Below are 56,912 nucleotides of genomic sequence, written 5' to 3'. Positions count from 1 at the left end.
TCTCAAACTTGGATCTTCAGCTGTTGTTGAACTACAACCCCCATCATCTCTAGCTAGCAGGACCAGTGGTCAGAGGTGATGGGAGTTGCAATCCAACAACAGCTGGAGACTTGAGGTGCCCTCCAGTGTTTTATCAAGTTTGAGAAACACTAGAGGGCACATAAGAATGTGAGAAGAGCCCTGCTGGATCAGGCCAATGGTCCATCTTGTCCAGCATCCTATTCTCACAGTGGCTGACCGGATGCCCCAGTGGGGAGCCGGCAGTCTTCTCCCCCTCCCTACGTTACTTGGTTTCTGGAGCACCTGGCTTGCTGTCTGCCGGAGGGTTCTGGGGCAGGCAGCGGAAGTGGGCGTCTGTGTTCATGTGGGGCGCGAAGAGCACGATGTAACACACTGGGTAATAGTAGGAGCCGAAGATGGCAAAGATGCTGGCCAGGCCAGCAAAGACCTGGAACAGGGCAACAAACTTCCCTTGGGAGGTGGCGTAGGTGGGCACGAAGAGTGTCCAGATGATGAGGATGAGGATCATTGCAAAGCTGATGGACTTGGCGGCCTTGTCGTTCCTCTGGTCCGAGTTGTGCCCCATGAAGGTGCAGAGGCAGCAGACGGCAGCCAGGCCAAAGTCATGGGCTTGGAGCAAGCTGTAGCCTGGGAAGGAGCTGTCCCGGCATTGCACCAGGATGGTCTTCTCCAGCTCGGTGCTCTCCTCCAAGGAAGGAGGGTTCCAGCAATACCACACGAGGCAAAGGAGGCCCTGGATGGCTATGTTGAGGAGGATGCAGAGGCCCATCAGATGCTTCCTCAGCTTAGGCCTCTTCAAGGCCCAGCCGAGCCCTGAGCTTTGGAGTGTCTTGCCAAGCAGTGTGGCCAAGCTGATGGTGAAGCTGAGGAAGAAGAGGGGCTGCCGGAGCTTGCAGACCATCGAGGTGGGCTTGATGACGAATAAGTAGAAGCTGCTGCAGAAGCAGGTTGAGGAGAGGACAATGGAGAGTGTAGGGAAGCCACCAACAAAGCGCATGGCCGGGGTGCCGCGGTGCTTGGCCAAAATGCCAGTGACAACGGCCATTTGGGCCATGGCCAAGGCCGTCAAGGCCACCATGATGATGGCGAGGGTGTCGGTCACCTCCAGGTATTCAAACACTCTGTCGTAGCATGTGGTGCTCTGCGGAGGAGACCATTTCTCTCTAGGGCATGGGGTGCATTCATGGGGATCTGGATGAAAAGAATAGTGGATTAGGCAGGAAGGGGAGGAGGCTGAGTAAAACTATGTTGGATGCAGCCCAGTTTGTTTGGCTGAAAATTTGCCCTTTCCCTGGTTAGTCTGATTTTTAAAGATCCTTTTTTAATGCCAGCACTTCTTTTTTTTTTTTTTTTAAGAAAACAGTCTTCAGATGACAGTCATTGTGTGTAGGAGAAGAAGGAATACCTCTTCTAGGATGGTGCCAAAAGAGGCATCCCATCGTGTGTGTGTGTGTGTGTGTGTGTGTGTGTGTGTGTGTGTGTAAGAGAGAGAGAGAGAGGTTAAAAGATGCTTCTTATAAGACAAAGCCTCCCCTGCACCACCAAAAGGGATGTGGGTGGCACTGTGGTCTAATCCACTGAGCCTCTTGGGCTTGCCGATCAGAAGCTTTGCAGTTCGAATCCCCAGGACAGGGTGAGCTCCTGTTGCTCTGTCCCAGCTTCTGCCAACCTAGCAGTTCGAAAGCATGCCAGTGCAAGTAGATAAATAGGTACCACTGTGGCGGGAAGGTAAACAGCATTTCCGTGCGCTCTGGCTTCTGTCACAGTGTTCTGCTGCGCCAGAAGCAGTTTAGTCGTGCTGGCCACAGGACGCAGAAAGCTGTCAGCTACCTCGGCCTGAAAGCGAGATGAGCGCCGCAACCTCATAGTCGCCTTTGACTGGACCTAACCGTCCAGGGGTCCTTTACCTTTTCACCTTACCTTACATGCACCATCTGATACAAAGTTTTCTGCCTCATCCTTTCTATTGTTCGTTATCATGCAAACTTAGTTAATTGGCTAAAAATGCATCTGATCAATCTTACTTAAAATGTAAGAACGCAACATGGGGGTGGGGAACATGAACAGGAGCTAAAAATATTTACAAGGCAGAAAGAAGAAAGAAAGATGTGTCGGTCCAAAACTTCGCTGCCAATGTACAGTTGTTGAATGAGGAGGCCCCCTTGGCACATCTGGAAAAACTCCAGCTCACCGTTTTTGTTCTGGAAGTAATTTGCAGGACAGTCTTCGCACATAAAGCAGCAATTATGTTCTCCTCTCAGCCATCTCTTTTGCCCTGGTTTGCACTCCTGTGTACATCTTGATATGGGGGGCTTTAGGGAATGAAAGAAAGAAACAATAGGTATTTACCGACTCCAGTGGACTGTGCTGTCCCCACCACCTCTTTGGAAACCCTGTCAAGACAAGCTAGCCCCCCCCCCCACTGCTTTCCTCTACATCTGGGGTTGCCAAACCTTTTAGGCCCCATAACACACTTGGACTTTTTTTTTTTTTAAAGAAATGCCATGGATGCCACCCGCTCTGATCTCTTCTTTCTTTGCTCCCCTGGATCATTCCTGCACCCAGCTACTACACAATTGACAGAGAGAAAGCAAGCACACTCCGTTTATCCCAAGGTATATCTAGTAGAGTGAATCTAAGCATTGAAGCATAGATAAAGGTGATAGAGGAGGTGGGAAGGATTGCCACTTTTCCAACTTCCTCCACCTCTATGTACTTTTCAAGGGAGAAAATGGTAGCCACCCTCAGCACCTCTACAGGGAGCAGTGAGTGCCAGAGGAAGGTGCCAGAGGAAGACCAAAAGGGTGTCATTGTGCCCAGGAGCGCTGTGTTGGCAACCCCTCCCCTAGCTGTCCGTCTTTCCCCGCAAGCCAGTAGATGAGGAAGCAAATAGGTAGTGACAAGATAGAGGAGCGCCACTGCAAGTTGCAGCAAGAAGCAGAAGTTGGATCCAGTAGACTGCAACCCTTTTGAGAGCTCTGGGGCCTTGACAGCTTCCTGAATATGCCAGCTCACGACACTGATACCATCATGGGAAAGGAAAGCTTCTATTAGTGGATGGTCCAAACTGAGGACTGAATACTGGGCAATAAAAGTCAGCATTCTGAGATGATCTATTTTCTTTCTTAAAAAAAAAAAAAAAAAAAGTTCGTAGGTTTGTAGTCCTTGTGCCTGAAAAATTTTGCTGGAAGAAAGGCAGCTCACTTGTGAGGAGCCATAGGAAGAGAAGGGTGTGGACCTTTAAGGATGAAGAGGAGGGGCACTAGAGGAGGATCAGAAGATCTCTTCAGTAGGCCTAGAGAACCCAGTTCTGTTTAAACAGAGTTTGGACTTAATAGGGACAGAACATGGAAACTGCCACCACCATTTGCAGAAAGGAGGATTTGTTTTGTTTTTCACTTAGAAGCCAAGAGGTATGTAAGTAGTGAACAAACAACTTAGTGCGAACCTTCCCTTCCTTTGTGTTCCAGCGGATCTTTGATTCGCTGATGTCGAGCTGAGGCTGCAGGGGATGATAGCTACCGAAACGTACAAACTCGTGGTTTCCAGTTGTGGTCGCTTCCCAGAAAATCAGGTCGTAACCTGTTGGAGGATCTCCCGACTTGCTGAAATGAACCAGATGAGAATTGATGGTAAAGTTGACCCGAGCTACTTCTTCCAGGAGCTGCAAAACAAGGAGAAGAATCCGAAGAACTGTAGTTATTTAATACCCCAAGTGAGGGAGGTGGCAGCAGAGGGTTGGAGGCACATCGAAGCGTCTCCCCTATTTATTTCCTCTTGTATATTTTTAAATTAAAAGCACAAGTTCCTTTGTACTTCCTTCTCGCCGCTGATGCAACACATGATTTAAGGGTGCTTTCCATGGGCATCTGGTTAGTGTGAGAACAGGATGCAGGATGAGATGGGCTTTTGGCCTGATCCAGCAAGACTGTTCTTGCACTCTTATATTCTAAATACGAAAGATTTGCAAAGCCATACTAGGCAACTGTGTGGGCAATCTCCCTTTGGTGAGGCTGCTAGGTCTTACCACCCTTGGCTGGGCAACGATGCTCTTATGACTTAGGGGCCCTCGATTGACCAGATAACTGGTGGTATAAAAACCAACAAATTTAAGTTCTTTTTAAAAAACATATAATGCTGCTGTTGCTGCTGTAAGGGATGGGAGATCAGGGGCGAGGCTGGAGCAGGTTTATAAAGCTGGCTGTACCCCCATCCCACCAATGGGCAGGTGTGCTTACATGAGAGCAGGGAGTCTAATGGGATTTCTGAGATGACTGGAGTAAATGCAGCCCTTCCAAATTTTGGAGGATTGAAACCCTTACAGTGGCTGCTTTCGGTGAGGCTTCGGGGAATCTGATCCCTCCCACAGTGTCAGCCAAGAAGCAGATAAACAATAAGACTCCTTACCAATTCTTTTATTCAATAGTCACAGAGAGAGAGATTATGGTGTTGCTTCAAATAAAGTCCCACCCCCTCCATCTCTCCTATTACACACCATCTCTGTGCCGGCTGATCTGTGCTTTCTGCCTCTGAGCTCTCTGCTCTACTACTCTCAATGCCCGCCGGGTCCTGGGAGAGGCGGGTTGGTCAGGAATGCTTTCTAAAGACACTGAGTCTGTCAGCTGTCTTTCCCCTGGTGCTTCTGCCTCCTCCTTGCCCTCTCCCAATATTTCTCATCTTCTCCCCTCTGCAGCCTCTGAACTACGACCTTCTGCAAACCACGGTTGCAAATCTATACTGCCCTCCTCTTCTCGGGAAGGTTCAGGTGGAGGACTTATGGCCCCACGCCCTCTTTAAGTGTTTGTGCCTAAGTGGAATGTGCCCTTGAACTCATGCTTGTCTGGATGGTGGGTGGACAAGGGTTTGTGGACATATGTAAAAACTAGCCTACTGTACAAAGGTAATATTTAATTTAGTTGCCCCACCCACTTTTTGCTTATGGCTCCACCCTCCATTGCCATGTGACCCTGATGTGGTTGCCCAGAAAAAAATACAACTCTCAAGCTATTTTTTTTTTTAAATGTTCCTGAGGCTTGGTCTCAATAACTCAGGTAGAAGGAGAGAGAGAGAGAGAGAGAGAGAGAAGAGTCCTTTCACAATGACCAAAGCAAATAAAACTTGCAGCCCTTGCAGGTAACCCTTTACTGCTTTCTCCTCACTCACCTGCCATGGGTAGACCTCTCTGCTCATGTTGCACCACTTGCGTGTGGCATTGCACTGAAGCAGCCGGTGGAGAGCATGGGCGACGACGTAGACCGCTTTGTAGGTGTTGAATGTGCTGTAGAACCTAGAGTGATTGGTGTCTGTGGAGAAGTTGGCATGAGTCAGAGACCTGCATTCAGAGCACTGCTCATCCCCCTCACTGGTGTCAGAGCTGTTCTGGTCCCCACCTGGATCTGCCACGATATTCTGCACATATTCTCTGAACCCAGGCATCTCCCCGCTTCTTATCGCTACCCCGATGATGGTTCCTATGCTCGTCAGGTTTGGGATAAGAGCAATGTTGGGCGAGGTTGCCCAGCACTCGCTGGCGATCCACACTTTGCCAGTGATGCCCCTGCTTAGCACCACCCTCAGCAGCGCCTCCGCACTGCTCGGTTGTGCGAAGATCACCGTGGCATTGATGTTGGACTTCTGGAGCTGGTCGGCTATTTTGGACAGCTCCGCTTTCCTCTTGCTTTCCTCCGGGTCGCTCGGGAGGATGGCTTCGTAGGCCACACACATATCCTTAGAGAGAGCCAGCTGGACGAAGATCTGCAGGGCCCGGCGGCCGTATTCATCGTCAGTCACCAAAGTGGCCACCCAGTTCCAGTTGAACTTGCTCAGGAGCTGAACCATGGCATCGGCTTGGATTCGGTCGCTGGGGACGGTCCGGAAGAACGATGGATAAAGTTGCCTGTCACTTAGCTTATCGCTGGAACTGGCGTAGCTGATCTGGGGAGACATGGAAGATATGGAGGATATGGGAGACTCACGGCAGATTCACGTGGTGTACGGTTAAACTATGGAACTCACTCCCCCAGGAGGCAATGATGGCCACCAACTTGGCCACCAACTTTAAAAGAGGAGCAGATAAATTCATGGAGGAGGATAAAGGCTATCAATGGTTACTAGCCCTGGTGGCTATGCTCTGCCTCCATGGTTGGAGGCAGTAATGCTTCTGAATACCTGCTGCTGGAAACCACAGGAGGGGAGAGGGCTCTTGTGCTCGGGTCTTGCTGATTGGCTTCCCACGGGTATCTAGTTGGCTACTGTGAGAACAGAATTCTGGGCTAGATGGGCCACTATCCCAATCTAGCAGGCTGTTGTTATCGTCTTAAATGGAGACTATGAAAATTGGGATATTCAAGCACCTGTTGAATTGACACAAATGTAATCAAGCAAGCAACAGTGATTTGTGTGTCGGGGCTTCTATGAGTAGAAGCCAGCTAAGTTACATTCAGAGTTGGCTCACTGAAATTTGTAAACCTAGCTTAGTCCTGTCCCTTAATTTAAAGAGGTCTGTTCTGAGTAGGACTAGCACTGGACACAAGGCATAGGGGCATAATGAACAAAATGACAGGCATACTTAATGCCTATAACATACATAGAATCACAGAAATGCATCATTGGAATGGTCATTTAGTCCAGTCTCGGCAATACAGGATAATTAAATGATTAAAACAGCTGTATAAAGGCAATTCATATTAAGCAGCAGCAAATTATATATGAATTATTTCAGTCCCTGGTAACCACATCCAGAAGTCTGTGAGAAAAGGTGCACTTTCATTTGTTTCCTAAAATAAAACAATGGTCCGGTTAGATGCACCTTATTGGGGAGAGCATTCCACTGACATTCCACTGAAAAGGCCCATTGATGGACCCTGGCAGAGGTGTATCCAGCACTTTCATTATACAGCATTTGGCAAATGCTCTTTATCCTGGCTTTTGACAATGGAGATACATATTTTTGAGACCCACCTTATTGTGCTTTTAATATTAGTGTTGTGTTTTAATTGCTGTAACCTGCCCTGGGACCTTAGTGTGAAGGGCAGGTAATTTATCATAATTATTGATTCTGCTTGTTGACCACCCAGATGGATCTCAACCTTCTGCCTCAATGTAGTGCCCTGGATCCTGCTCAAAACACACCAGTGGAGGCTCTTCCTTGAAGGGAGGAAGAGATCTTCATAAGAGCCAGTGCAATGCGCTTCCCATCTTACCTCTGGGATCAAAAGAAACTTCAGGAACCGAGCCACCAGCACGCTCAGCTCCGAATTTCCAGGGCCAACAACGGCGACAACTCGAGGCTTATAGTTGGTATAATCGCATTGCACCTCCACGCCATAGTGGTTGGGGTACTTGGAGAGGAAGGACATTGTGGGCTTGTTGGCCACAGCTGGGTTGTTGCAAGTGTTGTGGATTTCATAGCCGAGCTTGACACCGGGGAGCAGAGAAGTCGAGTTGTTGATTTCGTCGATGGCAAAGCGCATGCTCAGGTGCCGCCTGTAGCCAGTAAGGTCAAAGCTTAGGGAGGCGGTTAAAAAAAGAGTTAGTCATTTCAAGGATGGTGAATGACAAAGCTTCATCAAGAATTGGGGATGAGGTCAAAGGTGCTTAATTTGTTGGGAGTCTGGGTGCAACTCAGTTTAGCATATAGGAATTTAGACACTTTCGATTGCATCCTGTTTACAACTTCCTCCTCTTACACTTCTCTCTCAAGACCTCAACGTCATTTTGGATCTATCCTCTGAGAACAAAGGAGCATGCATGACTGCCTTTGTCTTCTCTAAATTAGTTAGCTTAGAACTAGAAACCTCTCTATCCAAGTTATGCACTTCCTATAATAAGCAGCTTTGTTATTTTCTTACTCTACAAATATCTCTTACGTGTGTGATTGCTACAGATGAAATCTGATCTCTAATCAGACTCAGAAGCCACACTCTGAACACTCTGCATACTCCTAATTTTACTGAGGTGCAACAAACTTTACCATAAGGACTGTACCATTTCATTGAAGCACATTGGAATGGCAAAAACAAATAGAAGGTTGAGTCAGAGATGAGATGGGCTGGAATAAGTTGATCACACAAGCCTGACTGGAGTTGGAGCCCAACAGTATCTGGAAGTCCAGTTTCTTCATCCCTGCTCTAATGGGTTCTCCAATTAGCAGCCTCAGTTAGCTATCCTTTTTAGTCTGGACATGACAAGCTTTTTGCATGCCTGACTCAGAGGTGCTATCATGCCTCTATGCAGTGTCAGGACATTGCCTTTCTTAAGCTGGAATAAAATAAGACCTTACTGTCAGAAAATGATGTCAGCATGGCCCCCCAGAATAAACTGGGACCAGGGAACTTCTGAGATCACCTCCACAAGACAATGCCTCAGCCAGAAAATCAGAAGAATTGGGAGTCTCACTATGTCCCCAATTAGGCTCACCCCACACAATCATTGCTAGTTTGGTATGGAGTCCAAACTTAAGCTCTTTCTGCTTAGCACAGCTCTCACTTTGTCACATGAGGCAGCCTGGTCAGAGTCCTACTTGGGAGGAGGGACCAGGGCTATAAAAGTCATAATTGGGGGCAAGGATAGAAGCAGACAGGTGGAATGCTTAAACCCCAGTTTGTTGCCTGGAAGTTGCTGGTGCAACAACCTCCGTAGGCTCATTCCTAGCCTAGGTGCCCTCTGGACAGCTCCTCTTCCATTCAGCACCAACTGATGCTGGACAGCTCCCTTGCCTTGTTCGGAAGCCCAGAATGAGATCCTCATGAGATAAGATAAGATTCCTTTATTGTCATTGTACAGTACAATGAAATTGGATGCCATCCCATAAAAACAACACAGAACACACTTCAGCTACACATATACATACATACATACATACATACATACATACATACATACATACCCATCACAACTCTCTAGTTACAGCATTTAAGATGGTTATAGCTCTTGGATAGAAACTATTTTTTAATCTATTTGTTCTTGATTTAATTGTTCTATATCTCTTGCCCGAAGGCAGTGGCGCAAAAAGACTATATCCAGGATGAGATGAATCTTTTAAAATATTTTTTACTTTTTAAAGGCAACAGGAACTGTATAGTTCTTACAAAGACTTCCAAAGTCTGCCTGAAGCTGTGGGGGTGGTGGTGGGGTGGTGGTCTGATTTCCCCAACCCAGGTATTATTGGGGGAGGTGTCAGAAAATTGCAGAAATTGGTATTGAAATACAGTATTTCCTTTTACAATGATGAATGAAATGTTTAAGAAAGTGCTTTCCCATAACTTCAGATGCCTGGAAAATTTACATCTCTAGTCTTGGTGGACTGTGCATTTTGCTGAGTTTTTTTTTGGTCCTACTTACCTGGAACACTTGGGGGTCTTCAGCTCCACATCCTGGCCTAGGTACTGTACTTTGGAGTGAAAGGCAAACATCCCACCAAGGACAAAGTCCCCCGGAGCACTAAACTGGGTCAACAGGGACTTGGCCTTCACTTCGTTCAGTTGTATGGAAAGGATGGGAACCAGGAGCCCAAGCAGTGTGCTGAGAGCCATTTTAGCCTGTGCATGGGGAAATGGAAGGTAGATCTCTTTTTTATGCCTAGCGTTTACATGCTGTTTGTCATATGAGATTCACAACAACCCCGCAAGGCACTACTTCTTCCCATATTGCAGATGGCAGGTCTTGTCTGGAGGCCACCTGGTAGAGAAGCAGGATACGAACCAGCAGATTTGTGATGTGTCGCCTTATCCTGCTGGGCATGAATGAATTTTTGTGTGCACCTGAACCCTGTGGATAGCAGGCTTGAACTCCCTGTGCATCAGGTGGCACATGGGCAGTTCAGTCCGGCTTGGTCACTGTCTCCCTTCACCTTCACAGGCCAACTTTGATAGGTGGGTGGGAGTCGGACCACCCACTTCTCAATCTTCTGATATCATGGTGGCATCAGATGATTGACAGGTGATCCAGCCCACCTGTCCATGCTGGGCTGCAGGGTGCGGAGAGGTAATAATAATTAATAATAATAATAATTTATTATTTAAATCCTGCCCACCTGACTGGGTTGCATCACCCACTCTGGGCAGCTTCCAACAAATTAAAACATCGAGCACAGTAAAACATCAAGCTTTAAAAACTTCCCTATACAGGGCTGCCTTCAGATGTCTTCTAAAAGTCAGATAGTTGTTTATCTGGTGGTTCCTTCACTGCAAGAAGTAAAGTTACAGGGAACCAGGCAGAGGGCCGTCTCAATAGTGGCGCCGTCCCTGTGGAACGCCCTCCCATCAGGTGTCAAGGAGATAAAGAACTACACAACTTTTAGAAGACATCTGAAGGCAGCCCTGTATCAGGAAGTTTTTAATGTTTGACAGTTTTTTATGTTATTATAGGTGTTGGAAGCCGCAAATTATTGCGTTGTTGTAGTTGTTGTTTGTTATTTCCTTGACATCTGACGGGAGGGCATTCCACAGGGCGGGCACAGCTCATGATAAGACTCCTGAGCTAAAGTTCTGGCCCACAGCTTTATATCAGCTTCAATGCTTTTTTACTCTGGCCTTTGAGGTGTATATTTTTCAGGACCGCCCCCCCCCCCGTGATTGTAAGCAGTTTTAAACTGTGTTCAATGTTCTGTTTTAAATTTGTAGGACCTTTGGGTGAATGGTGGGTAACTATTGTTGTTATTCAGAACATTTTTGCCCTGCTAAGAGTGACTTACATACAATCAATGAAAACAAGACCGTCCCTGCCTGCAGACTTACAATCTTAAAAACAACAACAACAACAACAACAAAACGGCACAAGGGGGGGGGAAGGACATGGAAGGAAGAGGGGGAATCAAACTTGGGCCATTGTTCTTATAATGGTCAGTCTGCACAGTTCAGGGGCTGGAGGTGCTTGGTGGAATGAGCCTTCTGCTTCCTGACTCTCCCACTGAGGCAGCCTGGTGGAATGGCTTGCTCCCCAGGTGACTGTAGAGGGACAGGAAGCCTGATGGGACTGGCCTGTCACAGCAGAGACGATGGAGCGATTTAATACTAATAAACGCGATAAAGCAAACAAGCTTTCCTTGCAAAACAGGGGGTTAATGCACTTCATATTAAGAAAATGTTTTGTTGTAGTTCTTTTTGTAGAACCGCAGAGTTGGAAAGGACCCTGGGGGGTCACCCAGTGCAACCCCCTGCAATGCAGGAATCTCAACTAGATCATACATGACAGGTGGCCACCCAACCTCTGCTTACAAACCACCTCTCATGGGAGTCTGTTCCATTGTCAAAACAGCTCATACTGTCAGAAAGTTGCTCCTGGTGTTTAGTCGGAATCTCCTTTCTTGTAACTCGCAGCCATTGATTTGGGTCCTCCAGAGCAGGAGAGATCAAGTGTGCTTCCATCTTCCACGTGACAGCCCTTAGCTATTTGCCTATGGAGTCAGTTCATGAGAAAGGAGTAATGGACTTACCTTCCTATATTTGCTCTGCTTCATATCCATACCTGTGGTCGCTCTCTCTTTCAGCCCATGAAGCTGCATTCCGCCCTTCTGTCTCTGGCCATTTGTGTTGGATCCTGTTTGCCTGCTTGACTAGGGTGGGGATCTTTGAGGCGATGCCCACTAGGCAAAGGCTTTAAAGTCTGGGAATATGTTACATTTGAATAGTAGCTGGTGGAACACTATGACAAATGGTACCTGGGCGACTCTGCCCTGTGAAAGGGCAGGTGGAGGCCATTAAATCAAATCATAAGCAAAATGAATCATTTGCATGATGTTCTGGAAACAGTGGTTGGCCATCTGGCAGCCCATGGGCCAAATCCAGCTAGCGAAACAATATTATCTGCCCTCACCATGCAAAGACGCAAGCACGAATGCTACAATGCTGAACTGTTGGTAACCTGGGGTCGGTTAATCCTGTACATGCCCAGTCCCAGTAAGCTGTGCAGTGGATGGGTGTTGGTGGGTAGGGGCTTGGGAGGGGGAAGAGAAAGTTGCTTTTGCGTTTTGATGCCCATCTACTTCTTTCACACTTTTTGAAATGGTGTACGAGCCGAAACACAGCTGTCTGTCAAAATTTGCACTTCTCTGAATTTTGTTACACAGTTTTGCACTTCTCTGAATTTTGTTATACAGTTTTCCAACGAAATAAAGTGCACACAAATGTGTGCACATTGTGTATGAAAAAGTATGTTTAAAAATGCGTATTTTATAAGCCAAAATAACATTAAAATTAATTGTATTGGGGAAAATAGCAGTAATGCATGGATTAGGCAGAAGCATAAGGCCAAATGTGTATATCAGGACTCACTTCATGCAAGTTGCACTATGGCACAAGAGTTGCCCCTCCAGATGGCCGTAATATGGTAGCATTGGGGAAGCATCGCAGAGCAACTAATAAAGTGGAAATATGTGTGGACAGTTCAGTATAAAATACCACTAATGCATCAGTGATATTTTTACTCTGGCCTCGACACCTGAGATGTTGTGCTTTCAGGACACATCCTATTCCTGAGTCCTGAAATCTGTTTTAACCGTTTCCAATTCTGCGTTTTAAATAGTTGTAACCCACCCTGGGATCTGCTGGTAAGGACAGGTAATAAATATAATAATAAAATAATAACATCCGTATAAAACAAGCAAGCCCCCCCAACCCCAGCCTGGAGGTAATAGGTTTGGTATTTTGTTCTTTTAAAACTACCTTATTAAAACTTGTTGTTTGCTTCTACTGTGGGGTGTTTTACTTGGTCCTCAATGGTCTTAACACTCTGTAATTTGTTGTGACATTTGTCATTTGCAGTGATATCGCTGGTCCCCTTTCCTGATCTCTTTTTTTTGCATATCCATTGAATTGGCTTTAACTTAGAAACAAAACTATTTGCATGGGGGGTGTCCTGAGGCTTTTCTCGCATCATCCCATCTCATTTTCACCATCCCATCTCATTTTCATGTTCTTTGCAAAGAGATTCAACCAGTGCATTCAAATCTCTGTGAGAAAATAACCCCCTTGTGCTGCCTTTAAGCCGTAAACGTCGTATCTGGTTTCAACTGGTTTGTGGCAAATGTGGGCAACATAATGGGTAGGATGTCTAGGATTCTTCCTCCCAAAAATACATATTTTAAAATATAATTGCTATTTTCCATATCTTCTTTCAACATTTCATCTCCCTGATTTTATTAAAATGTGTTTTAGTTACTACATATGTAATCCTGCCTATCCTCCAAGGCTCTCCCTGCCTTCCACTTTGTTCTCACAACAGCCATGTGAGGTAGGTTAGCCTTAGAGACAGCGACTAGCGCTAGCTGGCCAAATGGAGATTTGAACCCTGATCTCCCACTCAAACTGCTACTCCACTGGCTCACTCAAAGCACCCAAGATAGTGTGTGTATAGAGATATCCTGTTTTATGTTTCCAACAATATTGCATGATAGGTCTGGCACAAGAGAGGATGGCTGGCCCAAATGAACATCACTGATTGTCAAGGCTTAGGGATTACTATCCCTCCCCCCGGTGGCAGCCCGCCCCCCCCCCCAAGCAGATAACACGAAAAGTCCTTACCACATAATTTATTCAGTATTCACAGAGTGAGACAAAGGGATGTAGTCTCTATGCAACGATGGCGTTGCTCCAAGTCAAGTCATCCCCCCCCCACGTCGTCCCTAATCTGCGTCACCCTTGCGTCGGCTAATCTGAGCTTCCTGCCTCTGAGCTCTCTGTTCTACTACCTACAATGCACGCCTGGTCCTGGGAGGGGGGGATCAGGAATGCTTTCCAAGGACACTGAGTCTGTCAGCTGTCTCTCCCCTGGTGCTTTTTCTTCTTCCTGCTGTTCCTTTTCCAATATTTCCCAGCTTTCCCCTTCTGCACCCCTATGCAGAGGTTCCCATGCGTGTGTCCCAATGCATAATGGGGGGGGGGCACTGAGTTGCCACACCTCCAATGTCACACCTGTTGACTAGTCTCACCCTTTAGTAGCCTTGTGTGACGTATGAGCTGAGCCGCCAGATGCACAGCTATTTCACACATACAACTGTAGATGCAAAGACTTCCATCCCAAATGAGCAGATGCCAGGGGGTGGTGTCAATCTGCTCAAATACAGCTGCAACACGTGGCTAATGAATATAGTAGCTGTGTTATTATAGCAGTAGAATGTCATCCAAAATTTACAACTCCTCAACTGCTGGCGGGGAACACCACGACGCCTTTCAATGGAAGATGTCCAAGACAGTATATCCGGATTGAATCAACTGTTTCGAAGATGAATCTTCGTCAGCAAATAGTTTTAGATAGAATATCCATACAGGTAAATGTAATACTTGTGGACCAGAGCTCACTAACTAGTGTAGCTAACTGTGTCAAGGCAGCATGTGCAATGATGGTGTGTGTAGCTACTTGGCACAGCCCTGATTAGGTATCAAGACAACTTCTTTTTTAAAATACGTTTTTTATTTGCAAATGTAACAGAAAGAGGTAAAAAAACACTACCAGCAGACATTAACAGTAAGACTATTCCATCAATCCCAGTTTAAATTTATAAATCAATTAGCCCATATGTCCAAATAAACATATTACACTAGATTTGACGAATGTAAGCTGCGTGCAGGGAGACCTTCTCAGCACAGAGCAGTGGATGCAGGAATGCTTGTCCTTGCAGTTTAAAAAAAAAACAACCTCCAATAATGTCCTACTCAGAGTAGACCCATTGAAATTAATGCACCTAGGTTTGCCGTGCCCATTGATTTCGGTGGGTCCCCTCTGAGTAAGTCCAACGTTGGAGACAACCCTTAATCTGTTGGCCGCCATAAGGTCTCCACCTCCGTTGTCAATCCATTATTCTCCACGTTACAGGGATATAATTCAAGAGGTTTTTTTTCCTGCAACTAGACATGAGACACCACTAAGCAAGGCCCAAATTATATGCTTCAAAGGAAGATTTCATTGCCAGTATGTATCTGAAGCAGGCAATTCCTTTCTGTAAAGGCGCTAGGTTAAGGGTATACCTTAAACATTTTCGTTGGCTTTGAACAGTCCGTTTCAAATCTAACGAAATGCCACGCATAGATGCTAAGGCAGCTTCCCATTCGCTGAGCAGAATAGGACAGGGTTGGAGACCACTGTGAGTAAGCCATCTCTGTGAGACGTATATAAGTTCCAGTCCAACATTGCATGAGTGTTCTGCAATGATTCCCCTGGGGCTAAGAAGAAAGGGGAGAGGAGGCATTTTTGTCATTTGTGGGTGCTTTCCCATCTCTAACTCTAGCTTGCGAACCCTGAGCAGAAGGACTAGAATGCAAGGCCTCTCTAACGAGTCTGTCCCATCAAGACGAATCTGTATCTACGCCCAACCCGATGAAATAAAAACATGCACCAATAAAAGCTTCTATACTAGGGCAGCGATACAAGTCGCATTGTTAACCCCATCAAAGGAGAGGCTCCCCTTCCTGCTTCAGAGACTTCTGCTTGGGTTGTCTCTGATCAAGTCCTTCTCAACGTAGACCCGTTGAAATGACCAGGCCTAAGTTAGCCATGCCCCTTAACTTCAGCAGGTTTCCTGTGTGGGTAGGACTAGCACCGGCTACGACCCCTAATTTTGGGGGTCGTTTTCCTGCGTCACTTCTTTGGCGTAATCTTGAAAATAGTCCACCGTGTTCCAGTCCGGCTTGAAACGCAGGATGTAGCACTTGGGGAGGTAATAAGCCGCAAGCAGCCCCATAGCGCACAGGAGCATGGCACTCACCTGCACGGCGGGCTGGTACTCTAGCCCCACAGTGGCATAGGTGGGGATGAAGAAGATCAAGGCGATGAAGTAAGCGAGCATGGCGAAGGTGATGCTGCGGGCGATGTTGTACTTTTTGGGAGACGTCTGCACCATGAAGGTGCAGAGGAACGAGGTGAAGGCCAGGAGGCTGTTGTTCCCGTGCACGATGGCGAAGGCAGCCCAGGACTTTATCCTGCACTGGATGAGGACTTGGGTGGGCAAGAGTTTGTAGTTCTTGCCCAGAGTGGGCGGGTTGCTGTAGATGTACCCAAAGCAGAGGGCGCTTTCACCCAGAAAGCACAATGCCACGATGGCCCACGGCCGCCTCTGGATCAGGTTGTGCAGGAAACCGCGGCGGCTGCTTGCAAAGTCATTCACCAGCATGATCTGGAGGGCCTTGGCCGTGATGGTGGAGAAGCAAGGGTTGAGGCACAAGGCGAAGGAGGGCTGCTGCATCAGGCAGACGGTCGGGCTAGGCTTGCCGATGTAGAGGCCGCAGCTGAGGCACATCAGGGCCAGGCAGAAGAGGCCCATGAGGCACATGGCTCCCCCAGCGGCCTGCACCACGGGGGTGTGGAGGTTCCTCAGAAACAGGGACCCCAAGAGGCAGGTGAGAGTCACCGTGAATATCAGCAAGGCTACCAAGATGATGGCCAGAGGCTCGGACCAGAACAAATACTTTTCGCTGCGGTCGTAACACTGTGTGCTGCGTCTAGGGGACCACTGTTGCTTGGGGCAGGAGGTACAGGTTGAGTCCTCTGTAAAAGAGCAGGGAGGCAGCTGTACATTTTACAAGCAAGGGGGTGTCCTTCTGGGGAAGGGCCAGAGCACCTGCTTTTCATTCAACAGCTCCCAGGTTGCATTTGCAGCCTCTCTAGGTAAGACTCCTGCTTGAAACCCTGGAGTGCTGCTTCCAGTCAGGGTAAAAAGGTAAAGGTCCAGTCATGTCTGACTCTGGGGTTGCGGTGCTCATCTCGCTTTACTGGCTGAGGGAGCCGGCATACAGCTTGCGGGTCATGTGACCAGCATGACAAAGCTGCTTCTGGCGAACCAGAGCAGTGCACGGAAATGCCGTTTACCTTCCCGCCGGAGCGGTACCTATTTATCTACTTGCACTTCATGCTTTCGAACTCCTAGGTGGGCAGGAGCTGGGACCGAGCAACGGGAGCTCACCCCGTCGCGGGCATTCGAACCGCCGACCTTCTGATCAGCAAGCCCTAGGCTCTGTGGTTTAACCCACAGCGCCACTCTTTTAGACTGAGCTAAAAGAGCCAATGGCCTGATACAGCTTTCTCTGTACCTTTATTTAAAGAGGAGGGTTGTAACTCAGTGGTAGAGCACCAGCTTTGCATGCAGAAGGTCCCAGGTTCAAGCCTTGGCATCCCCACATAGCCCTGGGAAAGGTCCCTTGTCTAAAACCCTGGGCAGCTGCTGCCAGTCAGTGTAGATAGTGCAGCATTAGATGGAGCCAATGGTCTGGCTCTGTATGTGGCAGCTTCCTATGGTGGTGAAACCATTTAATCCAGGTGCGGAGTGAAATTTTAACTGGAGTCAAGTTTTTTGTTTCATGAAAAGCATCTATTTTGACTAGTAGCAGTGGTTTTTGTGAGAAAGGAAAGTATTTAATACAACCTTATTTTTACCAAAAACTTGAGCAGATTAATGCAGAAGTGGGGTGGAGCCAACCCAGGAATGAACAAACGTGAAACTGACACAGATCAGGAATAAACTGAGCTGTCCACCCCCATCTCCTCTCACCAAGAGTTGCTGTCCATGTATACAGTGACTGTAGCTAGGGATGTTGGAGCTAGCTAGGGATGTATGGTGCTGGAGGAGACTCTTGAGAGTCCCATGGACTGCAAGAAGATCAAACCTATCCATTCTTAAAGAAATCAGCCCTGAGTGCTCACTAGAAGGACAGATCCTGAAGTTGAGGCTCCAGTACTTTGGCCACCTCATGAGAAGGGAAGACTCCCTGGAAAAGACCCTGATGTTAGGAAAGATGGAGGGCACAAGGAGAAGGGGACGACAGAGGATGAGATGGTTGGACAGTGTTCTCGAAGCTACTAACATGAGTTTGGCCAAACTGCGAGAGGCAGTGAAGGATAGGCGTGCCTGGCGTGCTCTGGTCCATGGGGTCATGAAGAGTCGGACACGACTGAACGACTGAACAACAACAACAAGCTAGGGATGTAAAGAAGGAATCAATTTGTCTTCCAACCCATTTACATCACATGCAAAGCTGTTTCTGTTCTGCTGCAATTCTGCTTGCAGCACAAATTTTTGTGTCTCGTATCCCTGTCTGCTGTGGCAGAATTTTACTTAACCAATGGATGTCATAATTGATTGCATAATGAATTACGTTGTTCCACATCATTCATTCCAATGCAAAGGAGGCATTGCCAATTACGTACCGTTTGCAGACCGAAAACAACAAGCAAATACCAATAGAATCTGCTGGATTGATTTCCGTTCTGGATACGGGATGGATAAATGAACACCATCAATTGCTGCTCATATATCTGTCAGAATTCCCTGCGATCTTGTGAGTGTGACGCAGGGAAGTCACCGCAAGGCCCCAAACCTTCTCACCTGGAGAACTGCAGTAAGTGCCCGTCTCGCAGTCAATGCAGTCATAGCAGCAGAGGTGGAACCCCTTCATCCGACGGATCTGCCCAGGCTGACACGTTGTAAGGCACTCCGAGATGGGTGCCTAAGCAAAAGGGAGAGTGACCAATGTTAGCATTAAATGTCTACCTCCTGCAAAGCTATCTTCTTTTCCTTCTCTCTTGCCGTTCCCTTTGCTCATCTTTCGCCCTTGTTCTCTGCAAGCTCCTTATACCATTCCTTCTCCCCTCCACCTTCCTGCTCCCCCTTCCTGGGAGATAGGCCATAGCCCAGTAGTAGCAGAGCATCTGCTTTGCATACAAAAAAGGCCCCAGGTTCAACCCCCCAGGGAGGACTCAGAACAACTCGAGTCTGAAATCCTGGATCATAGAATCATAGAGTTGGACAGGATCCCAAGAATCTATCTGGTCCAACTCTGCAAAACATGTGAATCTTTCATCCAATGTGGGGTTTGAACCCACAACCTTAAGATTGTGGGTCTTATGCTCTACCGACTGAGCTGTCCCTGCCAGTCAGCGCAGACAAATGCTGAACTTTTCTGGCTCAGTATAGGACAGCTTCCTGTGTTCCTGAAATTAATTGTATCTGGCCTGCACGCACACCATGAAAGTAAATCACACACACACACACCCCAAACAAGAATTCTGGGAACTGTCATCAGTTATGGTTTGTAGCTGAGTAGCTGAGTTTGTTATGGGTGCTGAGTGGTAAGCCACCATTTCCAGAATTATTGGGGGAGTGGGGATCGTGTTTTAAATACATGTTGGGCACACTGCCTTAGCATATCTAGCTTGTTGCCTTGGATATAACTCTGAGAAACAATAGAAGAGGTCAGGCAGATAATTAGTGTGGGGACATTTGTGGGTGGGAAGGAAGCAAAGAGATCACTCACTTTACTGTCCTCCTTTGTTGCATCCCCCCACCCCTCTCTTTACCTTTCCATCCTCTGTGTGAAACTGGACCAAGGATGTATTGATGTTCAGTTTTGTGTTGAAGTTCCCGAGGGTGATGTGCTCAATCCCACTGTCCTGCCACCTCCAGCCAATGACCTCATAGCCGAGGTTGATGCTGCCGTACTCTTCGAAATGGTGCAGCTGGTTGGAGATGTTGAAATGGACGTCTTTCAGTTTGTCGAGCAGCTGGATGGAAGGAAAAGGTGGCTGTGGGTGGACCCTGTGCTAACTCCCGTGTCCCCCCCACCCACCCTTGGACCCCTAATCCCATGTCCCCGTTGCCTGCACTAACCACTTCTCTGCAAAGCTGGCCCTCCTGTTAGCCAAAGCAAGGCAGCCATATCAGGTGGCAAAATGTAGCAGGACAAAGCTGTATGTGCCACTCGGCCTGTCCTGTGGCTCTTAAGTTGCTCTGCTGTTCTCGGGTGTGCTTGAGGGCATTATCCCATTGCCAGGAAGATTTTAGGGCAGGTTGGGGGGACCTCTGGCCTTTGGGCCTAATTCAGCAAACCCATTCCCTGTTTCCTCCAAAGGTTGTTTTGGCTTAGTTGTGTAATGGACAGCAGCTGGTGCAGAATTTGGCAGCCAGGTTGCTCACCAGAGCAAGACAGTTTGAGCATATACTGTAACACCAATCATGGCCCAACTGCACTGACTGCCAATCAGTTTCCGGCTGCCAATTCAAGGTGCTGGTTTTGACCAGTGCTGTCAAGTATCCCGTTTTTCCCGGGATTCTCCCTTATTTCAAGCAGTTTCCCGCTGCTCTCCCTTATTTTTTATTTCACTTAAATTTCCCGTTTTTAATGGAAGCAGCTCCTCCCCTGCTGGCCAGGGACTGGGTGGGAAGACCTTGCCTACTTGGAGAGAAAAGCCTCAGCCCTCAAAGCAAGTGGGAGCCGTTTCCCATGCTTACAGGGGGGTGTATTCCTCCCCCTGCACCAGCCCCTATCCGTTGCCGCCGAGCCCCTCAGCCGGCCAATAGGGTTAGCTGGTGGGCGGAGCCTGGCTGCCTTTGAGCAGCTGCTGCTTCCTGTCCTGTTTTGATGGGATCAGACAAGAAGACGATGGGGCTCCATTGCGCGGAGCACATGGCTGCCCTCCTCTTTGCTGGCTGCCCTCCTCTGAGCGCGAGGCCGCTTGGAGTTTACATTGCTGCTCCGACCACTTTTGCTTCTGGCTCCGCCCACCACTGACATGTGACTGTCCCTGGGATAGGTGAGACTGCTGATCCCTTATTTTCAAATCTGGAACTTGACAGCTATGGTTTTGACCTATAAAGCATTGAAAGGCTCAGGACCTCAATACCTCAAGGACCACGTCTCCCCATATGAACCAACCTGACTCTGTGATCGTCGTATGACAGCCTTCTCCATGTGCCCCCATGTGCACAGGAGTTCTGGAGGGTGGCAGCATGAGAATGGGCCTTTTCAGTGGTGGCTCCGCGCTTGTGGAATGCTCCCTCCAGGGAGGCTTGCCTGGCACCATCATCTCATATCTTTAGGCACCAGGCGAAAACATTTGGGTTTTTTTTCCAGGCCTTTGACTTTTAACGATCTGTGGCTTCCTTCAGAGGGTGGGATGTTTTAATACTGGGGCTTTTGAAAGCATGAATGTGTTTGAGATTATTCTCAACAATGTTAATGCATGTATTATTTATGGTTGTTAAGTTGCTTTGTGTTACTAAAACGTATAATAAATCGTAACAATTTCAAACCACGCGGGCAAAAACAGGTCACCAGGCCTCATTGTGTTTATCAGTCGACGGGCAGCTGGCTGCCTCTCACCTACCTTCCAAGATTTGATGTTACCCTTATGACACGTCCCTCTCTGGGAGCACAACAAGTTGTGGAGTGCGTGAGCCACACTGTACACGGCAGTGTAGACAGCGTACGTCTGCCGGTGCTTGAGCACCGCGGTGATGTTTCTGCGAGAGATGTAGTTGCATTGCAGGCATTGCGGTCCCAGGACATCGGAGCCCATCTTGTTCACTTCCTCCTGGGATGCGTTGCAGAAGCTGTCCTCTTGGGTCAGCTCTAAAAGCCTGTAGACGTACTCCTCAAAGCCAGGGACTGTCCCCCCCTTTATGACAAAGCCGATGACTGTCCCAACGGCTTGGACCTTGTCCACAGAGGTGACCACGTCGGACATCACCCAGGCTTCGGTGGCCAACCACACCTTCTGGCTCAGCTCCAGCTCCAAGCACATTTTGAAGAAAGCCCGGATGGGCCGGTCGCTGGCGAAGAGGACGATGACGTTGACTTTGCTCTCGTTGATCGACTGGATCGTCTGCCTCAGCTTCACTTGGAGGCTCGGGTTGGACACGTCGGCTGGGATCAGCCCCTCGAAGGCGATGCAGATCTCTCTGCTGGCCACCATGGACGACAAGAGGCTGAGGCCTCCACGGCCATATTCATCGTCGCTGCCAATGACCGCGATCCAGTTCCACTTGAAAGCCTGCAGGAGCTGGACCATGGCTTCCAGCTGGCTCTTGTCGCTGGGCACAGTCCGCAAGAAAGAGGGATACAGCTCCTCGTTGTTCAGGTTCTCCATGGTGGCTCCATAGCTGACCTGAAGGCCACAATTGTACCAATGTTTAATTTATTTGGTGACTTTGCAGGCCGCCATTCCAAAGAAACCATCTCCCCATGGCTGCTTACAGCATATAAAAACAATTAAAAGCCACATTGAATGTAAAACAATACCCTATTAATGAGCTGTGTCCAATCATACTACATGGAGGAGACCCATTGAAGTTAATGGACATGGCAAACTGAGATCCCAATGGGTCTACTCTAAAGCAGAAGTTGGTTGGGTACATACATACAATAGCAGCACTAGCACATTTCCTGTCATGTAATCTGGACTCAGACAAGCTGGTGCCCTCAAAATATTTGGGGCTGCAATTCTCATCAGTTAGGGTAGGAGTGTTCAGAAGGTTTGTGTTGTTATTTGTCATTGTTTTGGGATAAACGGTGAGGGAGGATTTGGTTTAGGTATATTTAGAAGGGTAGAGTGTTTATATGGACCAAAGTAATGTCTAAGAAAGTGCATTACTGAAACCATGTGTTTTTGTGCATAGAATAGTGGCGAAACTTCTTATTACTCTTTTTATTAATAAAATCATTACATCATGGGAGTTGCAGTCCAAAATGTCTGGAGGGCCCCGGTCTGGGGAAGGCTGTTCTAATCCAGTTCCACCAGTTGGCCATTCCAACAAAAATAAAGGCCCCTATGCCTTGTAGAGCCTGCTGAAACCATATCAAGGAGCGGGCTAAGCAGATCCCTCTGGACAGGGAGTTTCACAGTGCTGGAGCCAACGCAGAGAAGGCCCTAATCTCTTAAGCTTGCCAGGCTTTCCTCTCTCTTCAACTGATGTATGAATGAGCAGGGCCCCTGTCATGGCGTTAACACTCTTGCAGGTTTGAATTCATGTGGGCCCAGGGTTAGGAACCTGTGCCGCCCCCTAGATGTTGTGGGACTCCCAAAGAAGGGAGAGGGGAGGCACAGTTGAGTTGACTGCCAATGCAATGTTACCCATGTGTACTCAGAAGTAAGCTCCACTTGAGTTCATTATGTCTCACCCCAAGGTAGGGACAAGTGATTCATGTTAATTTCAGTTTCTTTCAGTTTCTCTTCCCCACACCCAAGCTTAATTTCAGTTCTCCACATTTCCACATCCATTTGATTTTTTTTTTAATGCTCATGAAAATTCATAAGCATTTTAGTTTGCATTTCTCCTATCTTTGGATGCAGTTTTGCCTCATACACAATTTTTTTTTCAAAGCTAGTTCCCCTAATAGAATGTATTCTTGTATGTTATTTTCACTAATATAGGCATTCTTATGCACACTTGATCCTAGCACATGCATTTTTGCACTTACTACGTACTTGACTGGAGAACTCCATTGCAACATTTGTTCCAAGTGTGTATTGCAAAAGATGGCTGTGTTTCAGTCTGAGAATTCTTTTAAGTATGAACTGAATCACCACCACCCCAGCCCAACTCCAAGATAAGTGGGTATAAAAGTGCAGCCTGGGGGTTTGCGCTAATGCCAGACCTACTCAAAGTTAGACCCACTGCAATTAATGCACATGGTTAAGTTAGCCCCATTAATTCCAATGGGTCTACCCTAGATCCAAGATTTTGAAACCTTTGTTGATGTATGGAAGCGGGAATACCATGGACGAAACAGTGCAGTTTGTTTTGGAGGCCACTAACAACTTTGTGACACGTAAAGTGGCTCTTTTTGCACTGGCTGCAGGAAAGATTGGACAGAGAAAGCTAGAGAACATTGCTGTAAATTGTTCTGGGGACTCTGGGGTTTAATCTGAAGTTGGGATAGCTGATAGTACAGTACTTCTGATTTTTCTTGTTTTCTATTACTGATGTTCACTATATTATTGCTATGTTGGTATCTGGGTGAACTTTAATGCAGTGTTTCTCAGATTTGGGTTGGACTATAATGCCCATCATCCCTGACCAATGGTCATGCTACCTAGGGATTATGGGAGTTGTAGTCCAACAACAGCTGGGCACCCAAGTTTGAGAAACGCTGCTTTAATCTAATGGTCATGACTTTTGGCCAGCACAATAAACCTATTGAATGAATGAGAATGCAACATTTTGCAATGGGCCTCACTGGTGCCTTCTCATGAGGGTGTCATTTACTGTTACGGTTATTCTACCTGCGGGATCAGGAAGAAGCCGAACAGCTTGGCTGTCACCGCAGAGAGCTTTGAGTCATGAGGCCCGATGACAGCCGTCACCCGGGTCTGGTAGTCCGTGTAGTTGCAAAGGATCCCGATGCTGTTTGTGCCTGCTCTGGACAGGAAGAACAGGCTGGGCTGGAGGGTGACCACCGGTTCCATGCAGGTGTCGTAGATATCATAGCCAAGGCGGATCCCCGGCAGCAGCGTGGTGGAGTTGTTGATCTCCTCAATGGCAATCTTCATCCCAAGGGCCCAGACCAGACCGGCGGCATAAAGCCTGGGGAAGAGAGAACAGAACAGGGGGGATGGCGGTCTCTCTCCCTCTATTGGCAATATGCAGGGTTGAGTGCCGATCTCTCACATAGCCAAAACTTCACCACCCCCATGCAAAGAGGCTTGGAGGGAAACCCCAAAGTCTGCAGAAGTACAGAAGTGCTCATTGGAGGGGGGACCCCTAAGGAGGCACCGTCCCCGCTCCCCAAACACATGAGCAACAACCAAGTGAGCAGGGAATGCTGTCACACTGTCGGGGTTTAATAAAACTGGGGGAAGTGCGTGGAACAGAGCATCCTGGATGACAGCCTAGGTAGCTGGCTGGAACCCTGATCAGGAGCACACTGGCTTGCCTTTAGGCACTCCCCTGAGTGGGCTCCCGATTGCAGGAAGGTGTGCAAAGGCATGCCCGGGGGCTTCATGGGTGGCCCTGCCCCTGCACAATTGGTGCCCTCCTGCTTTTGGCTGAGGGGGCGAATAGGGATGTTAGCTTGAGATAACCGATGGATGGCAAGTTACTGGTCCCCTCTTTTCCCTGTTCAGCAGTGGAAGAGTCTCTCTCGGGAGGTTGTGGACTCTCCTTCCCTGGAGGTTTTTAAGCAGAGGTTGGATGGCCATCTGTCTATGGATGCTTTAGCTGAGATTCCTGCACTGCCCGGGGTTGGACTAGACGAACCTTGGGTTCCCTTCCAACTTTAAGATTCTATCCTCCTGCCACTACCCGTGACCCCCCTAAAATGCCTCTCTCCAGAGCGACTAGGGACCCATCCTCAACAATGTGGGTTGGGGGCACGGATATGGGTAGACGGAAGGGGTTGATTGTTTTTAAATAGGCACTGTATATTTATTTCCTGAATTTATACCTCACCTTTCTTTCTAAAGAGCTCAAGGTGGAGTCCATGGTTCACCCCCCCCTTCCCCAATTAATCCTCACAACTGCCCAGTGAAGTAGGTTAGACTGAGAGGCAGCAACTGGCCCAGGGACACACCCAGCGAGCTTCATGGCTGAGCTGGGAATGGAACTCCCGTCTCCCAGGTCCTAGTCCAGCACTCTAATCTCTACAGCACACTGGCTGTCTCTGAAAGCTTTTCGGTTTACACCCACTTTTAATCAGTCTATTAGAGGCTGGTCAGAGCTCTTAAGAAGAAGAGTTTGGATTTGATATCCCGCTTTTCACTACCCGAAGGAGTCTCAAAGCGGCTAACATTCTCCTTTCCCTTCCTCCCCCACAACAAACACTCTGTGAGGTGAGTGGGGCTGAGAGACTTCAGAGAAGTGTGACTAGCCCAAGGTCACCCAGCAGCTGCATGTGGAGGAGTGGAGACGCGAACCCGGTTCCCCAGATAACGAGTCTACCGCTCTTAACCACTACACCACACTGGCTCTAACCGAATTGCTGCTCCTTTTCTTCCTGTCCTGTATTACATAGGATCATAGAGCAGTAGAGTTGGCAGGGACCCTGAGGGTCCTTTAGTCCAACCCCCTGCAACGCAGGAATCTGTTCCGCTGTTGGTTCCTAGACTGAACTGTTGCTGTTGTTAAATTTGTGCTGTATTATAATCCATGATGTGCATGACCTTGCCATTTTTAAAAAAACCTTTCAGGGCACCCTGCCCTCCCGGGGCAGCTTACAAGACCCTTAAAACACATGCAAATAACGTTTCAGAGAACAGCAAAACCCTAAATTTATAAACGTGTGAGAAGGGGGGAAATTCCCGGATTAAGAAAGCGACTGCCGTTCCCAGTCTTTGCTTTTATTACTACGTTGAAGAACAATCTTAAAAATGATTCCGATACAGGGAAAGAAATCAACTTAAAAGGCTCATTGAAAAAAAGGAAAGTCTTCAGGAAGGTCTTGTTGACACTTGCATTTTGAATAATTTTACTTTAAAAAGCTGCCTAGTTAATTCAAATCTACTCCATAGTTTCCCGTTGACAATTAATCTGACATTCTTTCAGCCCCGAGGGCCACATTCTATCACAGGCAGCCTTCCAGGGGCCGCATGCCAGGGGCTGGGGGTGGCCAGAGGCAAATGGGAGTGGCGCAATGGAAGTACCCGGTAACTCTTCATACAGTAAGTCCAGCCACACACAAGGCAGGGTTTTCTGCATCGCCACCTCCCCAACCATCGCTACGTCCTTCCCAGATTTGCTGCCTTACCTCTCGCAGTTGTAAATGTCAGGCAGGGTCCGGTCTGTCAAGTTGGAGGTGAGCACCGTGAAAGGGAACAAGCCGCCCAGTATGTAGTCTCCGGGTCTTCTAAACTGGGAAGACATGCAGTGATACCTCTGGGCCCAGGCCCAATCCAGACCGAGGCTGAGCAGGAAGAAGACAGACATGCCTCTCAGCTGTTTCTGAGACTGGTCTGCGTGTGGACTGCCTAACTTCGAACGAGGCAGGGGAGCCTCTTTGAAAGCCAAACTTTTTGTTCAATAAAATTTACAGCGGGTAGGAAGCATCCTGGGAGAAATTTGTTTAGCAAAGCACACACTGCATGAGCAGTGTAGGTGTGGAAGAAGCCATAGTTAGCCACCCGTGCTAACCAAATCTTCTGAGGCATTCTGTTGAGTTGGGCTCCTTTGCAAGCTCCTCATCAGGCCCTCCCTGCCACGAGGGCTTTATTCAAACAGAGTTGTCTTGAGAGGTTCCTGAGCTTTTTGCAAGCAGGTGCTGGGTTTTTCTTGCTTTTGGATCAAACAGCTTTCAGAACCGCTGTTGGGGAAAAGGTTGGGCGCTGGTCCCAGGTTTGGGGGTGGGCCTTGATGCCACCCATAGAGAACCCCATGCTCTCTCCCTCTCCCCCCCCCTGCTGTTGACATGCCAACCCTTCCTCTGCCTGTGCCTCAGGGCCTGGTCTGCGCTGCACCACAGGACTAAGGGAGTAAAACAAACCACAGTCCCTGGTTCAGATGCAACACTATACCAAGGCTTGTGGTTTGTTGCTTTTGCTTGCTCGCAGGGAGCTAGCTCTGTGTTCGCAACAAACCATTAGTTATGGTTTACCACTGGGGGTGGGGTGGGGAACCTAAAGCCTGGAGGCTGAATGCGGCCCTCCAGGCCTCTCTACCTGGCCCTTGGATTTCTCCCAAGGCCACACCCTTCAGTGGCCCTGCTTCATATCCTCCACAAGTGTATTTGCCTGGCTGGAATGCATCCTTGACCTCTTGTGTGCCTGGATAGAGGATAATATTAACAATAAGTGTGCATGCAGAAACTATCCTAATTCTTTTGCCCCTGGTCCGGGAATGTGGCCCTTGGGCTCCAAAAGTTTCCCCAACCCTTTCCTGGGAGGGAGCAAGGTGTTGTGCGGAGGTTTACTGCTCCTTCCCTCCCAATTTAGGAAACTGCCTTTATATATGGAGTCAGACCCCTGGTCCACCTGGCTCAGGATTGCCTAAACACTGACCAGCAGTGGCTCTCCAGGGCTTCAGACTGAGGGTCCTTCCCAGCCCCACCTGGAGATGTCAGGGATTGAACTGGGACTTTGCGCATGCAAGGCAGATGCTCTGTCGCTGATCTATGGCCCCTCTCATGTCATGGCAACTGGCATCAGCTTTGATATACTCGTGTCAGGTGATAACGCTCTTCTTGTTCCTGCCACGCTGTCATTCCCCATCATCTGAAAGTCTGCAGTTGTTGTTTCTGGTCTTATGTTCCCCCCCTGGATCGTGGGGCCATGAATTAAGGTCCTAATGGTGCTGCTGCCATTAGCAACTGTTTGCTAATGGGGTGCAGGGAGGTTATGATTTAGGGGGGGGGCTTTTGGGTCTTGTTGAGGGCCTTCTGCTGCATAATTCGAGCACCTTGTTCATGGCAGAACCGTGAAAAATTCCTATGTGGCCATCAGGACTGAAATTAAGGACACCACCACGTATACACAGGACAGATGATTATTTGAACCCAAGCAATATAAGAGGTAAATACATATCTATATCTGTATAGACAAATCACAGTGCATGCATGGAGTAAACAGTGCCGTACTTTCATTGCGCGCCCACATCTCCCCCCCCCCACAAAGGCATTGATAGTTTAGAAATCATACGAGGCAGGAAACACGGGAGCACCATAAATACATGACTCATTTGTATCCAGGAAGGAATCTTAACATAACAGCATATCGTGATCCAGAAATAATAATACCACTTTAAAAACACAGGTATGATTGACTGATTTGTAACACGAAAGGAATCTTAACATAACAGCGTATCATGACCCCAAAATAATAACGCCACGTTTGAAACACAGGTATGATTGTCTTCAAGCCAAAGGCGTGGTCAACAGCCTTATGCAAGTTCGAAACTCACAGTGACTTTAAAAAAACAAGGAGCTTTTCTAAGTGAACAGTCTTGTCGTGAGAGAGAACGACAGGGAGTGAAGAGGTATGAAGATGGTTCAGGAGTTTGGTTTCAGCAGGGGTGGGGATCCAGTGGTTCTCCAGATGCATTTCATTCACTTATTTAGAAGTTGTGTATATACCACTCAAAACAAACAAAACAAAACTTCTAGGTGGCTTGCACAAGACACTGACATCTGCGGGGTCCACAGGTCCCCCACCCTTACTAGGGAGATTGTTCCCACTTCCAGCATGCGAAAGATTGTTGATTTCCAGATTGTAGCAGTGTGAAATATCTTTGTCTTCCCCTGTGTATGGAAGGAGATTCCACTCCCTCCCCACTTTGAATTCTTACTTGTCCCTGCATACCCATGGAGTGCTGCCCCTCAGCTGGCTATACTAAACGCACAGCAACATGCCTGGCTGGTGACTGATGAAAGGACCCTGTTTTTGCACCTCACAGGTGTGTCCCTTTGCCCCTACCCCAAAGGCTGTTGATGCTCAAGAGTGGGAGGAGTCTGGGTAGAGGGAGTCACAGGATAATAGGGATCTGCATGGGACGCCCTGAAGGGCTTCACGTTTTGTGGGCGCATTACCTGCGTCTGTGTGTGGAAGGAAGGGCTCAATAGAACCCCAGTGGGATTCTCCCTTCAGGCATATGTATCATGGCAATCCTGAGCAATCTTGCCCCTAAAGTCTTCCCCTTGTCACATGGTCATTGAAACAGGTATATACACCAGTCCACTGTAAAAGTCCCCCTTTCCTTTATAGCTTAATTCGATCTGAAGGGTGGAGGGGATACAGTTGCACCTTGATTAAACAAAACCAGGGTTGACCGGAAGAGAGCACAAGTGAGCTGAGAGGCCGGGGAGACCCCTGCTTCCAGGCCCTCATCCATCCCCCTGGGATTAAGTACATTCATTGCTTATGCAGTTTTACCTCCCGTACACATCGGGGAAGACTGTAGCCTTAAAAACCATGTGATGAAACGGTGGTGAGCCTTCAGCCCTCCAGGTGTTGCTGGGCTCCCATCAGCCCCCCGGCTAGCATAGCCAAATGGTCAGGCATGATGGGAGCTGGAGTCCAGCTACATCTGGAAGGCTGACAGGTTCCTCACCCTGACTGTAAGGAGCAGCATTCCCTACTGCAAAGGAGAGGTGGAGGATGGTTTCTATTTGGAAGAGGCATTCATTGCCTCCCGAGAGTGAGGAATGCCTCTTCTTAGATCAGGGTTTTTTTGGGGGGAGGGGGCGGGACTCCAAATCCCATCAGCCCCAGCCAGCATGGCCAGCCATCAGGGATGATGGGAGTTGTAGTTCAAGCAGGTTCTTGGACTCCAACTCCCATGAGCCCCAGCCCAATAGTTGGGAGTTGGAGCCCAAGAACATCTGAAAAGCTGTAGGCTCCCCACCACAGTCAAAGAGGAACTGGGACCAGTTCTGTTTCTCTGGATATCTGGCTGATTGAACCCAGAATAGGGATGGTTTGAAGGCTCAAATGATTCCAGCAGTAAGAAACCTGATTTATAGGAGAGAGCTGAGAAGCAGAGAGCTAGATCTTGGTGCCAACAAGCTGCCCTGGAAATGGATAGGCATGAGATGTACGATCGATGCTTGCTTTTTCCTCTGTGGCATTCAGAGAAACACTTGATTGTGGGGATCCGCTCTGCTATGGCAGGTCCAGGAGTTTGTGCCGGCTGTACAGTTCCTGTGTGATATCGTAGATCTTCTTGATGTGGGGCAAAGCTTCTCCCAGCATCTCCACTGCCTCCTCGTTGGAGCCCACCTTCATGTTCCCAAAGAAAGCTTCCCGATTGGGCAGAGTGCGGAAGGCAATGGTGGTCGCCTTGCGGATAATCCAAGGGTGGTAATTGGCCAGAGAGGCATTGTACGAATCTGTGCACACCACCGCCGTCCTGCAGTCTGCGCCACTGGTCCGCAGGCCCTCCAGGAAGAGCTGCAGCCATTGGAGGGCCCGGTGGAGGCGCAGGATCGTCCGGCAGCCCGATATGGGGCATTCAGTGTGCTTCTTGAAGTCTACCAGGTTGCTGGCTATCTCGTAGCTCACCATGGATTGAAGGGTTCTGTAGCTCTCCTTATGGGGGCCGCTCCGGAAGTCCTCCATGATTTGGATTTTGGCTACCGCGTCTTTGGAAACAAAGGCGAAGATCGTGCCCATGGTGTTCAGAAACCTGATTTCCAAAACAGAACCCTGTGGTTACAAGGAGCCATAGAAAAGCTCAGCAGGGAAGCTCAGCCCCATAGAAAAGCTCAGCCCACACCCCCTCACTGGCCCTACTTTTCATAAAGCAGCTGGAATGTGTCCCTTGAGCTCTGCTAATGCTCTTGCACGCCTGGAAGGAGGATAGAGAGGGCGTGTATAGACTAGCCTGCTGCCGAAAGATAAAATATGCATCAGCAGCTGCACTCGATGTTGCCTCCGGCCCTGCCCACTGCTCAGATGCGGCCGTCAAATTGAAAAAGGGTCCCCACCCTTGGTTTAGAGAGGTGCAACCCAACAGAATGAATGACAGAAGTTTCCACCTAGATCCATGCGGGCTGGTCTCAACAAGAAACAGTTTACAGTCAGAGGGCAGGCCTCTGCAGTTCCGCTTGTGTCAGTGGCTCTGACAAGCAGCCAGCCTTCCCTGCAACTCTTCAGGGGCAAGGGCTGTCTGCTGATGGTCTCCCACTCGCTTTTCCTGTTCCGTGTGGGTGGAAGAGGGAACGCTGAATGCCATGCCATGCCATGCCATGAGGACACTTGCAGAGAGGTGGCAGGAGCAGGGCCAGTGACCCCAATTTTTCGTTGGTCAGTAACAAAGGAAAATAGGGAAATGCCTTATAATGAGTCATCGTGTTGGCCCGTGTAGCTGAGTGTGATCTATACTGACTGACAGACACCCTTTAGGCATCTGAGTGGCCACAGGTTCCCAACGCCCGATGTGGAGCGAGATCTAAGCTTGATTCCCTAACTAGGTGGACAGCCTTACCCGACAAGCCCTTTCCAGCCAGCTAAGTAAGGGTCCATTAGGATTTCCGACTTCTCATCAAGACAGCTCTTGAAAGTGGCCAGCACTTCCCTCAGGTTGTGTCCATCATCCCCGTAGGCCATGGTGATGCTCTGAAACAGACAGCAAGAGTCAACAGCTGCTTGGTGGATAAACCATAAATGAGCCGAGGAACATCAGGAGCTGCCTTATCCCTGGTCAGATCGTTACGCAAGAAGAGCCCTGCTGGATCAGGCCAGTGGCCCACGTAGCCCAGAATCCTTTTCTCACAGTGGCCAGGGAGATGTCTTGAGGTGTTCAGTGAGAAGCCCTCAAGCTGGACCTGAGTGTAAGAGCGCTCTCCCTTTCTGCAATTTCCAGCAAGCCAGATAATTTATTTTTGCCTGTCCTCAATCTTCCAACATTCAGCCCCCCGAGTTCTGGTGCTATTGAGAGAAGGCGAAAAGCTTTTCTCTGTATTCACTTTCTTCACACCATGCAGACTTTTTAATACATTTGGTCCAGCTAGCTTGGTAAATGACTGGCAAAAGCTCTACAGGGGCTCTCCTAGCCTTACCTGGAAATGCGAAGGATTCAAGCCTGATGTGTGCAGAACAGGTGCTCTATCAATGAGCCACGGCCCGTCTTCAAACAATAAGCAAATAGGACTAAATAGTATGCAAATAATAAGCAAGATTATGTGGGGTAGAGGGACGGAACGTGTTTCACTGGGAGGGCCCCTGTTTGTGGGCCCCTGAAGCGATATACGTTTGACTCCTTTCATTACAAGCTTTTAAACATGCCTTGGTAACTGTTGTTTTGACCTGGTTTTACAAGGTGCCTGACATGTTTAACCAGTTGCGGTCTCCGTTTTAACTCCCCTCCCCCCCGGCATTAGCCAGCCAGTAGCACGTATTAGACTGCCTGTAAATGGAAAGATACGATTGTAGGTATACTGAAGTAGCTGTTGTTTTAATTATGAGTGTGAACTATCTTGGGTAGGCTTGCCCTGAAAGTCAGCGTAGAAATATTGGGTTGACTCACGGCAGTCTCACTGAAATTACTTATTAATTTATTTTATGAGGTTTTTACACTGTTTGATTGTGTAAAAATAATTAATAATCAAAAACCCTCAAAATGGTTTACAAAAAAGGTAAAACAATAAAATTATCAATAAGAAAAAATGACAATAATGGACCTAACTTTCACTATTCATTTCAGTGGCTCTATTCTAAACAGGACTAAGGTTGGATACAACTCACTGAACACAAATCCTAATCTGGGCGTTACTCCCATTGACTTTAATGGGGCTTACTTCTGAACAGATGTGAGCAGTATTGCTTGGTAAGCAAACAAAACTAAAAAACAAAACTATGTAACCTCCTTCTCTGGGTGGGTTTTGATACTTAAAAACAAACAAAAAACTTTCCCTCCTATCCCCAACTGTTGTAAATACCAGCTGAGTAGACCCTTTGAAGTTAACGGACATAACTTAGGTACATCAATTCCAGTGCATATATTGAGTATAGTTGGATACAACCCAATACTATTACTAATTGCCCATCTATTTTTACAGATGTGCTTAGGTTTAAATTTTTAGGATGGGATTCCTGGTTTGGATACAGTTTTAACAACTTTGCATGCTGCCTCGACAGGATGTTCCTATTTTGAAAGGCAGCCTCAAAGTCCCATTTTTTAAAAACCATATATTTAATTTACAGATCACTTCCTTGAAGTGATTTCACAATGGAAACATCAACAATTAGAAGATATATAAAATAGTTTTGTTGTAAAAACTATATATATATATATATATATATATATATATATATATATATATATATATATATAATATCACACGCACATATGTATCCAATGCTAGCCCTACCCAGAGTAGACCCATGAATGGACTTGGCTAACGTAAGATTCATTCATTTCAACGGGTGGATGTCCTCGCATCCATTAACTTCAGTGGGCCTGCTCTTGAGTAGGACTACCGCTGGACGCAACTGTATGGATCTACTATTGAGTGTAAGTTACTTGGGATACAACCCCGGCAATAGAAGTAATTTAACAGATCTATAACAATAATAAAAATGATAAAAATAATAAAATCTCAGGTGTACAGGGCTGGGAGCCGCAGGTGCGCTGGGTTCCTCTTTCTTCTGCCCCATCGGCCTCCTTTTTCCATGCCTCTGCCCCATATCAACCCTCCATGGGAAGACCCCTTAGAGGGGTCTCTTCTCCCCCTCCCCAGCAACCAGACTGACTTACCTTAGCGACCGCTTCCTTCTTTCCAACTTCAGCGCAGCCAATGAAAGCCCGCCTCCTGCTCACCTGTCTCCGCCTACCTCCTCTCCTCGACCAATCGCCTGCCATCCCTCGGTTCCGCGGAGGCGAGGGTTCCCAAGCCGCCCCAGCCAATAGGAGCGCTGAAGCTAGTTCTGGAACCTACGCTTCCTTAACATTCAGGCGCGCAGGGACGGAGGTATCGGGCTTCCTGAGTGGTCCAGCCAAGGCGCATGCGCACCAGTCCCAAGCCCCTGAGTTCCGTAGAGATGAGAAAAAAAGTATAGAGGCGCCGGCTCTCGGTGCTCTATACTTTAACACGGACCCCAAACTTCTGACGTGCCCTTTTGAACTAACGTTTCTTGCGTTAGCCTGTAACCACGTAAATGAGGTTAAGGGCTCTTCTGAGGGGAGGCATTCACGTCCAACTCTATGAGACTATGTACTTTCTACCTCGGAAGTTGATTATTGGGTGCGTCACTCTATACTTTTTGTTTAAAAAAAAAGTCTATATGCCAGCTTGGAGCAGGTTGTAGGCGGCTGAGTGCGACCGCTCGGCGCATGCGCCCCTCGACCCAGGGCTGCGTTCGGCGTTTGTAGGCGCAACCGGCCAGGTGAGTTTGCAGAGAAAGAGGCGGCAAGCAGGGGTGAAAGGTGGGGTGACGACTGCTGTTGCCATGGAGACAAGGAAACCGGGGTCGGGGTGTTCAGGGGTGGTGGTGGTGGTGCAGAAACGCCACGCGGAAGAAGCGCGTTTCCTGCGTGAGGAGAGGAGGCGGGTGGTTGTGAGGATAAGCTGGGGAGGCCCATGTAGGCCACCCTTGAGCTCCTCGAAGGCAAGGGGGATACGTATGAATAAGCAAGTAGGAGTAAAACAAATAACTAGGCATGCGCGGGGGGCGCCCTCTCAAGGGTTGTGTAGGTGGAAAAGGTGCTTTATGAAAAATAACAAGTGGAAGCTCAAGCGTGGTACAATTGTAAATAATTCTCAAAGGTGGGCTTGTTACGGTCAGGGCCGGATTTAGGTTTGATGAGGCGCTAAACTACTGAACGTAATGGGGCCCTTTATATGTCCAGCTGCCCTTTGTCAACAACAAATTGTCACTGTTTTTTGTGTTGAATATATGCTATATGGTAATTTATGAACCTAATAGGTATCTAAAGCCATTTGCACATAACAAAATATGTATTTTTTGGAAATGTACATACAGTTGGGTTTTTCCTTTAAATTTTTTTGGGGGCCCCAAGAGAGTGGGGCCCTAAGCTACAGTAAATATGGCACTGGTTATGGTTTATGGTGCTTAACAAAAGCCTTCCAGTGTTTTTGGAGTGCTGTACCCATGCATGCCCCCGGAATTGATAAGGGCATCTGCTTTCTGCGTGGAAGGTCCCAAGTTCAGCTTTTATGCTGTGAACTGTCCCGAGATCTTTGGGCAAAGGGCAGTATGCAAATTTAATAAACATATAAAAATAAATGAAATCCCCAGCACCTCCAGGTAGAATCTCCTGGCTGAAACCCTATGTGGGGCTAATGGGGGCCTGAAACATATGGAAGGGCATGATTTTGAATGGAGGGTTGATATCTCAGTTAGTAGAGCAAAACTTGTTGGGAGAAAGATGGGGCTGAACTAGATGACCCTCGTGGCCCTTTCCAACTATGATTCTATGGTTCTGTAATCTGGAGGGAGCCAGGTTGGCAAAGCCCTGGCATAGAGCGTTGGTCTTCAGCCGGTGGGCCGGGACCCAATAGCGGGTAATGGTCTGGTCTGAGGTGAGTTACAGCAGCAGCACTGCCACCGTACAAATTTCTTTGTTATCCTTCAGGACGTCTTGAATTAATCTTCTGCATAAGATTCTGAAGCTGTGACACCATTGAGGAACACTTATGGGATCTCTGAAACGGCTCCCATTGCAGCTGGACTTTGGAGGTTTAACCCCAGCTGTTTAAAGATGCCTGAAATAAAAGTCACTCCCTTGGGTGAGTAACATAAATGTTGGCACTTGTCTTTTCCAACAGGAAAGAGAAAAGAAAAATGGAGGAGTGCGTTCTTGGAGTTTAGGGTCCTCAGTCTGCCTAAGTTGAGGCACTCGGCTCCATTTTTAGGAATGGTAGGTGTACTGATAGTGATTCTAGGTGGTATAGATCTGGCATGGGGAATGTGGGTCCCTCCACTTTTCCTCACATAAGTGTAAATTTTCTAAAGAGTTCCGTTTCTGAACTACAGATTGTTGAGTGGCAATCAACAAATACGAAAAGGATCTATGGGTCGTAGTAGGCCACAAGCTTAACATGAGTCAACAGTGTGATGATGCAGCAAAAAAGCTAGTGCTACTGTAGGCTGCCTCAGCAGAAGTGTAAGTGTCCTGATCAGGCATAGGCAAAAAGCCCCCCAGATGTTTTGGGACTACAACTCCCATCATCCCTAGGTAACAGGACCAGTGGTCAGGGATGATGGGAATTGTAGTCCTAAAACATCTGGAGGGCTGAGTTTGCCTACGTCTGCTCCCAATAAAAGGAAGTAATAGTACCACTCTATTGTGCCTTGGTCAGCCCACACCTGAAGTATTGTGTCCAGTTCTGGGCACCACAATTTTAGAAGGATATTCACAAGCTGTAATGTGTGCAGATGAGGGCATTGGGTATGTTTATCCTGGTAAGGAGGAGACTGGGGAGATATCACCATCTTCAAATATCTCAAGGGCTGTCGCACTGAGGCTGTAGCAAGCTTGTTTTTCCTGCTTTGGAGGTCAGGACCCAAAACAATGGCTTCAAGTTACAAGAAAGGAGATTCAGACTTATTTGAACCAAGTTCTTGGTGGATCTGAGCCCAGAAGTCCTGCATAGGTGGACATGACCACCAAAGATGTGCTATGTGACCTTGCAGGTGCACCAGCAGAAATGCAGCACCTTTGTTAAGACTGAAAGCCATACAATTCATATCTTTACCTGTTTTGCCTTTTCAGGAGCTGGCCAAGATGTGGGCCGGAGCTGCATCCTTGTGTCCATCGCAGGGAAAAATGTCATGCTGGATTGTGGGATGCACATGGGCTATAATGACGATGTAAGTGTGATGGTCAGGCCCTGGCCTAGGTGGCAGTACTCTCTGAGAAGGCGTTCATACCTCAGATTTTCCTTGGCATTGCTCCAAAGTGTACATTGAGGGTTTAGCTTAGAGTGTGGGAAGGTTGTAGAGCAGGTAATGGTGAACAGCAGGCCCAGGAGCGGCCAAATGTTGCCCTCCAGGCCTCACCCCTCACTGGTCCTGCTTCACACTCTCCTTGAGTGTTTTTCCATGGGCAGAATCTGCCTTTGAACACTCTTGCTTGCCTGGATGGTAGATAGAGGGGGTCATGTCAGCGTGTGCAGAAAGTAGCCTTACGGGAGCAAGGAGAAACATATGCATAGATAATTTTATTTGCACGCCTCCTTTCCACCGTTCAAACCGTGCTCCAGGCCCCTTGCAACATGGGGGGTGGGCGGGAATACATAACTACAACAGAACGAAAGTAATTCTAAATAATAAATAAAACATTAAAAAACACGCAACCAAAGTCAACAATTTCCACGTAAATCACAAAGATCTAAAATAAAGATACAAAAAACCCCTCCTCCCATAAAACTCCCCAAAATGGAGTCAACCAGGGCCCCACTGCCCCACACCAGGTGGGGAAAAAAGCCTGCAGGACAGGGAGCAGGTATTCCAGGACTCACAGCCAAATAATATAGTTTGTTGCTGCGCCCCCTTTTGCCTCTGGCACCCACCCACCCCTGGCATGTAGCCCTTGGAAGGTTGCCCAGAAAGGAATGAAGTACTTGGACTGAAAAAAGCCTCTCAGCCCTGCTTTAGAGAGAAGTGTGAGCAGCAACTGTATCACAAGAAAAATTGCTTTCCTTTCCAAACTCTGTAGTCAAAGTAGGATAGCTCCCTGGAGATTACTATTGGGTTGTGGTCTGTAAGCTCCACTTGATGACTTCAAGGAGACCCCCCCCCCTTAAATTGGAAGGGGTGGAGCATGCAAGCAAAGAATTCTCCCATGCAGCCCCAGCAAAAACTAACACTGGGAACTGAAACTTTGCTGAATGTAACATGGAAGAGCACTTGATTTGCCTGCAGAAGATTGCAGATATGAATCCCTGTCTCCTGGTGTTTTTGTTGTTGTTTGTTTGTTTTTAGGATCGGGTGACAGGCAATATAAAATGTCCTAGGTGCTGTACAGAGGTGATTCATTTATTTCACAAAACTTATATGCTGCTTACTAGAGCAAAATACTTCTAAGTGATTTATAGCAGACACACTATTAAAGCACAAGGCAGTCCATGCCTGTAATATCACAACCTGATATCGATAATAGAAAAGAAATCAAGAGGAAAGAGGAAGGAAGTCAAATAGTGAATTACAACATCCCCTAGCAGCCCAAGGCCACAGCTGGAAACCATCAGCAAGAATCCATCTCAGCTGAAAGCAGTTTGGAATAAAATGGCTTCTAAAGTTTTTTTTTTTTTTAAAGCCAGAACCGAGTAGGGCCAACTCTATATCCCTAGGAAGGGAGTTAACACACTTTTGGAGCCACCGCTGAAAAGGCCCTGCCTCTTCTGCTCACCAATATAGAATCATAGAATTGGAAGGGACCCTGAGGGTCATGTAGTCCAACCTCCTTTTGTTTGCTTTTATGCTATACGTTTCTGTGTTTTTATATTCCAAATTGCCCTGTGGTCTTCAGATGAAGGGTGGTATAGGAATTTAATAAATAATAATAGTGATAAATCCTGCAGTGGAGGAATATAATTGATCTTAGAGTTTATTGGCTGCTAAGAATGAACGAATGATCTTAGAACCTTCAAGGAGGGCCTCCAAAATTGATATTGAAGCCTGGGTGGGTTCTGAGGAAGCAGCAGTCTTTGGGTGCTCTGTGCACACATGGGCACTTCCTGGGCATGCCAGCTAGTATAAGCCCCACTATTATGGAACACCAAAGGTCTTGTGTTTTGCAGAGGCGATTTCCTGACTTCTCCTACATCACTCAGAATGGAAGGCTGACTGACTTCCTGGACTGTGTCATCATCAGGTGGGTACCACCTTTGTCTTGTCTAGTGACATGTACACCGTTAACTTGCTTTGTGCTGCAACACACAAAGCTATTTCAGGACATCATGATTCACCTGTTACCTGATGAGTTATGAGTATATATCGTATCAAGCTGCACAGGTTGCAGTTGCAGTGAAGAGAATCCTGAGCAAGAATTTTGAACCAACTCTCTGTGGTTCGTAAAGGCTGTTAATTTGAGCAAGCTAAAATTAAAAGCGGAATATGCAAAATAAGCGTTTACAATCTTAAGGAGTTGCTGGGAGTGGAATAGGTCCCGGTTAGTTTTAGGCATTTTTGGGGGGAGAGGGTTTCACGTCAACAGGTAAATCAGGCATCTAATAACGTAAGTTAATGTAACTTTTAAGACATGCATACAAGTAGTTGTATATGAAGTTCAGGTTAAAAAAAAAGTTTTGCAAATACTTCAAATAGCTGTTGAGGCCCATTCTAGCTTAGCGGGGTCAAAAGCCTTGAATTTTGCCCTGTCTCTTTGCAGCCACTTCCATTTGGACCACTGTGGGGCCCTTCCGTACTTCAGCGAGATGGTTGGCTACGATGGACCCATTTACATGACCCACCCAACCAAGGCCATCTGCCCCATCCTCCTTGAGGACTTCCGGAAAATCACTGTGGACAAGAAAGGGGAGACCAACTTCTTCACCTCCCAGATGATCAAAGATTGCATGAAGAAAGTGGTGGCCGTCCATCTTCATCAGACAGTGCAGGTAGGGGGAGCCAGCCTTGGGAGATGGGGACTCATGCCTGATTATTATAATTGTATTATTAATCCTTTTGATTATTATTATTATTGATTACCTGCCCTTCACTCTAAGGACCCAGTAGTGGGCACAACAATTAAACCACAATATTAAAAGTACCGGTAGTTTAAAGCAACTTACAGTCATTGAAGTAAGGTGGGTCCTAAAAATAGGTCATCAGGGTAAAGGGGCACCATCAGCATGTGCAGTGAAGGTGCCAGGCACACCTCTGTGCGGAGGGAGTTCTACAACCTGGGGGCCACCACAGAGAATGTCCTTTCCTGGCCCCCCAGCTTCAGTTACTTCAGGCATTTCGTTAGAAAGTTGTGCAATTAAAAGGTATCTGGAAAGCTAGTCAGGCTTTTCTTTAAAAAAAAGTGTTCCAAAGTAGAGAGATTGCTTGCTGTTGCATTATAGAATTAACACTTTGAAAGAATTATTGTTAGTACTTCATCTCATGAACATGATAAGGGATGTTTTTAATGACTGGTGCTTTAATGTATTTTTAATCTTTTGTTGGAAGCCACCCAGAGTGGCTGGGGTAGAAATAATAAATTATTATTGTTGTTGTTGTTGTTTGTTTGAAGTCTTGTTGATTCCGTTATATTTTACTCCAAGAAGACCCCTTTATAGAACCCAATAAGGCAGACACGTATGTACAGAATAATTTTTTAAATGTGATCCCAATGAGATCCCAAGATGAAATTTTGCAGGTAGATCTTATAATATATTTTTGGATAATTTTAATCATTTTTAATCACTTTTTAAATTTTAAAATTTTGTAACAAATTTAAAATTTAAAGTAAGTCCATCTTGTGACCTATCATATTAAGGCCCATGAAGTTCTGAAGAGATTGGTGTTTTTCGGCATGAAAAGATCTTTGAGAGAAGCCTGAAAGTCTAGTGAGAGTGCCTGCTGCATCTCTGTAGGAAGAGCATTCTGAGCTTGAGACCAGTAACACTAAACACCTGAGTTCTGGTGGAGGCAAGGGGGCTGACTATAACCATGCTCTTCTGAGTGATCAAGCTAAGATAAAAAAACTCAGGTGGGTCCTTAAGGTATCCTGGGCCCATGTTGCTCTGGGCTTTGTATATCATTACAAGATCTTTGTCGCCTGTGAGCAGCCAGTGCTGATGTCTTAGCAGAAGTGTCCCCTGCTGTCAACCACCTTCCTCCATCAGCAATCTAGCCACTGCATTCTGCACCCACTGCAGCTGCTTGTCATTTTACATAGGAAGGAACGCAATGAGCTGCTTTGTACCGAGCCAGACCATTGGTCCCCCTGACTTAGCATTGCCTGCACTGACTGGTAGCGACTGTCCAAGGATTTCAGGCAGGATTGTCTCCTAGTCCTATCAGGAAATTCTGTTGGTTGAATCCAGGATTTTTTGTAGGCAAAGCAGATGTTTTAGTATTGTGCCACAACGCTTGCCCCCCCTTTTTTTGCAGGTGGATGACGAGTTGGAGATTAAGGCGTATTACGCAGGGCATGTTCTTGGGGCAGCCATGTTCCAGATTAAAGTCGGCTGCGAGTCAGTTGTTTACACTGTAAGTGCCTGGCTGAATCTATATATACTTTCTTTTCAGCTGAACGTGCTCAGTTACTTGCGATGCGCTGAAAATGTTTTCCCTCCCTTTCTTAAATTAGGGTGACTACAACATGACTCCAGACAGGCATTTAGGGTAAGTGTGGGAGAACGCCAAGGCACCAAGATTCACGATTTCTCAAATGCCATTTTATGACACTCATTCATTTATATTTGTCTAAGTGGCCGGTTGGAGAGGCTTGGGCAACTTGAGCAGAAACTAAAAATTTTGGAAAACCGTAGTCCAGTTTGTTTGTGTTTTGACCTCCGGCGTTTGAAATTTGAATGCTTTAAATTTCTTGGCAGTTTTTAAGGTGCTTTTTTTTAAAAAAAAAAATCAACCGTAAACTATTGGAGGGCCTTAGAAGAGTTTTGAAGCTCTTCCCAACATAATCTTTCCATGTTCCATACGGTATTTGTGGCCATCCCCATTTTATCCTTCCAACAACCCTGTGAGGTGGGCTGAGAGGCAGTGACTGGCTCAAGGTCATGCCCAGAGAGCTTGATGACTCAGTGGGGATTTGAACCCTGGTCTCCCAGGTCCTAGTCCAACACTCTTAACCACTACACCACACTGGCAAGTAAGTGGTATAAATGACTAATAACAATCGGGATTAGCAGAGCAGGATTTACAGGGGGTGGGGAGGCCTTTTATTTGAGCTCTTCACCTGGTGTGTTGCTCTGTCGTGGTGGTGGTGAACCCCGGCTGGAACGCAAGGCCTGTGCTTTGTCCTTAGAGCTGCCTGGATTGACAAATGCCGCCCTGATCTGCTCATTTCCGAGTCCACCTACGCCACGACCATTCGAGACTCCAAGCGCTGCAGGGAGAGGGACTTCCTGAAGAAGGTCCACGAAGCCATCGAACGAGGCGGGAAGGTACAACTATCCACCTGTCGGCTTTTAGGCTCCTCCGAGACACCCTGGCTGAGGTTTTCCAGTTAACAGATCGGTCATAGCAGGCAAACCTCCATTGAAAGAGACATTTCCCTATTGTTACCATCTGTATCCTGTTTGTAATTCGCTAGCTGCTTTGTTTAGCCAGAGTGACCCAAAGCGACTTAAGAACAACCAAGTCTAAAAACACAGCTACAAGGCAGGATTTAAAGGCCTCACCCTATTAAAGGAGTCACCCTTCAAATTCAGGGCCAAAAGACCAAGTCCTTGCCTGGTGCCTAAAATAGATAAGGTTGGTGCCAGGCGTAACTCCCTGGGCAAGCAGGGGATAGTTTGCAGCTGCCATTTCCCAACTGAACCCTTTGTTTTCTCTCCCAAAGGTCCTTATCCCTGTCTTTGCTCTCGGACGGGCTCAGGAGCTCTGCATTTTATTGGAGACTTTCTGGTAAGGAGACAAGCCTCTTTCACTCTCATTTAAAAAAACGACTTGCTGTGTCGATGCCTGAGGGGCTCCTTGCTTTTTGGAAGAATGAAATCTCCCTCCCCACCCACCCACCCAGTATCTCATTGTCATCCTTATGCTCCCTTCTGCCCTTTTCTGGGCTTGTGAGCAAGTTGCGATCCTGGCAGTAGTGCAAATTACATGTCCCAGTGTGCCGGGAGTGGGGAACCCTTTTCAACCTGAGGTCCATGTACCCTTCTGGGCAGCTTTCCAGGGGCCACATGCAAGTGGTGGGTGGGGACAGAGGCAAAACGTGGGCAGAGCAACAAGTGGAAATGTTACCTTTGTACTGCAGGCTTGTTTCTGCACACATTCAAGCCCAGCTCACACCATCCAGGCAAGCAGGAGGCATGATCAGAATTCAAGGGCACATTCCAGCCAGGTGTTAAGCAGAGCTAGTGAGGGTGTGTGTGTCCTGTGGTGAGGGGGCATGGCCTGTGGAGTGTTCCAAGGGCTAGATAGAGAGGCCTGGAGGGCCACATTCAGCCCCCAGCCTTGAGGTCCTCCCCTCCCCACTGTAAGCCATAGCGATGGACTCTCATTCCTTGGAGGTTTTTAAGCAGAGCTCGGACGGCCATCTGTCAGGGATTCTGTAATTGTGACACCTGCATTGCTGGGGGTTGGCCTGGATGACCTTGTGGAATCCCTTCCAACTCGACAATTCTATGAATGATTTACTTGAACACAGCGATAGAGCAACAAACTACGGTGCTCTGCATTCCGTCCAAACCAGGGATTGGAGTTTGTATCACACAAAGCAATTCGCGCTCTGAAACAAGTTGTGATCTCTGGTTTGGAAATAACACTAAGTCACTGTTCACAGCTATTTGCTCCTGCTCATCAGCAGGAGAGGAGCACAGCAGCAGTGGCCTGTGCATTCCTGGTAAACCATCAAACCGTAGCTTACCATAATGTGCAACCCAATGTGGTCACAAGTGCTGTTTTCAGCTTCCCGAGAATGTCAAGTTTTCAGTTGTTGTTTTTTAAAGCAAACCAACCTCGAATCACTATCCCTTGTCATGTTGAAAATATGCTTCAAAATGAATGAGAGTTACAGGCCAAGACTTCAGAAGCCAGAGGGCTGTTTTTAGAGGGTGGCTAAATGAATCTTTTTTCACTGCCACCGCTGTCATTTCCTTCCAAGGGAGCGAATGAACTTGAAGGCTCCCATCTACTTCTCTACGGGGCTGACGGAGAAGGCCAACCACTATTACAAGCTCTTCATCACGTGGACCAACCAGAAGATCCGGAAGACGTTTGTCCAGAGGAACATGTTTGAGTTCAAGCACATCAAGGCCTTTGACCGGACCTTCGCTGACAACCCAGGGCCAATGGTACGTGTGGAGGGAGGGGCGTATGTGTGTGTGTGTATTTAAGTGTATTAAGTATTTATACCCCGGCCTTCTAGTACAGATACACCTTTCAAGGCTGCTTATGACAGGGACAGTCAACCTTTTTCTGTAGAGAGCTGCATTCTCTTGGAGTAATCTTTCAGAGGCTGCAGGCAGTGGTAGGCAGAATCAGAGGGAAATAGTGGGTTGGCCACTCCTGTCTCACTCTCACACATAGATACATACCCTGTTCTCTCTCTCTCTCTCTCTCTCTCTGACATGCCATTTTCTGTTTCCACCCCCTCCTTTTTCTGCTGAGGTCCACAGCTTGCTCACCTGTGCCTTACACCACCACGGTACAATTTCATAAATAATGATGTGCCCCCCCCTCGCCCCTGCTTTTTCTTCCTGCCCCGGTGCTCTGCCAGGAAAGGGTCAGATAGCCACTTAAATGGTCAGCAGTGTATGGCTGGAAGATGCACTTGTAGGGGGGGAACCAGGCAGGTGATGGTGGGTCAGGGCCAAGTCACTCAGGTTTCATTTTGACCCTTCCTGAAAATGCCATTGTGGATTAGATAAGAACCCGGTTTCCCTTTCCTCTTCCTAAGGTTGTGTTTGCCACACCAGGAATGCTTCATGCTGGGCAGTCCCTCCAGATCTTCAAGAAATGGGCCGGGAACGAGAAGAACATGGTACGAAAACGCTCTTGACAGATACAGGTCTGCTTCTCCTCCTCATGACTGTGGTTTAAGTCTGGATTCCCAAGCTTTTGGGCGCCACAACCCACTTGGTTCCATAAACTCATGCCCAGTGCCCCCTGCCCTATAAAAAGCATTATTCAGAATAGTGGTGTGCACTATTAACACTGTTTTGTTTAATTAATTCAACAACATTGATGAATGTGACCCAGTGATACCAGCTTTTCAGAGTCCGATAGTCATTGACACCCCAGCATCCCTCTGCCGCCCCCTTGCCTCTTGGCACCCCCTAGGTATTCTCACCCCCCAGGAGGTGATACTGCCCATTTTGGGAGATGCTGGACAGAAGTCCCCAAGCAGAAACCCAAGCTAAATATTTCATGTGTTTTCACAGAATCCTTTTACAATTAGTAGTAAAACATGGTCTGTAAGAAGAAGTGTGCATGCACACGAAAGCTCATACCAAGAACAAACTTAGTTGGTCTCTAAGGTGCTACTGGAAAGAATTTTTTATTTTATTTTGTATGGTCTGTAAGAATGTGAGATGAGTTGGATCAAGCCAGCGGCCCATCTAGTCCAGCATCCTGTTCTCACAGTGGCCACTCAGATGCCTGTGGGAATCCTGAAAGCAGGATCCGAGCACGAGAGCCCTCTCTCCTCCTGTGGTTTTCAGCAACTGGTATTCAGAAGCATTTCTGCCTCTGACCATGGAAGCAGAACATAAGCATCATGGCCAGTAGCCACCTCCTCTATGAATTTGCCCAGCCCTCTTTTACCCAAATTGTTGGCCATCACTGCCGCCTCCTAAGTATTCAGGGTCACATGACTCTTGGAGATCTTAAAAGTCATAGGAACTCTGCAGTATCCTTTAGTTTCTTTGAGTGATGGCAGCCAGAGCTGGACGTCCTCTATGTTCACTGAAGAAAGTGATGCAATCAGTCTTGGTTCCCGAATGCATCCCTTTGCCAACCTGGTGCCCTCCAGCCCCAGCCAACATGTTCCATTCTAGAATTGCAGCTCAGAACATCTGGAGGGCACTTGGTTGGCCAGGGCTGCCTGGACACTTGTGCCTGTGCAGTACCTGTGTGCTTGTGCTTGTGAACATGCTTTTCTAAGTGTACACTTCCAACCAACACCTGAAGAGGCATGTCTAATAATCTAATAAATAAAGTCTCCTAGATGTGGACACCTGCAGGTCCATACCAGCAGAACGCTAAGGTGATGGAGGAGACTGTTGCACACCAGGCTGCGCATAGTTGTGTGCGTGCCATTTTTTCACACAGTCCTCCATGTTTAAAAGAAGCAAACAACTTTCCTGTTTTTCAGGCAATTGTGCTCCTGCTCAGAGAGCAGAATTGAACTTAGTGGACGTGACTCATTTAGGTCTACTTAGTGGATATGACTCGTTTAGGTCTACTAATTCGATCTGCTTTCAGTAGGGCTTAGTTTGACACACCCCAAAGCAATCCTTCTGGTTTGAGGTTTTTTTTTTTTTTTAAGTACCAGAAATTTCTGATTTTTCTGGAATGACAGCTTCCTAAGAGAGAATTTGTGGGTGGAAATTTCAGCAATTCTAAGAATAGACCAGGTGTGTCATTCTCAAATGTATTTGCTTATGAATTTTGTTGGTAGCCCTTTAGGAAGGACAAAAGTCCTGGTGTGTTCCATTTTATAATTAACTCCTGGAGAGCTGTTGCTGGTCAGTGTAGGTAATATTGAGATAGATGAGCCTTAGGTCGGACTTGGTATAAGCCAGCTTCCTACTTTCCTAGTTGTAATAATAATCATAGTAAGTTATTGGAGAGTCTGCCTCTCAAGAAGCATACAGATACTGTTTTTATTTTATTTTTTACATTTATATACCACTTCGATCTTCCAAGGATCTCAAGGTGGTGTACATGGTTCTCCCCCATTTCACCCTCACAACAACCCTGTGAGGTAGGCAGTGGCTGGCCTAAGTTGAGTTTCATGGCTGAGAAGGGATTTGAACCCTGGTCTCCCAGGTCATAGCTTGACACACTAATCATTACACCACACTGGTTGTGCTTAGGTTACCCCCCCCCCAAAAAAAATAACCCCACACCCATTTTGTCGCTCCTGTAACAAGCACAATTTCCCTCTGGATTCTGTCTCCCAGGTAATCATGCCAGGATATTGTGTGCAAGGAACTGTCGGCCATAAAATCTTGGGTGGTCAGCGGAAGCTGGAAATGGAAGGAAGGCAGATTGTGAGTGGAAATGTTTCGCAGGAGGGACCTTCCGTTGTGGCAGATTGGAGCTGTCCCTCCACTTTAATTGAGGGAGGGAGGGAGGATCTGAGGGAATGTGCAGTAAGAATACATTCTGAAGCAGCCAGCCGCCTTCATTCCCTGTACATGTCTTTCTGGCCTCCAGCTGGAAGTGAAGATGCAAGTGGAGTACATGTCCTTCAGCGCCCATGCGGATGCCAAGGGCATCATGCAGCTCATCCGCCAAGCGGAGCCGCGGAACGTCCTCCTGGTCCATGGGGAGGCGAAGAAGATGGAGTTCCTGAAGCAAAAGATTGAGCAGGAATTCCGTACGTAGCCTTCCCACTGTCTTGTGACTCTTCCCGCAGAGGGACCAGGGGCCTTTCCCTATGCTTGTTCCTTCACCTCCCGATGTTCTCATGTGTTCTCTGAACAGCTCCAGAAAACCATTTCCCCTCTCTGTCAAAAGAAAGAAAGAATCATCCAGGGAATTGCTCTTTGCTATGGATTCTTTAGGGGGGAAGTGGTGTGCTTTAGATGCATGGTGTGGGCATGACCTTAGGTTACCCCTCTAGGAATAAGTGAACACACAGCAGTTGACCAGCTATGTTTTCTTGCAGATGTCACCTGCCACATGCCTGCCAACGGGGAGACGGTGACGGTTCACACCAACCCCAACATCCCTGTGGACGTTTCGCTTGGGCTGCTGAAGAGGGAGCTCACCATAGGTAAAGTCCTGGGTGCACAACCGTCTTGACCATTTTTAAAGAAATATTATTTATTAAACATTTACAAATCTGTACAATAGGGTTCAGCCCAAGGACCACATGTCCTTCTGGGGCAGGGTTGGGGTAAGAGACGCGAGTGGGCAGAGCAGCAGATTTGAATCCTCCCTTTGCTTAGCAGGCTAGCTAGGGTTGCCATGGGTCCTCTTTTTCAGGGGTAAAATTTCTGCCCAGGTGGATTTTTTAAATTTGCCAAAATGTCTCTGGCTATACTTTCTGGATGAGACATAGACATAACTGGTGGCTGAAGACTTGCTTTCCTCTTCTCTTTTGCTGCCCCCCTCAGCAATATATCACAGCTTCTATAGCCTACGTATAGTAGGGGTCTTTAAAATGAGAGTCGCCACAGCGTCCTCTTTTAGATACACCCTCAAATGCCCTTCTTTATCCCCCATCCTGGCCAAAACAAGAGGGTGCAAAAGTGGGTTTGAGGGGTGTTGCCTGGGAGGAGCCCAAAGGCCAGTTAAGAGAGGCCTGGACGCAGTGCTGGATTTACGTATAAGCTAAACAAGCTATAGTTTAGGGCCCCACTCTCTTGGCCCCCCCCCCCAAATTTTACTATTAATATACTTCTTCTTAATTGTATTTCAGTTCAACAATTACTTTGACAAAATACGTATTTTGTTATGTGCAGATGGCTTTAGATACTTATTAGGTCCATAAATTACCATATAGCATATATTCAACACAAAAAACAGTGACAGTTAGTTGTTGACAAAGGACAGCTGGACATATAAAGGGCCCCTTTACATTCAGTAGCTTAGGGCCTCATCAAACCTAAATCCAGCCCTGCATGGAGGGCTGCATTTGATCCCTTGGCCCAGAGGTTTCTCATCCCTGCTGTAATGATACCGGGTTGGGGAGATAGCTACAAGCACTGCTGTGTGTAGGCCTGATCTGTTTTCCTGTGGCTACTGGAAGATGGGTTTGGGCTACCACCAAAAGGGCAAAGCCAAAGAAAGCAAAGCCATGCTCAAGAGAGCCATTTATCAAGCCTGCGCATGTTGGGCTGTCCATGTTGTGGGTCAGATACTTCTATTCCATGTACGGTGTTTAACTATGCCCTGCGTGAACAAGTCCATTAGTCTGCCCTGAATCTTCCGATGTTCTGCTTTGTTGGATGTCTGAGTTCTAGTGCTGTGAAGAAGGGAGAAGAACTTCCCTCTTCTGGCCATCTGTTTGCTGGAGCTGGGAGTTGTAGTTCAGCAACATCTGTAGGGCCAAAGTTTCCCCACCCCTCAGCAGATGGGCCCTACCCTGCTAGTAATCCTAGTGTAATTCAATTTTACTTGTGATGACAGCATGGGACTTACCCATGTGAAGCTAACGAACATAGTGCAAGCATGAAAAATAGTATTGCACTGCATACAGCTCCTTTCTACAATGCCACACAGGTCCTCTTCTTGAATTCCGACACCAACCTGTCCCTCTTTTTTCTGTTCCTTGTGGAAGTGCCCAAATTGCTTAGGCTGCCTCCATGTACAGTGGTGCCTCGCTAGACGAAAATAATTCGTTCTGCGAGTGTCTTCATATAGCGAATTTTTCGTCTAGCGAAGCACCAAGGCAGAATAGCGGTTTTCGCGACGGAAATTTTTTTTTCCCCGTCTTGCGAGGCAGCCCCATTGACTTTTTCGTCTTGCAGGGCAGCCTTCCGCTAGCTAATGCCTTTCGTCTAGCGAGTTTTTCGTCTAGCGAGGCATTCATCTAGCGGGGCACCACTGTATGTTGAAGGAGACCATTCCCCTCTGCCCCAGCCTTCCCAGGCAAATCTTTGTCTCTCCTCTTTCCTCTTTTGGGTGGTGCTGTATTCGAGACACCCAGAGGACTACAGGCAGTTGGTGTTCTATCAGAACTCATCTCTACAGTCCATGAGGACTAGAACCTTACTCTTGAACTACACCAGCTTAATTTTTTTGATTGAAATGGTTTCGGTTTTGTGGTGGGATTAGAAAGTGCAAGCGTCTGGCCCTCCTTGGTGGTGGAGGCACTTGGAGCCATGCTACTAGCAGTGCCCAACTAGCCCCATGGCACCATCTTCTTTTGCTACCAGCTGTAAATTAAGCTGGTATCGCTGGCTGATTGCAGTAACACCCTGTGACATCTTCTGGGACTAGCTGTTCTTCTGACATTAGAACCCCAGAAGGAAAATGTGATGCTAAAATTGGACCACTGTGGTAAGAGTACAGTAATCTAGCACCTCTGAATAACACACACAGGCTTTTGATTGTGGTGTTTGTTTCCTGTTTGCAGAGGAGTGCTGTGGAATGGGTGGTTGTGGTCCCTTTCCTGTCCCTGTAAATAAATGAATGACTGTAGGGCCTGGTGACGTACACGACGAGGAGTATCTGGAGGTGGTGGGGAAAAATTGAATGGTTGCTGACTTGCCTTCCTCTCGTCTCTTTGTTTCCAATATCCAGGCCCCTTGCCAGACTCCAAGAGGCCAAAGCTCATGCATGGGACCCTGATCATCAAGGACAATGTAAGTGGAGGCAGGTTGGGTGGGTGGGTGGGACTCCTGGCTGATAGAATGGCCCCTGTGGTGGGGTTGGCAGAAAGGTCCCCCACCTACCCTGAACTCTGCCTAGTAGCCTCCCTCCATTCTTGGAACCCCTCAATGGTTACTTGGAGGAAAGGCCCTTTTTACATACAGGTTACTACCACATTGTAAACTGGAAAGTTAAAACTGCACTCTTAAGGAGGCTTAGTTGAAAGATGCATTAAAATCAGTCGTGCTTGCTTCCACAATTATATGTTTAGGATGGCAGCATTAATGTGAAATGATGTTTCAGAAGCCTAAAATGTGCCTGCCCTCTTCACAGTATTTTTATTCTGGTGCTGCCACTGTGACCATGATGTTTCCCTGTTGTGTAGAACTCTTCACCGCCGCCACCCCAAATGCAGTACATTGTTAAACCTGTGCCTTGTGCCTCTTTTTAAAAAGTAAGATGAGCCTGCTGGATCAGACTGACAGCTGTTCCCTGGCTGCCCAGATGCCTCAGGGGGAAGCCCCAAAGCAGGACCTGTGCATTACATCTCTCCCTTCCTCCTTCTCTGGGCAGAGCTTCCGCCTGGTCTCTCCCGAACAAGCACTCAAAGAACTAGGCCTGGCGGAGCACCAGCTGAGGTTCACCTGCCGCATCCACTTCCAGGACCCCCGCAAAGAGCATGAGACAGGACTTCGTTTATACAACCACCTGAAGACGTAGGTACACCAGACTGTGTGCAAAAAGGCTTGAAAGAATGCTTTGGCTCAAGGCCTGCCTTGTGCTTCCTGAAACCTGCCCTTGGAAAGGTGGGAGGTGGGGCCACAAGATAGGGAGGAGCCCTAGTCTGGCCTGTATACTTCCAGCTGTAAATTAAGAATAAAAAATGGTTGACTGAGCAGTCACAGAGATGGCGGTATCTCAATTCAGGACCTCCTGCTTAGTATGCCTAGTGGAGGATAGCCTAGCCAACAGCCTCCTGCCATTGGGCAGTTTTTCATTCACTGTTGAGCCAAAATCTTGCTTCCTTGCCCTTTTCATTAATTGTTCTAGTTCTGTCCTTGGATTAGGAACAGAGAATTCAGATCTCACACATAGGAATGTTGGAATTCTTATCCTCGAGGGACTATGTAATCTGAACATGCATTATTCACAATGCATTTTGGTTTTGTTAGTTAAGAGGAGAGCAAGCACTTACTGAGAGTACTGAATATTACCAGCTTCCAGCAAAGAAAAGAAAAATTGCTCCTTATTTGTCTGTTTGCTGCTGAGCCCAGTTTCGTATACATCTTCCCAGCCTTGCAGATTAGGAGCTTGCTTTCTTTGGCAGAAAGGTGAAAACTCACATTCCCAAAATTCTGCACTCTGTACTGTAATCTGTGCAATGTTTACCAAGGTTGTAGATTACTGCAGACATGCTGCTTTGATCTTCGTTTCTAACACGCTTATTTTTTTAAAAAAATCATCAACTAGTTTAAGTTTCTAACTCATTGTTTGTACAGAAATGGTTACCAAATAATTCTAGGCTATTTGAAAGCTTAAGTAATATTTTGCCCCCCCCCCCCCAAAAAAAAATGCTAGACCAATCACAAAATGCATTTTAGGATCTGTTTTCCCAGCTGCCCCAGGAGAAAAAAGGAAGCTGCTTGTGGGGATATAAAACATGCTATTGTTCTCTCTCCCCCCCCCCCCCAGTTTCCTGAAGGACTATTCTGTTCAACACCTCTCTGACACCTCCATAATGGTCGAGTCCATCCTGATCCAGGTTACAGTGCAATCGGAAGATCCTGCAACTAAACTTCTGCTGGTGTCGTGGACGTATCAGGTGAGGTTTCTTTTTTACACACATTAATGCACTCCTGGCTTTCAGCGTCCCTTGCCCCTTTCCCCCTTAGCAAGGGGCTATAGCAGACCCAGAGTGTTCGTATTTACAGGAGGAGGAAGTTGCACCAAGACAACTCACCCCATGGTGTTTGGCAGGGAATGTGATTGTTCTCTACAAAGGCCAACAGCAGGTGTGGAACCTTTGGCCCTCCAGATGTTGCTGAACCCCAACTCCCAATAGCCCCAGTTAGTGTGGCTAATGGCCAGAGGGATGAAGGGAGTTGGAGTAAACAGCATCTTGAGAGCACCCCTTTGGCTATCCCTGCAGGCTGCAGCTTTTGTAAACTGAAGCTTTCCAGCTCCAGAGGTGTTGACAGAACCTCTCCCGAATTTCCTTAAGCCCACCTAAACAAGATGGTTCTGCAACACAGCAAGTTATAGCGAGGCAGTATTTTTAATTTAAGGCAAGCGGGCTTCTAGGGCTGGGTGACGACAGGTTTCTAACATTGCGATGTATCACCAGCCAAACACTGCAATCTGGTGATACACCGCAATGTTGGAAGGAGCAAACTGCGTTAGCCCCAGCCCTGCGAGGTGTGGGGTCAAACCGCTGCTGCTGAGCAGGCTGAGTTTCACCCCAGCACCTCGTGGGGCCAGGAACAAGGCAGCTTGCTTCTCCCTCCATTAAACTGCTCTGCCAAGGTGTGGGCAGCTGCATGCCCCTCAGCAGAGTAGGCGTAAGTGATACTGGTGAAACTGCCATTGCGGTCTTTTCCTCAGTGATGTGATATACCACATTGCACTCTGCGAAGTGTGATACAGCATGTTCCTCCCTCAGCTTCTTTAAACTGCTTGGCTGAGGGGTATGCCGCTGCCCTCGCCTCAGCCAAGCAATTTTAACCAAGCCCTGATCCCACTCCTGCTTGCATGGAGGGATGCATGACTGTACACCCCTCAACGGAGGTTTAAAGGAGCCTGCGTTCTGTCACGTGGGGGCTCCTTGCTTCCACCCCACAAAGAAAGAGGCTGTGTGTTTGGCTACCGCCACCTGGTTCATGGGGGTGGGGTGAGCTAGCGAGGTAGCTCACCTGTCCCCCATGCCAGCCGAGGGAGCCTCAAGATCCCTGCCAACATTTGGGCTTGCTCAGCTGGGGGATTGGAGCCTTTTTGCTCCCCCAGCTAAGCAGCAGGCTCAGACCAGCTGCATTGGCCCTGGCCTGGGGTGAAAGCTGAAGCAGTTTCACTCTGGCAGGAGGCAATACAGTTTGTTTCAACATTGTGGTTTATCGCCAAACCATGACGTTGCCTGGTGATAACATCACAATGTTGAAAACCTAAGGTCGCCCAGCCCCTACAGCAGAGCAGCAGGCCTCCTTAAACCACCTGCCTCTCAAGGCAATTTGAGCTGGCGATACATTGCGGCTCCCCAGCCATTGCCAGCACAAGGCACCTCACTCCCATCTGCCTGCAAGCAGACAGTAGTGAGCTGCATTGTGCTGGGAGCTGTGATGTATCGCCAGCTCAAAAAGTCTGAAACTGGTATCGTGGTGTGAATGTACAGCCTTAGCTTCTACTAATATTTTTTTCCAAAAAATATGGATTTTGGTTGCAGGATGAAGAAATGGGTAGCTACGTGACCTCCCTGCTGAAGAAGGCGCTGCCTCAAATCACGGCATGAGTCTCCCTTGGACATGTAAAGAAAAATGTAAATACTTAAGTTTGTGTGTGTTTTTAACAAATTAAAACGCAGGAGTTTTAGTATTTAATATTAGTGGCCTTTATTGTCACAGGTGGCATCTGCAGTAACAACTCCTTTAAAAAAATATCTGAAAACAGGTAGGAGTCCCTTCACAGTGAATGCTAACGGTGTGTGTGTGTGTTTTCTAAAGGAGGCCAGTTTACCAGGATTGTTAGCTCAACACCCATCCCAAGTCATCTCACCTGGGCGATATCTGGTTTTCAACATCGTGATACATTGTGGTATATCAGCATATCATGGTCTTTAGCTGCTGATGTATCTCAGCTATTTCTTCCTCCCCACCTTAGGGGAGGAAGAAGCAGCCAAGATACATGTCCTAGCAGGGGCTTCCTTAAACTGCTCAGCTGGGGGGGGGGGAATGGGAGGCTTCTCCTCCAAACTGAGTAGTTCAAGGAAGCCGCAATGCAAAGGCGCCTGCAGGCTGCTGTTTTCCTCCCAGGGCAGTCATTGCTCCAGGAGGAAAAATGCGTCCTGCCTATTCAGGTGAAGGCAATTTGAGTTGCCAATACACAATGGCTCCCCAGCTGCCACCAGGACAGCACAAGGGAGCGCTGAGCTGGCAGCAGCCGGGGAGCCACAATGTATCGGAAGCGCAAAAAGTCTGACACCAGTATCACGCTGTGAATGGCATACTGGTTTCAGATAATGAATCACACATCATCGCCCAGACTACTCACCTTTGGATTCATTTCTGTGAGCTCTTACCTTGTGATGGGGAAGGGAGTGCCTTTTTATTGGTAGAGCACCTGCTTCACGGGCGGAGAAGGCGGCATCTCCCACTTTAAGGAAAAAGGATAAGGGGCACCATAGCCATCTGCTCAATCAGGCCAGTGCCCATCAGAGGCTGGCATCCTGTTCTCACAGTGGCCAACTAGCTGCCTTTTCTGAGCAGCCCCAAAGAAGGATTTGAAACTATGGAGGAAGATGTTCACAGGCAGGTGGGGGCTGGCTGAGAGAAAACTGAGCTTTGTGTGTCAGTTCCCCATTCAACCTAATGGATCAGCCTTCACCAGTTTAATGTCTGGTCTATATTGAAAACAGAAGTGGGTACATATGCCCATGTTCAAAAGCAAACACACCCAACTCCTGTCCACCCAAAGGAAGCGTAAAAAAGTGTGTCTTCCTTTTTCATTTTGCAAAGCTATGGTAGAGGAGCAAGACGGGTGTGGGGCACTTTGGCCCTCCAGATATTGCCAAACTACACCTCTCCTGCTCCATTGGGCAGTGCTTGCTAGGACTGATGGGAGGTGCAGTTGAGCAACAGCCAGGGGGTGGGGGTGGCACAGGATCCCCGTTCCAAGGCAAGACCCTTATTCAGCTGCAGCCAAAGCAGTCTGGCCTTGGCAGTTTTAATCAACATTGCTGACCCACTTGGAAGTGTATCACCACAGCCGAAAGGACTAGAAACGTGTCTTTTTGAAAATATAAAATCATGGGGCATGTATTCTGCATCTGGTATCAAATTCTGCACTCCTGCAGAAACCTGACATTACTAATACTCTCTCTCAGGGGTCTTGGGTGGGTGGCAGAAAGAGAAAATCTGGTCCCTCCACCCTGCCGCAGTCCCCTTCAAAAATCTTAAGGATACATAAAGCTAACCCCTCCTGCACAAAGCCCTCTACAGTTTCAGTTAAAGTTCCTTGGGTTTCTCACCGATATCATCTGAACCTGCTGCCTCCTTTCCTTCTGCCTTGGTCCGGCAATGCGTAGCTTGGGTGCGCAAGCGTCGCCTCGACGGCCACAGATGGTGTAGACTTTTGTGGCTCTGGTCCTGAAGGGAAGTCTCCAGCGGCACCGCCTGCTGGCTGAGGTGAAGTAGTACAAGATGGGGTTCAGACAGCAGTTGAAGCTGACCGAGGCCAGAGTGATGCGGCGCATCCTGTATATGGCAACGGCAAAGTGGCAGTCTCTGATCAGCCCAGCCCGCATGAGGAAGTGCAGCAGGTGGGTGAGGTGGTATGGGAGGAAGCAGGTGGCGCAGATGAAGAGGATGAGGTAGATGGTGCCCAGGGCCTTCCTCTTGCGGGCGCTGCGGGGGATGCGAGAGATGCGCCGGGCAATCAGAGGGTAGCTGATCAGGATGACCCCAAAAGGGATCACAAAGCCAAATATCAGCGCGCAGACGTTGTAGGGCATCATGCGCCCGGTCCACTCCTCCAGCCCAAAACTCTCGAAGCAGACGGTCGCGTTGCTCCGGTTGAAGTTGAGTGGGCCCCCAAGGACCAGCGGGGCGGCGATGCTCACCGCCGTCACCCAGAGGACCGCAGCCACTAGCCCATAGTGGGCGCTCTTGATCCTGATGTACACAAAAGGGTGCAAAACAGCCACGTAGCGGTCAAGGCAGATGCAGGTGAAGAAGGCAATGCTGAGGTAGATGTTGAGGAAGTACATGCACCCTGTCAGCCGGCAGGCAATGTCCCCAAAGATCCAGTTGTTCCGGTTGAGGTGGTAATGGATCTTGAAAGGCAGGACACAGACAAACAGGGTGTCCACCACGGCTAAGTTGACCAGGTAGATGTAGGAGCGAGGCAAGCTGATGGCCTGGCAGGTCAGGAGGTGCAGGGCAGCCCCATTCCCCAGGAGGCCCAGGACAAAGACCGTACTGTAGACAATCGTGAAGAAGGAATACTGAAAGTCTGCTTGGAAGACGCATTCCAATAAACTGGCGTTGGCAATGGTCTCATCAACGATAGTTGTGTTACTCATCTCTCTTTTTTAAGCTGAGGAAGTGTCTCCTTTTCCTAGAGATCAGCGGTCCCTCTGCCTTCACACTTCCCAAGGTGGCATGCTGTTCAAAGTCAGAGCCTCGGGTCTTTAGCAGGCAGCTGGAGTTAAGGGGGTATCACTCTTCGCGGTGGGCTAAAGAGGTGCAAGCTTTTTGCCTGGGAGCAGAACTGACCCAGCGAAGAGCAAAACTGTTAAAGCAGAAAGAGAAGAACATTAAGACGTCGTCAAGAGAGAGGGCCGCACCTTTGCACCAATCTAAGACACTTGGGCGCTGTGCTGCAATCTCAGTTTTACAGAATAAGAACATAAGGAGAGCTTGATCAGGTCAAAA

General features: G+C 47.8%; 5 protein-coding genes across 7 annotated transcripts; 1 reads left to right on the top strand and 4 right to left on the bottom strand.

The window, feature by feature from the left end:
* Window positions 1–283: 283 nt before the first annotated feature.
* Window positions 284–9,554, bottom strand: LOC117050946 (taste receptor type 1 member 3-like). Its single transcript, XM_033156914.1, has 6 exons — window positions 9,364–9,554; window positions 7,224–7,527; window positions 5,185–5,955; window positions 3,470–3,685; window positions 2,213–2,333; window positions 284–1,212 (listed from the first exon to the last, which is right to left on the bottom strand). Exons 1-6 carry the CDS (start codon window positions 9,552–9,554, stop codon window positions 284–286), a joined length of 2,532 nt encoding a protein of 843 aa, XP_033012805.1.
* A 5,935-nt stretch (window positions 9,555–15,489) lies between these two features.
* Window positions 15,490–26,735, bottom strand: LOC117050620 (taste receptor type 1 member 3-like). Its single transcript, XM_033156322.1, has 6 exons — window positions 26,469–26,735; window positions 24,010–24,310; window positions 21,112–21,891; window positions 19,306–19,509; window positions 18,335–18,455; window positions 15,490–16,500 (listed from the first exon to the last, which is right to left on the bottom strand). The coding sequence occupies exons 1-6, from the start codon at window positions 26,645–26,647 to the stop codon at window positions 15,569–15,571; spliced, it is 2,517 nt and encodes an 838-aa protein (XP_033012213.1). The 5' UTR covers window positions 26,648–26,735; the 3' UTR covers window positions 15,490–15,568.
* Window positions 26,736–29,963: 3,228 nt separating this feature from the next.
* Window positions 29,964–34,109, bottom strand: CPTP (ceramide-1-phosphate transfer protein). Of its 2 annotated transcripts, none has more exons than XM_033156320.1 (3): window positions 33,905–34,109; window positions 31,634–31,764; window positions 29,964–30,832 (listed from the first exon to the last, which is right to left on the bottom strand). In XM_033156320.1, the coding sequence occupies exons 1-3, from the start codon at window positions 34,007–34,009 to the stop codon at window positions 30,310–30,312; spliced, it is 759 nt and encodes a 252-aa protein (XP_033012211.1). In that variant the 5' UTR covers window positions 34,010–34,109; the 3' UTR covers window positions 29,964–30,309. The 2 variants fall into 2 exon arrangements, with proteins under 2 accessions (XP_033012211.1, XP_033012212.1); XM_033156321.1 differs by lacking the exon at window positions 33,905–34,109 and adding an exon at window positions 33,757–33,848 and having other exon boundaries at window positions 29,966–30,832.
* A 322-nt stretch (window positions 34,110–34,431) lies between these two features.
* Window positions 34,432–53,861, top strand: INTS11 (integrator complex subunit 11). Of its 2 annotated transcripts, XM_033156316.1 has the most exons (18): window positions 34,432–34,533; window positions 35,744–35,897; window positions 36,884–36,981; window positions 38,913–38,986; window positions 39,503–39,731; window positions 41,215–41,313; window positions 41,414–41,448; window positions 42,089–42,227; window positions 42,626–42,690; window positions 43,892–44,081; window positions 44,687–44,770; window positions 46,914–47,003; window positions 47,170–47,332; window positions 47,624–47,731; window positions 50,206–50,267; window positions 50,848–50,990; window positions 51,967–52,096; window positions 53,708–53,861. In XM_033156316.1, exons 2-18 carry the CDS (start codon window positions 35,870–35,872, stop codon window positions 53,771–53,773), a joined length of 1,803 nt encoding a protein of 600 aa, XP_033012207.1. In that variant the 5' UTR covers window positions 34,432–34,533; window positions 35,744–35,869; the 3' UTR covers window positions 53,774–53,861. The 2 variants fall into 2 exon arrangements, with proteins under 2 accessions (XP_033012207.1, XP_033012208.1); XM_033156317.1 differs by lacking the exons at window positions 50,848–50,990; window positions 51,967–52,096; window positions 53,708–53,861 and adding an exon at window positions 50,337–50,388 and having other exon boundaries at window positions 50,206–50,290.
* A 1,537-nt stretch (window positions 53,862–55,398) lies between these two features.
* On the bottom strand, window positions 55,399–56,633 carry LOC117050618 (lysophosphatidic acid receptor 6-like). The gene has a single exon (XM_033156319.1). The coding sequence runs from the start codon at window positions 56,558–56,560 to the stop codon at window positions 55,481–55,483; it is 1,080 nt and encodes a 359-aa protein (XP_033012210.1). The 5' UTR covers window positions 56,561–56,633; the 3' UTR covers window positions 55,399–55,480.
* Between the last annotated feature and the right edge of the window lie 279 nt (window positions 56,634–56,912).

This window comes from Lacerta agilis, chromosome 8 (assembly GCF_009819535.1).
Source record: "Lacerta agilis isolate rLacAgi1 chromosome 8, rLacAgi1.pri, whole genome shotgun sequence".
NCBI classification, from domain to species: domain Eukaryota; kingdom Metazoa; phylum Chordata; class Lepidosauria; order Squamata; family Lacertidae; genus Lacerta; species Lacerta agilis.
Note: the sequence above shows the minus strand (reverse complement) of the source record. Positions and strands in the feature narration are given on the sequence as shown.

Coding starts and splice junctions, on each gene's coding strand:
- LOC117050946 (XM_033156914.1), bottom strand. CDS start 9,554: ATGGCTCTCAGCACACTGCTTGGGCTCCTGGTTCCCATCCTTTCCATA. Junction 5,956..7,223: donor AGTTTCTTTTGATCCCAGAG/GTAAGATGGGAA, acceptor ATGTCTCCCCAG/ATCAGCTACGCCAGTTCCAG. Junction 3,686..5,184: donor GAGAGGTCTACCCATGGCAG/GTGAGTGAGGAG, acceptor CTTGTTTTGCAG/CTCCTGGAAGAAGTAGCTCG.
- CPTP (XM_033156320.1), bottom strand. CDS start 34,009: ATGGCAGGCGATTGGTCGAGGAGAGGAGGTAGGCGGAGACAGGTGAGC. Junction 31,765..33,904: donor AGAAGGAAGCGGTCGCTAAG/GTAAGTCAGTCT, acceptor TGTCTGTTTCAG/AGCATCACCATGGCCTACGG. Junction 30,833..31,633: donor GGCTGGAAAGGGCTTGTCGG/GTAAGGCTGTCC, acceptor TTTGGAAATCAG/GTTTCTGAACACCATGGGCA.
- INTS11 (XM_033156316.1), top strand. CDS start 35,870: ATGCCTGAAATAAAAGTCACTCCCTTGG. Junction 38,987..39,502: donor CTGGACTGTGTCATCATCAG/GTGGGTACCACC, acceptor GTCTCTTTGCAG/CCACTTCCATTTGGACCACT. Junction 47,333..47,623: donor AAAGATTGAGCAGGAATTCC/GTACGTAGCCTT, acceptor GTTTTCTTGCAG/ATGTCACCTGCCACATGCCT.
- LOC117050620 (XM_033156322.1), bottom strand. CDS start 26,647: ATGTCTGTCTTCTTCCTGCTCAGCCTCGGTCTGGATTGGGCCTGGGCC. Junction 21,892..24,009: donor GCTTCTTCCTGATCCCGCAG/GTAGAATAACCG, acceptor TGTGGCCTTCAG/GTCAGCTATGGAGCCACCAT. Junction 19,510..21,111: donor GTAACATCAAATCTTGGAAG/GTAGGTGAGAGG, acceptor CCTTCCATCCAG/CTGCTCGACAAACTGAAAGA.
- LOC117050618 (XM_033156319.1), bottom strand. CDS start 56,560: ATGAGTAACACAACTATCGTTGATGAGACCATTGCCAACGCCAGTTTA.